Source organism: Nycticebus coucang, chromosome 2 (genome assembly GCF_027406575.1).
Source record: "Nycticebus coucang isolate mNycCou1 chromosome 2, mNycCou1.pri, whole genome shotgun sequence".
In the NCBI taxonomy this organism is placed as follows: Eukaryota; Metazoa; Chordata; class Mammalia; order Primates; family Lorisidae; genus Nycticebus; species Nycticebus coucang.
Genome location: NC_069781.1, coordinates 139,979,891 through 140,051,979, shown reverse-complemented (window position 1 = coordinate 140,051,979; position 72,089 = coordinate 139,979,891). Strand labels below are relative to the sequence as shown.

Genomic DNA, 72,089 nt, shown 5'->3' with positions numbered 1-72,089 from the left:
TGGTGTACATATACCACAATTTATTAATCTATTTGTGGGTCCCAGACTTCCATATGAAAGCTATAACCCAACTACAGCACAAGATGGAGGGGAAAGAGGAGGAGGAGAGAAGAAGAAGGGGAGGATGGGTAGAGGAGGGTAATTGGTGGGACCACAGCTATAGTGCATTTTACAAGGGTACATGTCAAATCTACTAAGTGTAGAGTACAAATGTCTTAACACAATAATTAAGAAAGTGCGGTGAAGGCTATGTTAACCTTTTTGTTGTATTTCAAATTGTATATAAAACCAGCACATTGTACTCCATAAATGCATTATTGTACACAGCTATGATTTAATAATAAAAAAAGAGTAGCATACTACCTATCACTATCCCAAGAAAAGATAAAATTCAGAATTTAAAGGAATGGGCTCGGTGCAATGGCTCATGCCTATAATCTTAGCACTCTGGAAGGTATGCGTGGGTGGATTGCTTGAGCTCAGGAGTTGTAGGCCAACCTGTAGCAAAAGGGAGACCTTTCTCTACCAGTGGGGCATTGTGGTGGGCTCCTGTAGTTCCAGCTATGCTGGAGGCTGAGGCAAGAAGATCGTTTGAGTAGAGGAGTTTGAGGTTGCTGTGAGCTATGATGCCATGGCACTCTACCCAGGATGACAGGGAGAGACTGTCTCAAAAAAAATAACAATGAAGTATGATTTCTACTAAATGCACACTGCTTTCATACCATAAAGCTGAAAAATCATGAGTCAAACCATTGTAAGTTAGGTACTATCTATAGAGGGTGCCAAAAAAATGTACATACATTTTAAGAAAAGGAAAAAATGATCAAATATGTAATACTCAAGTCATGTTTGATTTCTACAATTACAAGAATTGCTGAAAGTGACTTGTATTCATCTTTTGCTATTGGTATATATCTAGTATTACAATTTTAACGCAGTTTTTTCCTTTCTTAAAATGTGTATACATTTTTTGAACCAACTGCATATATTGTCAGGGGTTTATTTTATCTGATTGTAGTTTGGAATATTTTTCTCATGGTTAATGATGTTGAATATCTTTTCATATTAGCTGTTTGGACTATCTTCTTTTGTGGAGTACCTATTTAAATGTTTTATTAATTTTTGACATGTATGGTGACGCCCATAGCTCAGTGGGTAGGGTGTCGGCCACATACACTGAACCCAGCCCAGGCCAGCTAAAATCAACAATGACAACTGCAACAAAAAAATAGCCAGGCATTGTGGCAGATGTCTGTAGTCCCAGCTACTTGGGAGGCTGAGGTGAAAGAATCACTTAAGCCCAAGAGTTGGAGGTTGCTGTGAGCTGTGACGCCACGACACTCTACCAAGGGCGAAATAGTGAGACTCTGTCTCAAAAAAAATCTTTTTTTGACATGTAAAAGTTTATGTCTTTTATATAATGATCCTTCACTAAATATACAAAACTTTCATAAACATAAGTTTTAATTTTGGTGCAAACTAATTCATCAGTGTTTTATTTTATGGTCAGTGCTATTGAGATGTTAATTTTTTGCTTTCTCCGCAATTATGATGGCATTCTCTTATGTTATATTCAAGAAGCTTTATGAGTTTGCCTTTCATGTATACATCCTTACACCTTCTCAGTGATTTTTTAATGCTTCGAAAAGGAATTATTTCCCATATTGCTATTCAATAGACCTGGCATCAACTATTAAACAAATCATTCTTTCCTCACAGCAGTGGTATTTTTACCACAAATCAAGTAATCATATAGTTGTTGATCCATTTATGGAGTTTCTTTTTTGTTCCATTGGGTTAGTTCTCTGTCTTTTGTCAGTATTTGTAAATTTATAATAGGCTTTACTTAAAATTTGATCATATAACTCATTCACGCAGTGTTGTTCATCCTCATCAAAGACTATATTGGCTCCTTTGACTCCTTGTACTGTATATAATTCTGGAAATAAGATTAACAAACAAACAAACAAAAGGCCCTAATGGGATTCAGATGTAGAATGCTATTGCATTGGATTGTTAAGTGAATTTGGGGGAGAATTAATATCTATGGTGTGTGTAATGGAATCTCTGCCAATCTAAATATAGTATATCCCTCTATTTGCAAGGTATTATTTACTTCCTTTCCATACTGTTCTGTAATAATTTGCATAGATTTTTCCTATGTAATTGATATTTCTTATGTTCTGGAAGATGTTGTCTTTTCTTTTCTTTCTTTTTTTTTTTTTTTTTTTTTGAGACAGAGTCTCACTATGTTGCCTTCAGTTTCACAGCAATCTCCAACTCTTGGGCTTAAGCTATTCTCTTACCTCAGCCTCCCAAGTAGCTGGGCGGCCTACAGGCGCCCACCACAATGCCCGACTTTTTTTTTTTGCAGTTGTCATTGTTTCGCTGGTTTGGGCCAGTATTCGAACCTGCTACCCTTGTTGTATGTAGCTGGCGCTGTAACCACTGTGCTGTGGGTGCCAAGCCTGAAAATGTTACCTTTTTAAAACTTCAGTTTTCATTTATTTCACATAGAAATACATTTAATAGTACTTATTTGCTTCTTAACTCAACAACTTTGCTTAATTAACTTCCTCATTTTAATTGCTCATGTTCAGGTTATTTTGTTATCTGTGAATAATGAAATTTATACCTGTTTTTAATTCTTGTTTTATAACTTACAACCCTAGTTGGGATATGCAAAATAGTGTTGAAATGATGAAAGAAAAATCACTGTTCTATTCCCAGTCTCAAAGGAAAGCTTTTAATACTCCATTACCAATAATTTCTCAATTGATATCTTTTTATAAATGCCTTTATCTCATTAAAGAATTTTATTCAATTCCTTGATCCCAGTTCCTAGTTCTAATAAAGAGCTTTGACAGAAATACTTTTTATATTTCATCAAATGCTTTTTCTTTATCTTTTGAAATTATCATGTAATTTTTCTCTTTGTGTTACTGTGGTATATTACATAGAATGATTTTTTTATCCTTTTAAAAATAAACTTATTTAAGGTTTAAGATTTATTAAAATAAATGTGAAGCTGGCACAGAGAGTTCTCAAATCCCAGAGACCCAGTTACCTCTATTGCTGTTTTTATATGGTACATTTGTCATGCTCAATGAACCAAGGTTGATACATTATTGTTAACTAAAGTCTACCTTCTTCACATTTCCATAATTTTGACCTAATGTCTTATTACTGTTCCAGAGTCCCTCACAGGATGCCATATTACATGTAGTTGTCCTGTTACTTAGGCTCTTGTTGGCAATGACACTCTCTCAAAGTTTTTTCTTTCTTTGAGACAGAGTCTTACTTTGTCACCCTGGGTAGAGTGCTGTGTCATCACAGCTCACAGCAACCTCCAACTCTTGGGCTTAAGCAATTCTTTTGCCTCAGCCTCCCAAGTAGCTGGGACTACAGGCACCCACCACAATGCTCGGCTATTCTTTTGTCACAGTTGTCATTGTTGTTTAGCAGACCTGGGCTGGGTTCAAACCACCAGCCTTGGCATATGTGGCCAGCAACGTAACCACTGTGCTACAGGCACCAAACCTAAAGCGCAATGCTTGATGCCAACCTTGATTACCATGTTGAGATAGTGTTGTCAGTTTTCTCCACTGTAAAGTTACTCTTCCCTCTCACTCCACATTTTCATAACTATTCTTTGAAAGAAAATCACTATGCACAGTATACATTTGAGGAGTAAGAAATTACGCTCCACCTCCCTAAATGCAAGGTTTCTACAAAGATTATATGGAATTCTTCTGCACAAGAAATGTGTCTATTTTTCTCATACTAATTATTCATTTAGTTATCTACATCAGTGTGGATTCATGGATGTTTATTTATACCTTGCATTATAATCCAATATTACACTATTTATTTTGCTTAAATTATTCTGGCTTTGGGCATTGGGAGCTCTTTTGCTTAGTTCCTGTGTCCATCTGATCTATCTCAATCAATGTGGGGTTATTTGTTTAGTATTTTCTTATTCTCTAGCACTGTAAGATGCTCAGGCTTATCTTATATATTTACTGTTCAGTCCTGGAAATAGCCATTTCTGTAAGACCTGCATCTATTGTTTCTAGAAGGCCATTGTTTCTAGGCCTCCTCAGCTGATAGAGTAAGCAAACATATGTGCCTACTAACTACATATATACACCCACACACATCTGTACATAACTTTATGTGTAACCACCTGTATGTATATTAAACATGAGTTTATGCTAATGTTTCCAACTCTAATGCATTACAAAATGGATTATTCTAGCTTTTTCTCCAGCTTATCTGTTACCTGTCATTCCAGAAATAAAAAAAACTTACACTACCTGCTAACCATTTAAAACACTTAATTGTTCAATTCGGTATGTGTGTATAAGGATTTCAGAATTGCTTGCTCATATACTCACAGGGAACAACTTTACCAGGCAGGGTACAAAACTTATGTGCAGTCACCTTGTCTTTACTCTTACATATTCCAATCATTTTCAAAGTTGCTTAAGCAAGCAAACTAATCATTAGATTGTTTCTTACATTTGTAATACAGCTGAATTCTTTGTCATGCACTAAATTCCATCTGGGGACTGCCCCAACCTCCTAAATAATTATATTGTAATTGTAAAATTTGTATACCTTACAGTTCATTCTTTTCGATTTAAAGTTCTATGGCTTTTGACAAATGCATGGTACTGTGTTTACACTATTATATTATCATATTTGCCGCTTCACCTGAACCCCTAACAGCAAATGGTATCTATAGTTTTGCCTTTTCCAGAATGTAATATAAATGGAAGAACACTCTATGTATTCTTTTCATTGTTTTTTTTTTTGCAGTTTTTGGCTGGGGCTGGGTTCGAACCTGCCACCTCTGGCATATGGGGCCGGTGCCCTACTCCTATGTATTCTTTTCAGATTGGCTTCTTTCACTTAGAAATATAAATTCAAGATTTGTCTATGTCTGTGTGGCTTACTAGGTTATTTCTTTTTATTGCTTAATAATATTCTGTATAGATGTATCATAGTTTACTTATCCATTCAGCTATTGAATGTTATTTTAGTTAATTCCAGTTTGGGGCAAATTATGAATAAAGCTGTTATGTTCATGTGCTGGATTTTGTGTAAACATGACTTTATTAGTTGAATAAATATCTAGAAGCATAGTGGCTGAATGTATGGCAGGACTATGTAACTTTATAAGAAACTTCCACGGTGTCTTCAAAAGCGGAGGTGTCATTTTGCATTCCCATCATCAGTGAATGTTGTTTGCCTCCTCACCAGCAATTGGTATTATCAAATTTTTAGATTTTAGCCATTCCACTGTGTATTATGTATGTAACAGTATTTTGTTATTTAATTTGTATCTCTCCAATGGCCAAAAATTGTTGGGCAACTTTACATATGCTTATTTATTATCTGTATATCATCTTTTTTGGTAAGTGGTCTAATTTGGATCTTTTGTCCATTTTCTAATTAGATTATTTGTTTTCTTATTGCTGAGTTTCAAGAGTTCTCTATATAACTGACTAGAAGACCCTTATCAGATGTGTTTGGAAAATATTTCCCCCAATCTGTGGTTTCTCTATTAATTTACAATATTTTTTGTCAAGCAGTTTTTGATTTATTTAATAAGTTCAACTTATCATTTCATTTATTTATTTAATTTATATTGATTAATTGGCTGAGATGGAATCTTTCTCTATTACCTAGGCTGGAGTGCTGTGTCATGATCATAGCTCACTACAGCCTCAAACACCTGGGTTCAAGTAATCCTTTGGCCTTAGTTTCTTGAGTAGCTGAGACTATAAATGTACAGCTAATAAAAAAAAATGTACAGATTGAATGTCACTATATTGTTAAACTCCTGGCCTCAAGCAATCCTCCCACCTCAGCCTCCTAAGTAGTTAGGAATATAGGTGTGAACCAATGTGCTCGGCTTTTACCATTTTTGTCTTCATGGTTTGTGCTTTTGACATTGCATCTAAGAACTTATAACAACACTCAAAGTCACAAAAACTTTCTCCTGTTTTCTTATAGAAGTTTTAAAGTTTTGCATTTTATATTTAGTTCTATGATCTATTTTGAGTTAATTTTTGTCAAACACGTATGACCTGTGTGTAGGTTCACTTTTTTGCATATGGATACCTCCTTGTTCTGGGATTATTAGTTGAAAACAGAGGTCCTTTATGTGTTGGACTACCTTTGTGTGCATGAAAGATCAGTCAGCTATGATTTTGTATGTCTACTTCTGGCCTTTCTATTTTGTGTTATTAATCTATGTGTCTGTTCTTTTCCCAACACCACTCTAAAAATCCAGTTGTCATGAGGTCTTTACCTTGTTTTTTTTTTTTTCAGTATTGTGTTGGTTATTCCACGTTTTTTTTTTTCTTTCCACATACACTTTAGAACCAGTTTGTCAGTATATACAAAATAACTTGCTGGAATATTGAATAGAATGGCATGGAGCCTATGGATCAAGATAGGAAGGACTGACATTTTGATAGTTCTTTGATTTTTTTTATTCAAGGTTTTATAGTTTTCTCCATATAGACATATAGTTCCTATACCCACATATTTAGATTTATGTCTAAGTGTGTTGTTTTATATTTTGTCCTGTTTTGGTGTTGTTGTATGTATGTTTTTTTTTTTTAAATCAAATTCTAGTTGTCTATTTCTGGTGTATAGGAAAACAATCGGCTTTCACATATTAACCTTGTATCTTTTAACCTTGCTATACTCACTTATTAGCTCCAGGAGGTTTTGCTTTTGTAAATTCTTTGGGACTTTTCTCCACATGCAGTCATGTCATCTGTGAGTAAAGACAGTTTTATTTCTTCCATTGCAATGTATACGCATAATTCCTTTTTCCTCCCTTTATTGCAGCATAATGTTGCAAAGGACTGGAGGACATACTCTCCTTTCCCCAAATTAACAAACAATGTCTCACCATTTAAGTATGATATTATCTGTAAGGATTTTTATGGATGTTTTTTATCTATTGAAGAGATTTGCTTGTATTCCTCGTTTCCTGAGTTTTTTTTTTTTTTTTTTTTTTTGTGGGTTTTGGTCAGGGCTGGGTTTGAACCTGCCACCTCCGGCAAATGGGACTGGCGCCCTACCACTTTGAGCCACAGGGGCCGCCTTTTTTTTTTTTTTTTTTAACATGAGTGTGTTAGATTTTGTGAGATGCCTTTTTAGCCTCTATTGATATGTTGAATTACATTGGTTGAATTTTGAATGTTGAAACAGCCTTGCATACCAGTAATAAATCCCACTTGGTTTTGGTCTTACACTGTTGAATTAAATTTCATAATTTTTTTTTTGGAGATTTTTGTCAAGGCTCATGAGATATTGGTCTGCGGTTTTGCTTTCTTGTAATCCCTTTATTTGGTTACTGGGGGCAGGTGAATGATGGTTTGATGCAATGAGTTGGGAAGTGTTCATTCTGGTTCTATTTTCTGAAATAGTGAGGAATTAGTGTTAATTTTTCCTCAATTATTTGGAAAAATTTACCTTTTACAGAATCTTGGTGTGGTGCCTCCTTTTTTGGAAGGTTATTAATTATTAATTCAATTTTATCAATAGATATAAGGCTATCCAGGTTATTTATTTCTCCTTATAGGAGTTTTGGTAGTTTGAGTCTTTCAAGAATTGGTCCATTTCACTTAAGTTATCAAATTCAGGGGCATAGAGTTGTTCTTAGTATTCTGTTATTATCTGTTTTAATGTCCATGGGATCAGTACTGATGTCCCCTCATTTCTAGTACTGGCCATTTGTCTTTCTTCTTTTCCTTGCTTAGCCTGACCAGAAGTTTAGCAATTTTATTAATCTTTTAGGACAACATATTTTTAGTTTATTTTCTTTATTAAATTGTATTGATTTTTATTCTAATATTATTTCTTTTCCTCTATTTGCTCAAGGTCTAAATTGTTCTCTTTCTGTTGTTGAAAGGTGAAAAATTAGATCATTGATTTAGATTTTTTTCTTTTCTAGTATAGTAATTTAATGCTAAAAATTTCCTGTAATCAATGCTTTAATAATAATCTATGAATAATAAATAGTACTTTCATTTGGAATTAGTTCAAAGTAAGTTTTATTTTATGTATAATGAGTTGTTCTTTGATGTATCTGTTATTTAGAAGGGTATTATTTAATTTCCAAATATATGGGGACTCTTTATTGATGTCTAGTTTTATTTCATTTATGGCTGAGATCTTAGTATGATTTATAATCTTTTAAATTATTAAGTTCTGTTTAATGGCACATAGTATGATTTATTTTGGTCATTGTTTCATGTAAGCTTTAGAGTAATGTGTACTCTCTGTTGCTGGATGGAACACTCTGTGTGTGTAAGTCAGATGTGTTAAAGATAGTGTTGTCCAGGTCATTCACATCCTTACTGTTTTTGCTGCCTGCTTGACTGACTATAGCCAGAGGGATGATGGAGCCTATGGCACAACAGTGTATTTGTCGATTTCTTTTTTTCATTTCTATCAATTTATACCTCATATATCTTGACACTTTGTTATTAGGTGCATACACATATGTGATTGTTCTATCTTCTCATAGAACTGGCCCTTGATCACTATGTAATGCTACACTTCATGCCTAGTCATCTTCCTTGTTCTGAAGTCTACTCTGTCTGAATTCAGTATGGCTGCCCCAGCTGCCTTTTGATTACTGTGAGCATGGCGTATCTTTCTCCATCTCTTTGCTTTTACCTATCTAAACCTTTAACTTTTTGCAGGTTTCTTGCAGAAAGTTGGGTCTTGTTGTCCTAATCCATTTTGACAATCTGCATCTTTTAGATAATTCACATTTAAAGTGATTATTTATAAACTTGGATTGGTATAGTCTGTTTGTAACTACTCTTTAGTCATTCCATTACTTTTTGTTTTTTTATAATGCCTATTTTACTATGTTCTCTGCTTGTACTTGATCATTTTACATGATTCCATTTCTCTCTTTTCTTCACATATTATGTATCTTTTCTCTTAATTTTTTACTTGTTGCTTAGAATCATTTTTAACTAGTCTAAGGCCACCTTTGAATTACACAATACCATTCATGTGTAGAGCAAGTGCCTTATGACAGAGTATTCTCAGTTTCTTCCTTCTATCTCTTGTGCCATGCCGTAATTCATTTCACAAAATGGTATGCCATCATTGCCCAGCAATTATTTGTATTATTACTTTAGGAGCTTTCTTTCCTCGTGAGAAGTCCCTTGTAATTCCTATTCTTGTTCCTCTCTAGATATGATATTTTCATTTAAGTTTCTTTAAAGATGTTTTTCTGTCTTTGGTTTTCTGTAGGTTGAATATGATATGCTTAAATTTTATTGCCATTGTATAGTTTGTACTCATTTATTTATTTAGTATTTTGACTGCTTTGTGTTCTCTGAGCTTTCTGGATCTGTGGTTAGGTGTCTGTCATTAACTTTGAAAAGTTCTTGGCCATTATTACTTCAAATATTTCTATTGCTCTGTGCTCTATTCCAATTGTGCCTACATTGAATTTTTTAAAATTCGTCCACAATTCCTAGACATTTTTTTCTTTTGTCATTTTTTTCCTCTTTGCATTCTAGTTTGTAAAATTTCTGTTGATGTATATTAGAGATCACAGCTTTCCTCTACTGTCCTTCAGTCTACTAATGAGCCACATTGAAGAAATTCTTCATTTATGTTAGGGTAGTTTCCAGCTTTCCTTGCTCTGCTTACATAACCTATGTATTTTTGCATGGTGTCTGCTTTTCTCATGAGAATCTTTAAAGTGTTCATCATAGTTATTTTAAACTCCCTATTGATAACTCCAAAATCTATGTTTTGAATTTGGTTCTGTACATTGCTTTATCTCTTCAGACTGTTTTTTTCCAGTCAAATGACATGGACTGTAATTTTTTCTTGAGTTGTATCTGGTAGTAAGAACTGAGGTAAGGGGCACTTAGAGTGATTATTATTATTTTTTTTTTTTGTAACCTGGCGAGAAGCTGGGCTGTGTTTAATAATGCTGGCTGTTGCTATAAGTACCAAGTGTCAAATTTGTTAGTGTCTTTGCTTTTGTTTTCCCTCTTGACTCTGGGTTGCCTTAAGTTCTCCTCTGAGAGAACTGGTATCTTGCAGCTTCTTCTCCTGTCATCCATCCTATTGTACTAGAGCTTGTGGGTGGGATAAGCTGTCAGGGATATTGAGTGTTTCTATAATCTTCTGAATAAGTCATTGTGTACCTGTGTCTTGGGGTTGTAATCTTCACAAATATTTCTCTAGTGGCATAGCTTCCCATGGCTTCCCCCAACACCAAACCTTCCACCCACTAATTTTTTTCCTGTGTTTCCAAACTATTTTTTAATTTCCCAATTGGCAAGACAGGAAAGCTAGAGGAGACTGGAGTGAGAGCAATTTTATTCTTCCCTACTAGGATAAATCTCTGGCAAAGTATTTCCCAAGGTTAGGTCTTTGTTATGAAGAATGTTCTAGGTGTACACATGCATTTTATAATGATTACTCTTCTCCGACTCCCAAAACCATGAGGGGATCTTTCTCAAATTTTCACCATTTGGTTCCTGTAGGAAGAGCACACAAAATGTAGGGGACCCCAGCAGTTTCTCCCTTTTACCCTAGCCCACATTTAGCCCAACTTCGTCTAAATTGCCATTTAAGTATTCCTAACAATTTATGGCTCCAGTGGCTTCTGTTACAACTAAGCAAGGATTAGCTGTATCTCACTATGTGTTTCCAGATTTAGGAGAAGCAATTTTCCTTGAAGTCTTAGTTCCCTGAAAGGTTCAAAGCAATACTTGATTTTGTTAGTTTGTCCTGCTTTGTCTTATTGTAGGGACAGAAATGATAACTTCCAGAGTTTTTCAAATGTCAGAGCTGAAACCAGTATTAAATTTAAATACATTTTGAATGTTAAAACAAACAAAAAGATCCTTCATTTCTTAAGTAAACCCAAATAGTTGTGATACAATATCCTTTTCAAAAAAAATATTTCATATAACTTACTATTATTGTGTTTGGGCTACTTACATCTATATTCATAGTAGTCTTATTCTGTGAATTTTATTTTTACAGTTTATTGTCAGGTTTAGTTATTAGAATTAAGATATTCTGAGAAAATGAAAATTAATTGTATTTTTTCCTTAAATATTAATAAAAATTTACTAGTGGAACATGTAATGAATACATGGAGAACATATTCAGAATATTTTAATTATAGATTAACAGATATATTTCTATTTTCTATTTATTTTTGAGACTTTTTCATTAGTTGTGTTTTTAAGGAATTTTACAATTTAATCAATATTTCTAAATGAGTGGCAAGAAAGTTACTATTCAATTGTTCTTTCTGTTTTAAGATTTTTTAATTAAGAAAACTTGCAATCATCTACAAATGCAAACAGAGTACCTAGATGGCCAGGCACAGTGTTCTATGTTTAGACTTCCATATTTCCTGTGCTTTTCCAGGTTTTGGTGGTAAGAAGGAAAACCGAAGCTTTGTATGAAGGGCATCATCTACATATGCAAAAGAAGCTGAAAATTTTATTCTCCTTTAAAAGACACATTCCCTAATACTTAGTAAGCTGTAAAACTGGTCAAAACTAGTTTTTAGCTAAATACCCAGCAATCATTACCCGACTGGCTTGATCTCCAATTCTTCCAATTATCTCCCTTTTGCTTTGATCAGATCCAACCTGTATGACCAGCTCCATTTTGCTCTGATCTAATCAAAATACTGCTTATTATAAATTTAACCTAAATTTCCCTTGTCCTCAAAATTCTATGTAATTTTGCCTTTTTCTTTGGGAAACAAAAAGCTGAAATTTCTTTTTTAGTTTCTCCATTACCAGAACAATGCTTTTGAAGTAAAGTCTTTACTTCAAGGAATTTGAAGGCAATTTATCTCTTAATTTTCAGATGTAAGTCAATTTTTATTTCTTTCATAGAGAATTGGTAGGGGCAGTGAAAGATAAAAATCTCTATGGTCAGCATGTTTACATGCTTAGTGCTAGGAGATGGACATTCATTTGAAATATTAAATACCATAACTTATATTAGAAGATCAGGGCCAAAAGTAAAGAAGAGGAGTAAAGAGCAATGTTGTGGGGACATTGATGCTTTAGAGAAGTATACCAGGGAAACATAATTGACAATTGATGAAGGAACAGGAGTAATTATGGAGATACAGGATAGAAAATGCTTGAGACCTAGAGATAATCTGGTAAGAAACCAGGCCCAGTGGTTCCTGAATAGCAAGTAGCGTAGTGAAGAGGGGAGAGGTGACAAGGGACATGACTAGGTCCAGTTTTGCATGCCATTCTATTGACTTTTACCATAAACAACATGTAAAGTATTGAAGGATCTGAGACAGATGGTGACATTAATTAACATATGTGAGAAACAAAATAATGTATACTCACAGAGCTAATTGCCTCCACTAATGTGATTTAAATTTCTCACTTCATTTAACATAACTTTAATATCCCAGGAAATTCTTGCTCAGCAAAATAAAATTTGTAAGTAATGTTATTATTTGTTATAAGAACTTCCTTAAAAACCCACTAACTCATGAACAGAAAACAAGAACCAGTGTTTATATCCTAAGACATTTTGAATTCCTCACTTCCAAACCTTCATTTTACTGAGCCCACTGATTGTAAACTATTTTGTCACTAACCTTACTCAATCCTAATCAAGCACTGACATTTAAAGACCTATCTGAAATAAAAACTTTAAAGTCTCGTAAATACTTTTCGTCCTTCTTTCTGTAAAATGCTACAAATATCTTTTGGGCAATTCTATTACCACCTTCTCTTACCACCTTAAGAATAAACTGAACTTTATCTAATCTAAACATTGCTCAGTCTTTTCTCAACATCCTACTAAATGACCCTCATATGATTTAAACTCTAGAAATTTATTCTAAAATCTGAGAGAGATATCTCAAACTCTGATGGAAATGATCTATCAGATACTGTTAAAGATTATTCTAGAAGTGTTAGTCTTTATCTGACTCTGGTGGGTCTGGACATTCTTTAAGCAAAGAATAGAACTCTCCTTGCTCCATCTATATAAACATAAAAGAGATAAAGTCTCCATCTTTTTTCAAGGCTGCATAATCCTAGTAAAGTATCTCAAGAATGGAAGAAAAAGTATCCAATGTACTCAGTACTATCATGAAACAAATATATAATCACCTACACTTTCAATTTTTTTTTTTGAGACAAGAGTTTCACTATGTCACCCTTGGTGGAGTTCTGTGGCATCATAGCTCACAGCAATCTCAAACTCTTCTCTTGCTATTCTCTTGCCTCAGACTCCCAAGTAGCTGGGACTAAAGGTGCCCGCCACAGTGCCTGGCTATTTTTTGGTTGTAGTTGTCATTGTTGTTTGGCAGGCCTGGGCTGAGTTCGAACCCGCCAGCTCCAGTGTATATGGCTGGCACTCTAGCCGCTGAGCTACAGGTGCTGAGTCTCCACACTTTCATATGAAAGATATGCCCAGGATGAAGGAGGGAAGAGGAAAGGGAAGGTTGGGGAGGGGGAGGTTGGATGGGGAGGGTAATCAGTGGGACAACAACTATGGTGCCTATTGCAAGGGTACATGCCAAATCTCTTAAGTGTAGAGTATAAATGTGTTAACACAGTAATTAAGTGAGGTGAAGGCTATGTTAACCAGTTTGATGTAAGCATTCCAAATTGTATATAAAATCAGCACATTGTACCCCATAAATGCATTATTGTATAGTTATGATTTAATAAAAAATTAAAAAAAGAAAAGAACTCTCCTTGCTTTCCTGGTTTTGTGAAACATTTCTTCTGGTTTGCAGATTTACAGCAGATAACCCTGAAACTTTCTACAAGGTTTCCAGCAGGTGACTTGTGGTTTTTACACCATGTTGTGAGTTACTGAGCTATGGCCAAGACACCCACCACCTCTTGAATTACACATATATCACATCCTGAATGGCATCAGAACATTCATCAAACAGGACTGAATCTCATATTAAAAGAGGCTCCTTACTCTAAGTTGGAGCTGTCGTCATTTTCCATTTTTGGTGGCAGCCCATCTGCTTTGCAGATGCTCTTAATAAATCCCTGCTATTAACTCTACTCAGCCTGAATCTTTGTGGCATCTTTTCACCTTTCAGTATCTAACAAGAAGTAAGATTCTAAGAGTTTGATACTTAGAGTGATGCCTTCAAATCAAAGAGGGATAAACCACCTCAAATCCTTACTGGAGACCTCAAGCTGAGAAATTTTAAGAACTTGTTAGAATCCAAGACCTCAGACCAAGTAGATGACTGCTTAAAATGTAGACAGTTTCCACTCAAGATCCACATAACAATACCATAGATTCTGATGTTTTAATTTTTATTCTTTGTTGTTTATTACCTGTCTGGCTTAAGGCTAAATTTAACTGTGTGGCTTATAAAGCATCTGTTATTTGTATTGCCTTTTGTGTTTTATTCATTCTTCAGTATGAGTCCAATATCTGGGTATAATTTGTGTATACAGTGGGTAAAGCATACAACCAGACTGACTGTTGTGTTTGTACACATTTTTCTTTGTGAGTCACTCAGTTTCTCTTGGTTCAAGGTTCCCTGTAATGAATTGGTAACAGCTATGACAACATTCTAGATTTCTGATTAGAAACCTCAAATTCCTATCCTGTCAAACCTAGGAAAGGAGGTGTCTTAGTCTGTCAAAATAATGCTGAGGACCTCGTGTGGAATTCAGCTTTTGTAACTGAGCTTTCACAAGGACAAAACTTGAAAGAGAACTGGAGAAGTAGCTGGAGGTGTTTAATTTTCACAGATCTTAATATGTGTAAGTTTTTTTTTTGTTTGAAATTTATTAATGATCACTACACAAAATTAATTGTCTAGTACCTAAATATTCTTGATGAGTGATACAAAAAAATTATAATGGATTTGACAATCTCTTAGGGGTATTTTGCTTTGAACAGATCAAATGACATATAGCTCTGAAAAACTGGTGTTAGATTGGTGAAACAGAAGTCTACCAGTTACTGACTGTGAGCTGGACAGAAACTTGTTTTCCTTAGTAAACTAATGTTTGGCTTTAGAATAGTCCCTGACATCACCCAAGTTCCATTTTGACCCATTAGTTTCTTCCCTCAGAAAGAGGGTCCTCAGATACCCTAATTCTAAAAGGAAAAAAACTAGGCCTTGATGTAAGAACCCAAATTCTAACCACTCAAGAAGAATTCTGAATGGCATTCTCCTCTTCCTAAATCTATTCAATTCATGCCTTACTTAAGGCTGGGAAAGTCAGGAACCCCGCCTTTCCAATGCTACTGTGTGCAAATAGCAGGCAAGTTAAGACAATTTTTCCCCTTGACTTGGAGGGTCATGAAATTGTCCAGAGAATAAAAGCAACTTTATATTTAATATTGAAATCTCAAGGTGGAAAATGTGTTGTTTAGGGGAAAGAATGTTGAATTTAAATGTCCACATACCTTTCTTGGATCTTTAATAGACATATTATTAGTAAGGACCAGAAAACAGACAAAGATTCCACAAATTAGGTAATTTGGCTAAGGGTCTCATATCTGATCTTGTGGGTTCACCATACTGTGAATAATATAGATTACCTTGATTTAATCTATATGCTCCTGGCTCCTGTCTGAATAGCAGAAAATAAATTTTGATCAAAATCATCTCTTAGTATGGACCTGTGTGGCTTGATGCTTTTTAATGTGTGATCTCCACAATGTTAAATACATCTGCTCCTCCACTATCCGATTAAATGATACAACTAAGAACATAACTATTCACATCCACTTGGCTTACTATCCTTATTAGCTTGATTTTATCATTATACTGTCTTCATAAGCATAACTGTAGATATTCGAAAACTTATAAATAATATTATAATTTATTCTGGAAGCTTCCTGAAGACCATAAACTCATCAACAGGAAGCATCAGACTATAGATTATGCCTTGAAACTCTTAAAATCTTTCATCTCAGAACTCTTGCCTTGCTGTGTTTATCACTCCTGAACTGTGATAATGTGAACCTCACCTAAACCTAATCAAGTGCCACAATCTCAACATACATTCTTAATCTCTAAATGCTGGATACTCCTCAATTGTATGGTTCTATACTCTATGTAGATATATATTTGTTAAAGTCCACAGGATAGAATGAAGGAAGAATCTTTGAGGTGAGTATATATATTCTATTCATCTATTGCAGATGTATATGATAAGGATGGCATAGATACAGTGTAAAGCATGTGGCTGCAAGACTGCAATAAAGGGTAATGATAGGATAGCATCATCACATTTACTTCTGTGTCTTTCACTCAGTACAGGATATAACCTAAGCACTCCCTCAAATGGAAGAAATATTTTGACAATTTAAGCACATATAGTATCATGTCATCGTCTTCATTTATAGTAGCTAAAAACCCAGATCCATTATGACTTCAAAAGTTAAATGCCATTATTTTAGCTACAGATTTTCTCCAGATAGGAGTCCATCATGGACGTTGTAACTACAAGAAACTTCCCATGGTCGGTAGCAAACAAATCCCTTTGCACATTCATACAGTCATTCACAATTTTGGTGACTCATCCAATACACAAACATTGCTGTAGCATCTTCTCTATGTAAATAGCTATCATTCTCTCTTGTTTAGGGAATAAATAAATATTATATGAAGCATACAAGCACAACTCTTCCTCTTTAATGGAAACTAAATAAGTACAGTGCTGACAGCCAGTGTCATGCTGTCACTGCCCTTCTCTTCTATACTCTGTTCACTTGCACTTCTCATACTCACCTCAAAGATTCTTCCTTCATTCTATCCTGTGGACTTTAACAAATATGTTCACACTAAAACTCACACAAGATTGAAAGATAAATACCATGTATACATATGTGCATAATGTGTATATACATATATATTTTTTCTAATGATAAATTTTTATATAACATTACATATGTGTGCCTGTGCATACATACAGTTGTCTCTTGGTATTTGAGGGAGGTTAGAACTCCTCACAAATACCAAACTCTGCAGATGCTCAAAGAACTTACATGAAATAGTGTAGTATTTGCATATAACATATACACATTTTCACATATGTTTTATATCATCTCCAAATTACTTATAGTATCTTATACAATATAAAAGCTATGTAATAGCTGTTATTCTGTCTTGTTTAGGGAATAATGACATGAAAAGAGTCTGTACATGTTGAGTACAGACACAACTATCCATTTGTTCCTGAATATTGAAAATCCATGCTTAAACTGATGAATGAGGCCCACCAATATGGAGGGCTAACTATACCACATATATGTGCACACACACATACACATACACATGCAAACACACACACGTACATACACATGGCTGTGTACATACATACACATGTATACAGTATAAATTATTACCCATTTCTTCAGTCATGTGATAAACCATTCAAGATATTAAAATTGCTTCTATGGAGCACACATCATGATCACAAGGATAGGAAGGACTGATACTAATATCAGGATTCAAAAACAATAATCTCATAAAGTTCGTAGTTCACCAAGAATGAAGGGAATAGTGACAATAATTAAAATAAAGGTGGTAACTAGATAAAATTGAAAACTAGTTCAAGAATGATGATGCAACTTCTTTCTGAAGTCTTACTTAAAAGACAAAATTTTTCTTTTTTTTTCAGTTTTTGGCCGGGGCTGGGTTTGAACCCTCCACCTCCGGCATATGGGGCCGGCGCCCAACTCCTTGAGCCACAGGTGCTGCCCCATAAAAGACAAAATTTTTCTACATTTTTCCCCAATTTATACCTTTAACTTTGTTAATGATGAATCTCATTTCTCTATACCAGGGTAGAGGAAGGTCAGTCCTTCCCAGAAGAGCATAGAATGTGCTGAAGAGAATTCCCTGTGGTCTTACATTAGCTATGGCTCTCTCCAGTAGAGAGAGTAACCAAAGACAGAGAATATCCAGCACTGCCATTTTTAGTTGCAGTAAAATATAACATCCAAGTGGTCTTCCCTGCTGAGTCTATGCAAGACACCAGTAATTGCTTTTTCAAGCTTAGAGATGCTAACATTGCATTCTTATATTTTTAAAATCTGTACTCTGACTGCAATCTGAGAAACATATGGTCCCGATGTTTCCTTTCAATTGGTACTATTTCCATTTATCTGGATAAATCCTTCATACGGACAGGTTAATAGTTTATTTCTTTATGAGAGGTAGTTTCCTTCTCTGATTTGTTCATTTTATTTATTTTGCAAAGAGAAACGCTAATTTAATTTTACACACCCAATTCTACAACAGCCTGAAAAGAGACTGCTAAGGTGGAAGATGGGCAGGTAGCGTGGGTGGGGAAGCTCACACAAAATTCAGAAGAAGGGAATCAAAGGAAAAAGAAACAACAATTTATGTACCTAATATACTTTACCTTCCTTACTTTTCTAGTTCCTCTGTGAAAGTTTTGACATATGCCCATAATCCATGTGGACATGGTCAGGGTTTCCACTGTGGAAGCTGACAATTATTTTGACACAATACTAAAGCAGTGTACAGCCTTTGGAAACAACGTCTTTTCTTTATCAGAAAAGGTAATTATGTGTAAGGGTGTGGTAGCTTCATGATGGTGCTGCTACAAAGAAATAAGTGCCATTTCAAGCTGCTCTTCTGAAAGCAGGTGATAGCAATACAGCTTTGTGAAGGAGATTTTTCTGACTTCAAGTCAAGATGTAAGGAGCCTGAGGATCAGATGGTAATAAAACTAGAAAATCTGCAATATCCATACTCTTCCCAACTCAGAGTAATATAAGAGAAAACTTTACCAACATCTCCAAGTAGATACTTCTTAAACAAAAGGAAAGGAAGTAAAATGCTCTCTTCTTCACTGTTGCAGTCTAAGGCCAAGACAGAAAACACTACTTTTTCTCTAATGGCAAAGTCACAACTTAAGTACCACTATTATAATTGGTATATTATAATATTTCATATCCTAAGGAATTCCCTCAATCAAATTGCCTAAAAGTTGGTACTTTAAAGAAACTGTATATGCAGAATGGAAACTTAAAGCCTCATCACCACCACCACCACCACCACTAACAACAGCCAGAAAAACTCCAGTAATTCTCTGAGTCCCTGATAAAAGAACTTCTAATCCTAATGGTCCACAAAGAAGTAACTTTCTACCACTACCATCATAGTTTCCAAACAGAACTCTTCCACAAAAGCAAAAACATGCTGCCAAATATGTGTCACAGTTTTGTGGACAGAAACAAGGATTCCTTATGGGACTAAGTTTGTCAGTCAGTTTATCCAGATGCTCTTATTTTGCTTATATGGATAAGGAGAGAAAAAGTTCACAGTTTATTAAGATTGTGAGGTAGAAAAGAGCTGAATCTAAGGCTTTAAATGGCTTTTTTGCCAATTCACATAAAGAAAAAGGTAACTGCAGGCAAAATTAAAAAAAATATATAGAATAAAGAGATAAAAAGTTAGCAAAAGGCTGGTTGCTTCTTTCAGTTCTGGATTCCTAGACTCCACTGAGCTTGAAGTCAGACCCACCCTGGTGATTAATCACTTTTACCCTGTTTTAAGATACTCTGTGTTGCATTGAGAGATCTAACCGATCAAGACAATTTGTAGGGAAGAACAAAGAAGAGCTAACAATATCAAGATTCAAGAAACACATTATTTCAAGAGTGCTTCGGAACAATTCTTCTTTAGAACATAATATTGTCAATGGAAAAGAGGGATAAAATAAAGAGTAATGTGAACATGGTACCATGAAACAGAAGGTGACAACTAAATTCTCTTTGATATGTAATTGTTGACCACATGATATCTGTTGCTGCAAGACAGAATGTGATCATGAAATAAACTCAGTGGGAGGTGGAGGATTATGGCAGATGGGAAGGACGTTTAGCTCAGCTCTCCTGGAACAATAGGTGAGAGTCAGTGGTCTAGATCATTCCTGGCATGGAATATTGGTGTGGAGTGGCAGTTTGGGGTGTGCAGCGAGGTGGCAGATTGCTGGACTTGGAGTGTAATCTGGAGCTGTGGGGACTGCCAGGAAAGGTTTTGCCCCTGGCTGCAGCAGCTGCAAGTGGCAGCAACAGCAATCAACCCTACCACAGAGGATTGCAGTTCCCAGTTTGTGGAGAAACTAAGTATTGTGTGGAAAGATTGGTGAAGTGTGGACTCCTGAGCAGAATTAGGCGGCCAGATTGGGGTGCCATCTGATGCGGCAGCACCGTGGTTAGGTGGTGGGAAAGACACTAAGATGGGAAAGATCCCAGACAGTAAGAGGCCACTGTTTTGGAATTTAGGAGATGGCGGTCACCACAGGCACCTTTCTGCCTGGGCCAGGCGCAGTGATTTGGATCTCATCCAAAGACAGTCATCCTACACTTGGAACTGGCCCAGGATAGCCCACACTTCATGGAAACTGTTGCAGGGAGAATTTGAGAAACCTGCCTGTGAAGATTTTTTGAGATCCGTGGAATCAGCAATTCGGCAGGGTCTAGGCACCAAGCAGGTAATCAGGTGACAGCAAGAAAAATTTAAGCCAGGAGACAGGCATAAGCCTGGGAAGCACTCATGGCACCACCTGGTGTCCAGAAAGTATATTGCAACATAAATATATTCCTACTAAAGTCGATGCCTATGGCATATTTATATATATATTATATATATATATAAATACTTTTGTTGCCTTTTTTTATCTCTGTGCTCATTCTTTTTTTCCTTTTTTCTTTCTTGTAGGAGTTATTATTAATTTTCTTTAGACAGTCTCACTATGTTACCCTTGGTGGAGTGCTGGGGCGTCGCAGCTCATGGCAACCTCTAACTCCCTTGGGCTAAGAAGTTCTCTTGCCTAAGCCTCCCAGGTGGCTGCAGGCACCCACCACAGTACCCGATGTCTTTTATTTGTGGTTTTCAATGTTGTTTGGTGGGCCCTGGGCTGGGTTGGAGCCCACCAGCTCTTGTGTGTGTGGCTGGTGCCCTGGTGGCTGGGCAACAGGTCCCAAGCCCTCCCTTTCCTCTCCTCTTATGGTTGCTGAGATTACTATTTGAGTTTTTTCTGTTTTTGTTTTTGATTGTTTGTGTGTCTGATTTTTGTTTGTTTGTTCATTTTGTTTCAATGTGCCTTGTGTTCTGCTAAAACCTCAGGTTGGCTATTTTCCCTGACTCCAATTTTTACATTCAACAAGAGCAAAGGGGAGTGGGGGATGATGGCCAACTGAAGCCAGCTTTCAATAGAAGCTCCCATCCAGAAGGAGAGATAATGTTCAGAAAGAACCCAACAAAGCTGAAGGGTGGAAGCTGAACTGAAAGAAGAGATTGATAATTGCATGCCTTCTCAGCTGAGGCAAACTGCAACTCCAAGGAAACAAATTTCAGGTTTAGAACCCACCCCAAAGAGGATGTGTGTCTGTCCCCTTCCCCAAGAGAGTTGCTTGCTTTCTTGCTGTGAGATCTCTACTAGTGAGCAGTGAACTGAGGTCCTCACCCAACAGAAGTGAGTTGCTGGATGCTGGGAGTCCTTCTCCAGAGAGTCCCTGCTGTTAGGCTGGGCATTCTCTTGTCTGGCATGAAGGTTGAACAAATATTTCCCCTGCCACTTTGAACTTCCAGTCTACCCTTTTCCCTGGCTTGGTGGTCTAGAAGCCCAACCCCTGCAGAGACCAGAATGTTGGCAGTTCTTTGTTAAGACTGGTCATTGCATGGTTTGATGTAGCATAGCTACACTGTAACTGTAAATGTGGTAACAGTGCAGAAAGGCACAGGGGGTAAGGTGGCTTGGCTCTGGGAAAGAGCAAATCAGCAGTGGGCGGGGGCTAGGGTATCCAAATGCTGGGTGGAGGCCCGGGAACCACTGAGGCATGGGAACCTGAGTGGAGATGCCTCCCACCTAGCAGCAGCATTAATAGAGCAATCCCACCAGGGTCAAATTTTGGAGATACTTCTTCCTAATTCTCCCTAATACCTGGTATGCTGGAGGGAGCTAGATCTCACATTGCAGGGATACTAGAGGAGCAGTGCAGCTGGAACAGAGGCATGGTCTCTGAGGGCAAAAAACATTTGCTGCTTTGTTAACCTCTGGTTTTGAATGAGCTCAGGTGGATCACTGCCCAGTTTCCATGGAGCACCCGATGTAATAGACTTCAACTCCCCAAGACAGCTGGTGGCAGAGTGTGGTCCCTTGGCCAATGAGGAACTTACTTCCCTTTGACTCCAGCAGACCCAAATCCCTGGTGGATTTGCTCATTGGAGGGAACTGGGCCACAGCCCTTTGGGGCTACCAGTGCCTGGGTGTGATGGAGGTGCAAGGTGGGAAGGAGGCACCAGCCCCCCTAGACTATTTTTCTGGGTGGGCCTTTCTGACTCCACAGAGCACCAGAGTGCTCCCACCTGATCAGTGTTTGTGTTGACTGGGACAATTGGTTTGGAACTCTTGACCTGGGCCAATCATCTGGAAACCCACCAAGGTTGTACCCTGGTTGTGTTGTTGTGGGAGTGTGGGATTCTTTCCTTTCAGTTGCCACCTGGTGGGGGGCCAGGGTGTCTTAGTTGCTTATATATCTCCACAGCTGAGATTTCAGCTCAAAGCCATTGATACACTAGGGTTGGGAAGAGACTACCTGAATACAGGTCAGAGCCATCTAGCCCCACCACACCAAGCAGGTCCCCAGAGTTTCAGGCTGTAGTACTGAATAGGACATTTGTAAAGCTCTCAGGGAAAAGCCACAATCACCAGTCCAGGTTCTTTGGTAAGGGCTGGTTAATCACAACTCCAGGAGCCCTCAATTCAATTTCAACTTGCCAGCTTCTCTAGCCAAATGGTGAAAAAGAATTATGGGGAAGAATCAGCAGAAAAACTCTGGCAACATGAATAATCAGAGTAGATCAGCTCCTCAAAGGAATGACAAAGGAGACACAACAGAAGATCCCATTCATAAACAAATGGCTGAGATGTCAGAAATCAAATTCAGAATTTGGATTGCAAATAAGATTAACAGAATGGACCTGAAGTTGGAATTAGAAATTCAAGGAGTAATTCAAAAGTTGTCTCAAGAATTCAATGAACTCAAAGACAAAAATCACCAAAGATTTTGACACATCGAGGCAAGAACTTGCAGCCCTCAAAGATCTGAGAAATACAGTAGAATCCCTCAGTAACAGAATGGAGCAGGCAGAAGAAAGGATCTCTGACATTGAAGACAAAGCTTTTGAACACTCCCAAACACTCAAAGAGGAAGAGAAGTGGAGAGGAAAAATGGATCATTCCCTGAGAGAATTGTGGAACCAATCCAAAAGAGCAAACATTTGCTTCAAAGGAATCCCTGAAAGAGAAGAGGATGGTCTGAAAGGCACAGATATTCTACTCCAAGAGATAATTGAGGAGAACTTCCCAAGCATGGCAAGAGATATTGAAATTCAGATGGCAGACAGTTTCAGAACCCCAGCACAACTCAACCCAAATAAAGCATCTTCTAGACACATTGTAATTAACTTCACCAAAGTTAATATGAAGGAGAAAATCCTGCCAGCAGCGAGACGTAAGAAAATCATAACTTACAAGGGGAAGAATATTAGAATGACTGCAGATCTCTCTGCTGAAACTTTTCAGCCAGAAGAGGATGGTCACTGACCTTCAGTCTCCTAAAACAAAACAACTTTCAGCCCAGGATCCTGTATCCAGCTAAAATGAGTTTCATTTGTGATGGAGAAGTTAAACACTTTAATGACATACACATATTGAAGAAATTTGCCATGACAAAACCAACTCTTCAGTATAGCCTCAGACCCATCCTCCATAATGACCAGCACAATGCTCTACCACCAAAGTAAACTCACTCTGAAATTCTTGATCAAAACCAAATTTCCACAGTGGTAAAAAGATTCAAAATGTCCACTGGACTTTTGAAAAACTTGACACCCAAAATAATACCAGGCTTATCAATGCTCTCAATTAATGTGAACGCCTTAAACTGTCCTTTTAAGAGGCACAGGTTGGCTGACTGGGTATAAAACCCAGGCCAGACATCTGCTACATCTTACCTTAATGGATAAATATAGACTCAGGGTGAAGGGATGGACATCTGTAACCCAGGCAAATGGAAATCAGAAAAATACAGGGGTGGCAATTTTATTTGCAGATATGCTAGGCTTTAAACCAACAAAAGTAAGGAAAGACAAGAATGGTCCCTTCATATTTGTTAAGGGAAACACTCAAGATGATGAGATGTCAATTATTAACATTTATGCACCCAACCAGAATCCTCCTCAATTTATAAGGGAGAACGTAACAGACATGAGCAATTTAGTATCTTCTAGCACCAGAATAGTTGGAGATTTTAACACCCCTTTGTCACTGTTGGATAAATCTTCCAATAAGAAACTAAGCAAAGAAATTTTGGACTTCAACTTCAGTATACAACAATTGAATTTAACAGACATCTACAGAGCATTTCATCCTAACAAAACTGAATACACATTCTCATCAGCTCATGGAACATCCTCCAAAATTGGTCACATCTTAGGTCACAAGTCTCACCTCAGCAAATTTAAAAGAATAGAAATTATTCCTTGTATTTTCTCAGGTCATCACAGAATAAAAGTTGAATTCACCAATAACAGGAATCTGCATATCATACAAAGATACAGAAACTAAATAACCTTATGCTGAATGATAGCTGGGTCATAGATGAGAATGGTGGAATTTGCCAAATTTTTGGAACAAAACAATAATGAAGACATAAATTATCAGAACCTGTGGGACACTGGAAAGGAATTCCTAAGAGAGACATTTTTAGCATTGCAAGCCTTCCTCAAGAGAACAGAAAGAGAGGAAGTCAATAACTTAATGGGATATCTTAAGCAACTGGACAAGGAAGAACATTCCAACCCCACACCCATCAAAAGAAAAGAAATACCTAAATTAGAGCAGAATTAAATGAAATTGAAAACAAAAGAATTATTCAAAAGATCAATGAATCAAAAAATTGGTTGTTTGAAAAATTCAACAAAATTGATAAACCTTTGGCCAACCTAACCAAAAATAGAAAATTCAAGTCCCTATTATCATCAATTGGAAATGACAAAGGCAAACTAACAACAGACCCCTCAGAAATTAAAAAATTCAGAATTCAGAAATTCAAAAAACTTTATTCTCAGAAATATGAAAATCTGAAAGAAACTGACCAATTCTTGGAAGCATGCCAACTTCCTAGACTTAATCAGGAAGTATTGGAAATACTGAACAGACCTATATCAAGTACTGAAATAGAATCAACTATACGAAATCTCCCCAAAAAGAAGAGTCTGAGACTAGATGGCTTCACATCAGAATTCTACCAAACCTTTAAAGAGGAATTAGTACCCATATTACTTAACCCTTTTCAAAACATTGAAAAAGAAGCAATACCTCCCAACACATTCTATGAAGCAAATATCACCTTGATCCCCAAACCAGGAAAAGACCCAACAAGAAAAGAAAACTATAGACCAATATCTGTAATGAACATAGATGCAAAAATATTCAATTAGAGACTAGCAAACAGAATCCGACAATACATCAAATGAATTATACACCATGACCAACTGGGTTTTATCCTAGGGTCTCAAGGTTGGTTCAATATATGTAAATCTATAAATATAATGCATCACATAAACAAACTAAAAAACAAAGACCACATGATTCTCTCAACAGATGCAGAAAATGCTTTTGATAATATCCAGCATCCTTTCATGATCAGAACACTTAAGAAAATAGGTATAGAAGGGACTTTTCATAAACTGATAGGGGCTATCTACAGCAAACCCACAGCCAATATCATATTGAATGGAGTAAATTGAAAACATTTCCACTCAAATCATGAACCAGGCATGGTTGTCTCCACTGCTTTTTAACATTATAATGGAAGTCTTAGCCACCACCATCAGGCAAAAGAAGGCAATCAAGGTATCCAAATAGGGTCAGAAGAGATCAAACTTTCACTCTTCGCAGATGATATGATTTTATACCTGGAAAACCCCAGGGACTCAACCACACAACTCTTAGAAGTGATCAAGAAACACAGTAGTTTCTCATGATAAAAAATCAATACTCACAAATCAGTAGCTTTTATATATACCAATAATAGTCAAGCCAAGAAAACAGTCAAGGACTCTATTCCCTGTACAGTTGAGCCAAAGAAGATGAAATATTTGGGAATATACCTAACAAAGGATGTGAAAGATCTCTATAAAGAGAATTATGAAACTCTGAGAAAAGAAATAGCTGAAGATGTTAACAAATGGAAAAACACACCATGCTTATGGCTAGGAAGAATCAACATTGTTAAAATGTCCATATTACCCAAAGCAATTTACAAATTTAATGCAATCCCTATCAAAGCACCACCATCATACTTTAAATATCTGGAAGAAGTAGTATCTTCCTTTATATGGAACCAGAAAAAATCTTGAATAGCCAAGACATTACTCACAAATAAAAACAAATCAGGAGGAATCACCCTACCAGACTTCAAACTATACTATAAATCTACAGTGATCAAAACAGCATGGTATTGGCACAAAAATAGAGAGGTAGATGTATGGATCAGAATTGAGAACCAAGAGATGAACCAAGACACTTATGATCATTTGATCTTTGATAAGCCCATCAAAAATATAAATTGGTGCAAAGATCCCTATTTAACAAATGGTGCTGGGATAATTGGCTGGCAACTTGTAGAAGACTGAAACTGGACCTACAACTTTCACTATTAACAAAAATTGATTCTCAATGGATAAAAGATTTAAATTTTAGATATGAAACTATAAAGATTCTTGGAGAGAATTCAGGGTTAACACTTGAATAAATTGGCCTGGATGAATACTTTATGAGGAGGACATCCTGGGCAATTGAAGCAACACCAAATATACATTACTGAGATCTGATCAAACCAAAAAGCTTCTGCAAAAGGCGGTGCCTATGGCTTAAAGGAGTAAGGTGCTGGCCTCATATGCTGGAGGTGGTGGGTTCAAACCCAGCCCTGGCCAAAAACTGCAAAAAAAAAAAAAAAAAAGCTTCTGCACATTTATGAACACAGTACACAAAGCAAGCAGACAGCCCTCAGAATGGGAGAGGATATTTGCAGGTTATGTTTCAGACAAAGGTTTGATAACCAGAATCCACAGACTTATTAATAAGAAAAGAACAAGTGATCTCATTTCATTGTGGGCAAGAGACTTGAACAGAAGCTTCTCTGTAGAAGACAGGCGCATGATCTACAGACACATGAAAAAATGCTTATCATCTTTAATCATCAGAGAAATGCAAATCAGAACCACTTTGAGATTATTATCTAAGTCCATTTAAGAGTGGCTCACATAACAAAATCCCAAAACTACAGATGTTAGCATGGATGTGGAGAAAAGGAAATACTTCTGTATTGCTGGTGAGAGTGCAAGCTAATATGTCCCTTTTGAAAAGAAGTATGGAGAATACTCAGGGATCTAAAAGTAGACCTGCCATTTGATCCTGTAATTCCTCTACTAGGTGTATACTCAAAAGACCAAAACTCACTTTATAACAAAAATATTTGCACCAGATTGTTCATTGCAGCTCAATTCATAATTGCCAAGTCATGGAAGAAGCCCAAGTGCCTATCAACCCATGAATGGATTAATAAATTGTAGTACATGTATATGACGGAATATTATGCAGCCTTAAAAAAGATGGAGATTTTACCACTTTTATGTTTACATGGATGGAGCTGGAACATCAAGAATGGAAGAAAAAATATCCAATGTACTCAGTACTATTATGAAACCAACTTATAATCACTCACACTTTCATATGAAGAATAGATCACAACTATGGCTCAAGATGAAGGAGGTAGGAGGAGGATGGGAGCGAAGGGGGGAGGTCAGATAGAGGAAGGGTGAATGGTGGGATCACACCTATGGTGCATATTATAAAGGTACAGGTTGGATCTATTAATTATAGAGTATAAATGTCTTGACACAATAATTAAGTAAACAAGATGAGGTATATATTAACCAGTGTGATGTAAGCATTACTAATTCTATATGAAATCAGCACATTGTACCCCATAAATGCATTAATGTATATATGATCTATGATGCATTTATCATTTAATAAAAAAGAAATAAAATCAATGATCTGACTTTGTATATCTTTATGTATTTGCAAATACTACTGAATTTAATATAATTATGCAGATATAATATGTGATTGTGAAATTAAAATTTCAGGTTTTGCCAACAAAGTGAAGCTGGGGTATGAATAGCATCAATATATAATGGTTAATGACACGGTTCTTCAGCAAGATATACATGATCTCTGCAGTCTTATGTTCCAAGACTTTTTAAGCTGCTTCATTTACATTATTTTAATACTTAGAAAATAATATGAGAAAGGCATTATGAGTGTCCTTATAATATAAGCACACATATAAAATACATTATATATATTATATCAAATTAATAACACTATAATATATACACTTATAACCTGGAATAATTGGGAAAAAATAAATACAAGGTTTATAAATATTTCAGCACAGAATCTGACACTTTTTAGTATCACTCAATACATAAAACATATTATAATAATGATTATTGCACTTTATAACACCATGCAGTATCTTCTAAATGATTGGAATGGACGAGAGAAACACAAATTATATTTAAAAAGATGAAAATCAAATGAAACACAAATCCTTTAAGAAAAAGGGAGAATTATAAAATAATCAAATGGCAAAGGCAAGTTAACACAATACTGCCAGTTAAGTGAATAAGTATAATGAGATAACATCATCAAGTTTTTTTGTTTTTTTTTTTTTTGTAGAGACAGAGTCTCACCCTACCGCCCTCGGTAGAGTGCCATGACGTCACACAGCTCACAGCAACCTCCAAGCTCTTGGACCCACGCAATTCTCCTGCCTCAGCCTCCCGAGCAGCTGGGACTACAGGCGCCCGCCACAACACCCGGCTATTTTTTGGTTGCAGTTTTGGCTGAGGCCGGGTTTGCACCTGCCACCCTCGGTATATGGGGCTGTGCCCTACTCACTGAGCCACAGGCGCCACCCAACATCATCAGGTTTTAAAAGTTATTATGCAGCCATAAAAAAGATGGAGACTTTACTTCTCTTATGTATACATGAATGGAGCTGGATTATATTCTTCTTAGTAAAGTATTTCAAGAATGGAAAAAAATACCCAATGACCCAATGTACTCAATACTATTATGAAATCAATATATAATCACCCACACGTTCATACAAAAGATAAAACACAATTATAGCCCAAAAAGAGGAGAGAAGAGGAGGGGGAGGGGAGGGGTAGAGGGAGGATAATAGGTAGGACCTCACCTACTATGCATATTGCAAGGATACATGTCACATATATTAATAGTAGAGTATAAATGTCTAAACACAACAATTAAATAAGTGAGATGAATGCTACTTTAATCAGTTTGATGTAAAAATTCCAAATTGTATGTAAAATCAGCACATTGTACCCAATAAATGCAGAAATATACACAGTTATAATCTAATAAAAAAGTAATTAAAATAAATATGACCATGGTCAAAAAAGAAACATGTCTGAGACTTAAAAAAAGCTTTCAATAGAAAAATGAGATAGTTATTCTTTTTTTTTTTGTAGAGACAGAGTTTCACTTTATTGCCCTCTGGTAGGGTGCCGTGGTGTCACTCGGCTCACAGCAACCTCCAACTCCTGGGTTTAGGCTATTCTCCTGCCTCAGCCTCCCAAGATAGTTATTCTTAATTGATCAAAAGCATTCACAAAAAGATCAAATTTAATTGAACTTATTAAAGGTAAATGTCATAGCATCAATCTTTATAGAGCAAAATTTGTACAAAATTTTAAGATTTAAAGAAAACTACAAAGGAGCTTTAAAACATTTTACCTACTACTTGATCAATGAAGGCAATGAAAAACAAGAGTATACTTAAATAATTATTAATACAGTTGTCTTCAGGTCTATCATTTTGTCATTGTTTTCTGTATATACCTTTTACTTCATTCTTTATTGCATTTTTTTGTATTAATCAAGTATTTTTTTTTTGGTTACATTCTGCTATTGGCTTTTTAGCTGTATTTACCTACATATTTTAAGCAATTGTCCTATGGTCAAAATATGCATCTTTAAATTATCACAACACACAGCTGGGCATTGTGGCTGGTGCCTATAGTCTCAGCTACTTGGGAGGTTGAGGCAAGAGAATAGCTTGAGCCCAAGAGTTTGAGATTACTGTGAACTATGATGTCACAGCACTCTACAGAGGGTGACAAAGTGAGACTCTGTCTCAATAAAAAATAAAGTTATCATAGTCCACTTACAGTAACACTTCATATAAAATATAAGAACTAGGCACCACTATAGTTACATTCACCCTTGCTCCATCCTGTATACAGATTACATTTACATGTTTTACACACCCACACCAAGTACTATCATCTTAACTTTCTATAAGAATATAATAATATTGAATATTGAAATAAAAGATAAAAATATTATTTATATTAACATATTTCCTAAATTATTTTTTATATCCACTACCTCTTTTTCATTCAAAATTAAAATTAAATGTATGTGAATAGAAACATATCCTCAGATGATCCAGACGTAGTTTTAGCAGATAAAATCCTTAAAGAACCAATTAAAATATGTTCAAATAATTAAAAAGATGCTCATAATGAGTAAAAAGGTTAAGAAAATAAGCATAGAAGTAGAAGTATAAAAATGAACCAAGTAAGAGCTGAGAAGAATTTCAAATGACAAACTTAAAATAGATTTGGAAAGTACAGAATAAATAGCCTGTGAACTTGAGCTCAGTGGAAATCATACAATTCAAGAAATATATAGAATTTTTTTGAAGTAATGACTCATTTAAAAATAGAAAGCATTCTCAAATAGGCATAGTGAATAGCCAAAAAGACAGAGGAGGAGTATGATGGAAGAGTATGAAAAAAGAATATGATGGAAGAAATGGGGGCTGGGTATGTCCTAAATTTCCTGAAGAACATCTTTCTAGAAATCAAGAATTTCAGTAAACATTAAACATAAAAACAAACCAAAAAGAACTACCTTAAAGTTAGGTAGAAAAATCACTAAGAAAACCTTGAAAAGAAGCAGAGGGGAAAGAAAAGATGCATTAAATACACATAAAGGAAGGCACAGGGGATGGTGGAATTCTCATCAAAAACAATGGGTACAAGAAAATAAAAATTTATCACATTTATGGTGCTTAAATTAGAGAAAAAGGTCAACCCAGAATTATTAGCAAAACTCAAGGTAACCCAAATATTAACAAACCCAATTATTACCAAACCAAATATTAGCAACAAACTGAAGGCAAGATATATTTTCAGAAATGAAAGGCAGGGGAATTTGTTGAAATCACACCTATATTATAGGAATGCTAAAGAAACTTTCTTCGGTTGAAGAGATAGGGCCAAAGATGGAAATGGGAAAGAACAAAAAGTAGAAATGGTAAACAAAGGGCTAAGTACAAAGGACTATAGTTTATCTTCTCAATATTTTTAAAAACCTAATTGCTGTAGAAAGGAAAATTATAATATTAACATATAGATTTTATACCATATGTGAACTTAAAGTATGACAAAAGAAAAAATTCCAAAGGAATACTAAGTAGAACTACTCTGCCCAACATATTTTATGCTTACATGAAGCACATGTAACTCTCAGCAGACTGTCACAAATTAAACATATATATTACAATGTGTACAGAAACCCCTAAACAAAAATATATAGAAATATAGCTAAAATGTAAATAAAGAAGTTGAGACAGAATACAAAAAAAAAAAAAATCCATTAACCTAAAAGAATAAAGCAAAGCAGGAAGAGAGGAAAAAAACTAGATGGGAGAAATAAAACAAATGATAGCTAAATAATAGGCGTAAATCCAACCACGTTAATAAATATATTGAATGTAAATCGATCAAAGACTTAAAAGTCACTGATCTTTAAACTGGATAAAAAGGCACATCTATATGCTTTCTACCTTTGAAATACCATAGACACACATAAATTTAAAGAATAGAAAAAACACGAAAGCCAAATTATAAGAAAGCTATTCCAATATCAAAGAAAGTTATTCCAACATGAAGACAAAAAATTTTACCCATGACAAAGGGAAACATACCAAATTAGCAGAGTAGAAAATTCATTAAAAGGTCATGATAGTCATAAAAGTGTAAAAAGAATGAAAGATTTTCAAATACATGAAGAACTGCGAGAACTAAGTAAAGAAATTCACAGTCACACACAGAAAATTTTAACACCACTCTCTTAGTGACTTATAAAACAATGAAAAAGTTGACTAAAGATACAGAGAATCTAAATACTATCTAAACAAAACCCGAACAAACACCTTGAATAACCGAAATGTACAGGCCATTATACTTAATGACTACTAAATACGCAGTCATGAGCATGTGAAACTTTCATCAAGATAAATCATATGCTAGACCATAACATAAATCTTAAATTTGGAAAAAGTGGAATATTACATAGTACCACAATAAAATTAGAATAGAAGTAGTAACAAGTTACTGAGAAAAGCCTCAAATACTTGGAAAATAAAAACTCCATTAACAAAGAATAATATAAATTGAATCACAAAGGAAATAAGGTGATAATTAATACAAATTTGTGGGATCTAATAATACAGCACTTATAGCCTTAAATGTTTATTTTAAAAAAGAAGAAGCATCTAGAAAGATCTAGACCTATGGCTCAACATTAAGAAACTACCACAGAAGAAAAAATTAAAACTAAGATGAGAAGATGAAAAAATATAGCTAAGATCAGAAATCAGTAATATAGAAAACATACATAAGAGAAAATCAGCAAATTAAGACTGATTCTTTTAAGTTAGAAATAACACAAAAAACAAAAACCAGAAAGAGTGATCCAAGAGAAAACATCAGCTATATTAGGAATGGAGCAAGTGAGATCCCCATGTATCTTACAGACATTACAGGGGCAATAAGGCAATACGAACAGCCACACCATGAATTCAATAAACCTAATAAAATGGGGTAACTCACTGAAAAAAAGTACTAAAGATGCATATAGATGAAACAGAAACTTTTAATAATCCTATGATATTAAATAAATTGGTGTTGTTACTAAAAATATCATGAAGGGAAACTCCAGGCTCAGATCAGTTCACTAATAAATTCTATAAAATATCAAGAAAGAAACAAAGTTGACCCTTGAACAAAACACATGGGTTTGAACTGCATAGGTCCACTTATACACATATGTTTTCAATAAATATGATAAAATTTTTTTTGCATATTTGCAACAATTTGAAAAACCTAGATATATGAAGGAACTTTTTAAAAAAAGGTTTGTCACAACGTATAAAATATATGTGGATACTAGCCTATTTTATTATTTACTACCACAAAATATACACAAATGTATACTAAAAAGTTAAAATTTATTAAATTTACACAAACATTGTATGTGGTACCATTTTTAGTCAAGAGAAAGGTAAACAAACATGAAGATGCCATATTCAATTCTAATTGCAAAAAATTAACTATAGCACATACTGCAGTAAACTCATAGCCACCTCTTTCTGCTATTGTGGTGTGTGTAAGTGTATCTGCTTAAAATGTCATCTGATGAATTCATCTCTGGGAGATCAGTTCATCTTTCTAGTAAATTGCATATCACAGTAAAAAGTGATCTCATAGTGTTTTATTTGTCATGTCTAGTGCCATAATATAAACCTTAACACAGTGGTTCTCAACTTTCCTAATGTTGTGACCCTTTAATACAGTTCCTCATGTTGTGGTGACCCCCAACCATAAAATTATTTTCGTTGCTACTTCATAACTGTAATTTTGTTACTGTTATGAATTGTAATGTAAATATCTGATATGCAGGATGTATTTTCATTGTTACAAAGGGGTCGCGACCCACAGGTTGAGAACCGCTGCACACCCTGGAACCCATACAAAGTACCACTAGTGATCCTGGAAGTGCTCCAAAGTAATAGAAGAAAGTCGTGATCAAAAAAGTTGAATTGCTTGATATTACTGGAGATTGAACTCTGTAGCCATAGTTGCACACCATTTCAAGAGAAATTAATCCAGTATTAAGGACGATTGTTTTTAAAAAAAGAAAAGGAAATTCATAAAACCATTGCTGCAGCTACGCCAGCAGGCACAAAAACCTCGTACTTTGGTGAAATACTTTTTTTTTTTTTTTTGCAGTTTTTGGCTGGGGCTGGTTTTGAACTCGCCACCTCCAGTATATGGGGCCAGCACCCTACTCCTTTGAGCCACAGGCACCACCCCTGTGAAATACTTTTTTATCTCCTACTAAAAAATGCAGCCTTTTTGCTGGGTGCGGGATTGCTATAAGAAAGATATACCTATAGATCATAATACGAGGTGAGAAAAAGCAAAGTCATTATATGACAATCTAAAGCAAAAAGAAGGTGAAGGATCTAAACCTGGAGAATTTTTTTAATGCCGCAAAGGATGATTTGATACTTTTAGAAAAAGATTTGACTTAAGAAATACCAAGATAACAGAAGACACAGCTTCTGATGATTAAGAGGTAGCAAACAAGTTATTCTCAGAGGTTATTTAAGAGAATCATGAAAGAGTAAAAAATATATGCCTGAACAGGTTTTCAAGCAAATGAAAGAGCTCTTTTATCAGGAAAAAAATGCCACAAAGGACATTTATTAATGAGGAAGAGAAATGATGACTATGATTTATGGTTGGAAGGTATAGACTAATTTTACCATTTTGTGCAAATGCAGTTGGGTTTATGATCAGGACTGCCCTTTATCATAAAGCTGTTAATTGTCAAGTCTTGAAGGTAAAAGATAAACAGCATTGGCCAATCTTTTGGTTATAGAGCAAGAAGACAGACAGGTTTAGACAAGAAGAACAGTTTTTTTTTTCCCTCTAGATTAGTTCCACTGATTCTTTGTCCTTAACTTCAGAAGTACTCTGTCAGTAAGGGAATACTTTTTAAAGTCCTTTTGATATCAGACTCCTGGCCCCCAGAACGCTACGAGTTCAACAATGGTGGCATCAAAGTGATCTACTTGTCTCAAACACAGTGTCTCTAAGTAAGCCTCTACATTGGAGGTAATAAGACCCTTTAAGGCTCATTACACATGGTACTTTATTGAAAGGATTGCCAATGGAAGAGAACCTAGATAGAATATCATAAACTCTGGAAGGACTGCACCCCTAAAGATGTCTCATTGTTAGAAAAAGCCGCAAAAATCATTAACCTCAATACAATACATTCCTGTTGGAGAAAACTATGTCCAGACGTTGTGCCTGAGTTCACAGGACTTATAACAGAGCCAATCAAGGATATCATGAAAGAGATTGTGGATATGGCCAAAAAAGATATGTGTGTGTGAAGGATTTCAAGATATTTCTTGGACAAATCCAAAAGCTAATAGACACTACATTGGAAGAATTAATAGAAAATGATTTGATAGAGATGAGTGCTTCTGAACTAATGCCAGACACTGAGGAAGAAAATGTAGAAGAAGCAGTGCCAGAAACAAAAGGAAATTAGAAAGATTTTGATTATTCAAGACCACTTTTGACTTCCTTTATGACATGGACCTTTCTATGATTATGGGCACTGAAATTAAGGCCGATGGTGAAGGAAGGCTTGATACTACAGAAAATTTTTTAGAGTTAGAAATGTTTAAAGTACAACAAAATGAAAAATCAAAAAAGTCATACATAAATCATGATGTAATTCTATAAAGTTAAAGTGTGCCTGCCTCCCCTTCCACCTCATAAACCTCTCTGTCTCTGCCACCTCTAACACATAGATGACCCCCTCCTCTTCTTCTTCTTCCTCGGCCCACTCAACATGAAGATGAAGATGAAGATGAAAACCTTTATGGCAATCCACTTCTACTTAATGAAGAGTAAATATATTTTCTCTTCCTTACAATTTTCTTAATATAATTTTATTTTTTTTCTAGCTTACTTTATTGTAAGAATACACTACAGAATACATATAACACATAAAATATGTGTTAATCATCTTCCATTCATTGGATGTTATATGTGGGTAAGTTTTTAAGTTAAACGTGGATTTTTATCTGTGTGGGGGGTTGGCACTCCTAACCTAAGCACAGTTCAAGAGTAAACTATATTAGCAAAATAGAGGAAGAGAATATATTCAATAAACTTGATGAAACCTGACAACAAAATCTGATAAATACTAAAAGAAAGTTATAGGCTAATTGCCATCATAGATATAGATGAAAAATACTAAAATAACTAATAAGAAATTGAGTAAAGATAAATATACCAAAAGGATATCTTTGATAAATGTTGGAATTAGATGAAAAAGAAAATGTGTATATAGTCCCAAAGTACCTCCCCACAAAACATTAATTACACAGAAAGGATAAAAATACCTTTACCGTGGAGAAACCTGCCAGACACTATCTTAATCAAGTGATTATTATTTTAATCAGTGTCTAACCTTAATCTAATTACAAGAAAATATTAAACACATCCAAACTGAGTGCCATTGTACAAAATATGATCTAGTATTCTTCCAATATGTCAATTTAATGAAATATAAACCCAGACTAAAGAAACTCTTACATATTTGGAATTGGGGTAGGAGCAAAAGAAGACAAACAAACAAATGCCACATAAGTTCTTAAATTGGATCCTGGACTAGATATTAAGAACATCAGTATGATAATTGGAAAAATTTGAATATGGTCTTCAGTAATAATGTATAATAATGGTTATATAAAATGCCAACATTAGGAAAGCTGGGTATAGAATATACAGAAACTCTACTATTTTTGCAAATTTCAAAATCTAAAATTTTTCAAATTTTCAAAGTCTAAAATAACTTAAACATCATAAGTTAAAATTTGGGAAAAAATAAGCAAATTTTACTAAAGAAGATTTACAGCTAGATTACTTCATGAAAAATTCTTAGCCTTCTGAAGTGACCGAATTTCATTGAAGTCACAGTAAATCCACTTCACACCCATTTAAATGAATAAGATTTAAAAGAATGACAATTTTCAATGTTGACGATAATAGACAGTAGCTGAAAATCTCATATGTGACTGGTTAGGAGGTAGAAAGCTTCCACCTCTTTAGAAGACTCTATGACAGTTTCCTATAAAGTTAAGCTAAAATTTACCTTACGATCAAGCAATTCAATTTTTAGGTAATTACATAAAATATATAACATATTGAAAATAGATAAAAAGTAGAAACAACCCCAGTGTTCATCAATAATTAACAAATTATAATAATCCCATTTAATGTAGTAATACATTTTACTTATGAAAAAAATTAAAACCTACTGATGTAGGAAATACCATGAATGAATCTCAATGACATTGCATGAGTAGAAGAAGTCAGACACATATATTGTGGAATTTAATTTATATTAATCTCAAGAATAGGCAAACTAATCTATGATTATAGAAACCACATTATTTCCTTGGCCAGCAAGGAGGCAGTAGGACAGGTTCTCAAGTAATAAAAATTTGCTTGGCCAGCAAGAGGCAGTAGGGCAGGTTCTCAAGTAATAAAAATATTCTAGCTTCTGAATAAGGTAGCAGTTACTTTTAAGAAAAGTCATTGAATTATACAATTAAAATTTATATTTAGCTTTGTAAAAATATAAATTTTTAAAAATAATAAGGAAGCTATTACATAGGGATATGCAATAATCAGCTAATATTTATGTATTCATATATATGAATTCATATATATAAAAGAAAGTTACAGAACAATATAAAGTATTGTATATACATATACATATAATATTGCATATACATACAATATAAAGTATGTATGTGTATGTATCTATCTATATATGCATTTTGGAGTGTGGTGGGTAGGAGTGTGGGTAGGAGCAAAAGAGAAAGAGGAAAAGAAAGAAATTAGGAACCTTAGTTGTCTCTAGAAGGTGAAGATAGGTGTCCAACAAAGACCAATTGAGAAGGCAAATTACCTTCCACTGTTTTGTAATATATATTATGATTAAAAATACAAAATTAAAAAATGCTTACAGGGAAAAAGAAACAGTATGCCTTATCTAGCTTATTTGATAAAACTTTAAAAATAACATACAGAAAATATGGCAAAATGTTGATAATGGTAGAACATGGGTTCTAGTTCCAGGTATGCACACATTCACTTGTCTTTTTTCTTCATACTCTGTTCATACTCTGTAATTTTACAATATGTTCTTAATGAAAAGTCCTATAAAATGCAAAAACAACTGAAAATAAACATATTACACATGCTTAAGAATTTATTAGGAAAAGAAAGGAAAACAAAAAATATATATAAATAAATTAGAACATAAAAAATAACTGATAAATTATACTCAAGATTCTAATTGAGGGAGTAGGCAAGGGGAAGAGTAGTGATGTTAAAAATCCACTAGTCAAAACTTATTCATTAGGCGGTGCCTGTGGCTCAAGGAATAGGGCACCGGCCCCATATACCATGGGTGGCAGGTTCAAGCCCACCCCCAGCCAAAACTGCAAACAAACAAACAAACAAAAAAACTTACTCATTAAAAAAGACAATGGCAAAAATAACTGAAACTGGAATGAAAATGGATACATAACTGAAACAAGAGACATTTAATAGAATGATAAAAGAAGACTTTGTATAACTTCATACATAATGTGTTTGAAAATATGCATGGATTGTGATTTACTAGGAGAAAACAAGTTAAATATAAGACATAAAACAAAGAATTAGCAATAACCATGGGAAAAATGGGGAAAAAATCCTAGCTAGTCTTCCTTTAACTCTAATCCACCAAAAACAGAGTTCAGATAATTTCATGGATGTTTGTTTACTTAAACAATGATAGTAATCCTAAAGCTTTCTAACCCATTCTAGAGCACAAAATAAAAAGAAAATCCCCAAATTATTTTAACACAACCAAAAAATATGATATAAAAATATGACAAACATAGCACAAAAGGAAAATCAGTTACAGTTAGTTGTATAATTGCAAAACTTCCAAATAAAATTAAAATGCCAATAATTCAGTAGTAAAAGAATACAAATTTTAAAAAACGAAATAGTGTCTGTTCATTCATGGAATAAGATTAAGTTTCAATAATTGAAAATTAATTATTTTACAGTGATAAATGTTTAAGAAAAAAATAGTAAAATTATTTTTGCAAAAAGCATTTTATTACCTCTACCACATGGTTTTGATTTAATTCCAAATAAAATTAAAATGCTGATAATTCAGTAGTAAAAGAATAGAAATTTTAAAAAACGAAATAGTGTCTGTTCATTCATGGAATAAGATTAAGTTTCAATAACTGAAAATTAATTATTTTACAGTGATAAATGTTTAAGGAAAAAATTAGTAAAATTATTTTTGCAAAAGGCATTTTATTACCTCTACCACATGGTTTTGATTCAACTTCCTTAGAAAAATATAAAAGCTGGAAGACTTTCCTAACATGATACATAAAATTTCTCAAACTTAATATTAGCATGTTACACATTGATGATTAAAACCACCCACATAAAAATAACTTACCTATTAGAGATAAGACCTGACACCACCCCCAGCAGAGTCTTTCCCAGCAGGATATAACTGTAAACCAATAAATAAATTAAGTTTTCTCATCTAGGCAAATTGCTCTTCTGTCATCGATAATATCTTTACATAGGCAATCAACTCACTAAGACAATGATTCATTAAGTCTTATAGTAAGAACCTTATTTCATTCTCTAACTAATCTTAAACTACTGCATGATGAATTTTGCCCATTCCTAATCAATTCTTTGCCTTAAACCATGGTATCCCATGCCCCAAATCCCTAATTTCCTGCTATTGAAACTCCACTGAACCCTGCCAAGGTGGTGTTTTCCCTTGCTGCAGTAAGTTTAATAAACTCAGCATTGCTTGATCATAGCTCTTTCCGGTGGTCTTTTGGGGGAAATAGACTAGCAACAACGTGCTGGTCAAACTAAAGAAGCATCCCATTAAAGCCTGATTAAATCAAGTTTGGATAATATTTTCACAATAGTTTAAGTGCTCTGAAAGTACCATTCTGTGAACTTTATCATCGTAACCAAAATCAGGATCAATTAGAAGGTGGGGGGGGGATCAAAACTATCAATATTTGCGAAAGATTTAGTACATATTTTAAAAAAATTTGAAAAGTAACAAGAAACAGTAAAGTGACAATTTATCCCCAAAACCAAAACAAAACTTTCAGATACAGAAAATGAACAAGAAAATAAATTAACACTAATTAAAATTATTGAATAAAAAAAGACATACCTTGTCCTTGGATATGAAGACTTAACATTGTTAAAAACGATTCTCTCCTAAATTAATTTATTAAAATTGATGAAATTGCAGTCTAAACTGAAATTTCTTCCAACAAGAAGACACATGAGACAGGAGGCAGAAGAAGAGACACACAGATCCACAGAACAAAAATGGAGCCAGTCACAGATGAGAATACAGCATATGCGCAAGATGGCATTACAGATAAATGGGCAATTATTGGCAAATAATCGCAAGTAATGGCAAATAACTTGGCAACTTTAAGATAACAAAACAAAAATTTCTCATGACTTAAGAATCTGAATTAAAAAAACACAAAAGAATTAGAAGTTAACATAGGTGAAGGGTTTTATGGACTCAGTATAAATATCTTTCCAAAAATGACATGAAACTTAGAAGCTATAAAAGCAAACATGGTTATACTTGGACATATAACAATCATACACATTATTGTAACAAAAACAAAGTTAAAAAGTGTGCAAAAAATATCTGTAATGCTTGACAATTCAAAGCTTATTTCCCCAAATAGTAAGTGAGTTCTTAAAAATCAGGGACTAAAGCCTCCCTCCATCCACAAAATTAGACCTAAAAAGGAAATTAAAAAATACAGAGGGCTAATAAACATGAAAAAATGATCAAACTCAAAACCAAAATAAATACAATTTAAGACAATAGTTTGGGTGATCACACTCCTAAAAATTTTAAATATAAAATCCATTATCTGTGAGGTTGTAAAAATGTTGGCAATCTCATTCAGTGCCATTTGAGGATGAAGTTGTTAATGACATTTTAAAAGGTAATCTTGCAATTATTTTGAAAATTTGAAGTGTATGTATGCTTTACTCACAGCAAATTGAACTTCTAAGTAATTTATTATTATGTAATAGACAATGCAAAATTATCAATAGAAAAGGGAGGTTCATTGTACAGGAATTTGGTGCTAACATAAATACCTATGAATAAGAAATGTTTAAAACATTTAATTATCTTCTATCTACAAAATAATCATGCTGTCATTCAACAAATGACACAGATGTATATGCATTATTGAAAATAAAGGCCACTGAAAATATAGTTAATGAGAGAGGCAATTTGCAGAAGAATGTGTTACAGTATGGCCACACTTCCAGATCTCCCCTCTAAAAAGTAGCTTATGCATGTGTTTGTGTGTTTTTATCCACTAAAAGAATGCACATAACTCCCTTATTAGAGAAAAACTATAGGTATAGAATTAGAACAGAGGAGGGCACTTAATTTATATATTAGTTATTTAAATATACTTTGAATTTTTGAAAAAATCATACAGTATTTCTTTTTAATATATCCTGTTTCTTAAATTTATCATGTGCAAAATGAAAATTATTAATGTATAATTATGGGAGCACTGAGCAATTCCACCATTTTGAGCATCTTGTATAATATTATTTCCTCTACTGAGGCTCCTGGGATTGAGTCAAGTGGCAGCAAGGGAAACAGTCACCATGCCCAAATTAAAGTCTCATCGATGATATCCCAACATGAGCATTTCTCAGTTAAGCATTTCTTATCTGGAGGTGGTATCCACTGCAACACAGGGAAGAGAAGAGTCTCCGAGCACAAGGAAAATTGTGTCATTGTTTTGATGAAGTTGGTGGTAGAAGCAATGGCACCAACTGTAATAAATACTCCTCATCTGTGTGGTCATCACCTGCAGGACACAGTGGGGAAAATTGGCAAAGGTGTGAAACAATTCCTAAGAAGTCAGTGGACTATGAAAATTCTTGTTTACTCTTCTACATGTGCTAGAACAAATCTATCTGGAATACACGGAGAAGGCCACATTTCCAAGAGCTGTATCCATGCTATTTCTAGAAAAAATGACTTTACAACTTTCCAACATGAAGGATGCCAGATATTGGTGTAGCTTTTTACCTTCTGCTAGGATAGAAAATGATGGGAATTTCCAACAATTTCACATTTGGTGTCTGTGGTGTTCCTTCTATATCTGGGTACTTAAAGCTCTAGGTCACCCATTGATTTGATCAATTATTTAAGACAGAAAAATTTGTCATCCTTCTAGTTCAACAGATATTGAAAAACTACTGTGCTTCATGAATACAATTCTCTATCAACACAATGGATCCAGCCATAAAGGAGCTCAGTCTATCAGAAGACAGAAGAAAAGGGCATCCTTCAGATTAACAGTCAATGTACTGAGATGCAGAAAAGCTGTGAAGTTATACAGGAAAAGCTAACCTGGCCCTCAGCCAATTAGACTGTAACAAAAAGTCATCAATCTTCAGAAAAGTAACATGATTTCTCCTAGAAAACAAGTGCTATTTTAACTAAAACCCTACCTATGATGGGCGGCTCTTGGACAATAGGTAGGTGAAGAGGCTCTTTGTCTGAGCGGTCTTGTTTCAGGAATTTACTGATAATATTCACTTCTAGGAACTTCCTAGGAAGTTATATTCTAAAGTGAAAAACAAACAAAAAAAAAAAGATGAGAAACACCATCTCTAATTCAGTTAATTCAGTCTTTGCTGCTCTTTCATATTTATTTAAATTGGAAGCTGCCCCTTACACAGCTCTGAAATATAACTATGTGTTCCATAACTATGCATTTCAATATCAGCATATCAGCACCCTTCTCTCCTGCTCATTTCCAAACCTGACTAAATTACGTAAATCCCACTGAAAATTATGTCTCTTATTCTTTAAAAATTATTTCTTTTGCTTCTTTGTTAACCAGGTTATTAAAAAACTCAATATAATTTACTCCTATGGCTTTTCTCAATGAAAGTTTACTGAGAACGTATTCTATGACAGGCAATCCATAAGATGCTTATGTCACAAAAAGTGAACAGAAAAATATCTGGCCACAAGAAATTAAAATTGCATTTGATTAATCAATCATTCAAATAAAGAGATGAGACATAATGGTCTCATAGAAGTAGACTCAGTATTGGGATGAGTTGTAGAAGAAAGATCCCCCATGTAGAAAGACATGAGTGGTTGTAACTCAGCTGTAGCTCCCCATTACTATGCCCACACTCATGACACTTGGATGAGTTTTTTAATACTGTTTACCTATAACCAAATTTATCAAAATTAAGTAGAGCAAGATGTATCAACTCCTATCCATTCTAGGCCTAATTTCCTATAAATGTGCAATTCTCTGCCTACACGTTCATACCTGAAAGGGTGTCCATGAGATCATAGGTAGGAATGGAGAACCACTCACTCGGAAGTAAGTTGTCAGCTCATTGTCTGGAGCTGACATTAGAGTTAAGGCAAAGGCATGTTCAGTCTCTATCATTACCTGACAAAAAAAAAGGAAAACATTTTAAGAAGAAAAGGTATTTACATATGTACATGCACCTATATGTATACATAAATCATACACACATACAGAGAATCTAATTTAACAAAGTACTTATGAAGTTAATTATGAGATTCCCATGTTGTGTGCAGATACATGTTATCAAGTCTTTTGTATGTTACATGCACAAACTTCAAATATTCACTTCTCTTTGCCTTTGTTCTTTAAGATCTAATAGGGAGTGGCCAGTTAATAATTTTGTTAGCAAGACTCAATATTCTCATTCTATTAGGATTGAGTGTTATAAAAACAAAAGTTTTACTATTATGTACAGAGAAATGAAAACATGGTCTCTTTGTTGCTACCCAGTGAAGTTCAAGAAAAGCTCCAAACCATTTCACTGGCAAATGACATGTTTCCAGTTTGACAATTCTTATAAGTCCATCTTTACTAAAATTATGCATTTTAGTAATATCTAAATACCTATAAAGGTTAGATTGAACTAAACTACTCTTCTTAAAAACAATAGTCTAAAATTTGCTCCGAAGTAATAATGTAGTGAAAGGGAACATTCAAATTCAATAATTAGAAGTGTTCTAACCATTCTTTATCTAAAAGATACACATAAATACAATATTTCAACCTATGATATTTAAGAAAGCATGTCATATAAAATCATTTCTTAATAATCTCAACATAATTAGAAAGTCTAGATATGACAAAATAAGAAACATATTTGATTACTATATTCAGAGTTCTCTCCAAAATGCATCAACCTTGTTGATTACCCAAGGAACAAATGTGAAACTATGTATATCTCAAATAGATAAAATAATATTCTCTGAAACCATCTTGAAGAAGAATACTGTGTCACAAATTTTATCAAGTTTAGAGGTTTTCTTCAGTTGTCCTGACAACCATTAAAATATCTTGAAATATCAGATTTATGTAAATGTGTAAAATTTTAATTTTTATATACAAAGAAAAGTTAAGCCAAAAAACATACAATAGTTACAATAGTTAAAACATGCATTTGCCTAGTTAATATAAACATACTGACACAAGACCATTGTTGTCTTTAATTCATTTTCTTGTTTCCTGACAAGTTAATAAACAAACTTAGAGATATTTATCACAATGTAGTAGGTTATAATTCTATTTTTAAACATACTTTCCCCCCAAACATCCTAGTTAAGTTCTCAAAAACAGGTGTTTTATAAATGTAATTTTAAATCACATCTATATCTTTTATACTGGCATACATGTGGTAGCTCTAGAAAATTTGTGTCCAGTAGAATTTTCTATGGCTATATAAATGTTTTATAATGCCATGCTGTCCAATATAGAAGGTTCCAGCCACATATGGCTTTTGAGTGTATAAAATGTGGCTAGTGTGGCTTAGGGACTAAATATTTAATGTTTAATTTTAATTACTTTATATTTAAGCTTAAATAGCCACTTCTGTCTGGTGTGTGTCACACTGGACAATCCAGCTCTAGATGTTAAAAAGAAAATCATTAAAAGCATTTATAATATGCATATACATAAGGGAGTTATTGATATAAATATTTGAAAAAAATTGGTCAATCTTTCAAAAGGCAAAAGAAAAATACTCCAATAAAGAATTTTTTACCTACTTTTTAAAAAAGAATATCAAATATAGTCAAATTTATAAAAGGTTCTGTTTATCATTATTTAAAGTTAAAAACTTGAAATTCACCATAATTTCCTCTAGGTAAATATTTTGTCTACTTTTTGGTAGTTGTTGAGAAATGTCTAGATGAACTGTAGAAATCTTAGTGTAAATATCTGCCCTGCCTCAGGTCCTCTACCAGGGGTCCTCAAACTATGGCCCACGGGCCACATGAGGTGGTGTGATTGTATTTGTTCCTGTTTTGTTTTTTTACTTCTAAATAAGATATGTGCAGTGTGCATAGGAATTTGTTCATAGTTTGTTTGTTAAACTATAGTCCGGCCCTCCAATGGTCTGAGGGACAGTGAACTGGCCCCCTGTTTAAAATGTTTGAGGACCTCTGCTGTTTGAGGACTGTTCAAGTATAATCCATGAGTCTTCACATAATGAGGGTAGGAAATAGTTTTCAAGACACTAGATACTATTCTCTCTCTATGAAACTGACACAGATAGTATTTTGAAAGTGAACCTGGCACTGAGTTATTCTTTCTTGTTGCTACCATAGCCTAGACCAAAAAGGATCACCAAGTAGGAGACTCAGGCTATAGCCCTTTGTCAGCAGTCCTTAGTGTTTGCTTATGTTTCCACCTGAGGTAGAGGTATTTCTCAGATGGTGTCTGGGCATCTGGAGGGTGGCATTATTATACCAAGATGTGGATGTGGGATTCATGTTGAAGAAGTTAAAAACTAACAGCATAGCAAAAAAAAAAAAAATCATTCAATAAATAAGATAATTGTTATACCCTTCTGCTCATTTAGATTACTACCAAAAAAGAGAAAAATGTTTACAAGCTCACCATAAATCATCCTTTGATTGAATTGGAAACCTTTGTTCCTACTGGAAAAAGGTTTGGAAATCCTTATAGCCAGTGTAATGGCATGTCATTGTGCATACATAACTGTCTGATCTTAGCTACAGTAAATTTGGTCTTAAAAATTCCTGCTAATAGATATATGAATGCGGATCTTGGTCAGCTGAGTTTTCTGAAGAGTTCCAATAGAAGATAAGCAGCCATTTCAAGGAAACCTAACAGGGACATTTCTTCAGAAAACATTTAATAGATGGAAGATAATGTATTGCAACAGAGAAAGATATTAAGTCTCCCTAAATGGGAAAATAAATACAATCTTCTAAAATTACTGCCTTGGGTGGTGCCTGTGGCTCAAAGGAGTAGGGTGCTGGCCCCATATACCAGAGATGGCGGGTTCAAACCCCACCCTGGGCAAAAAAACTGCAAAAAAAAAAAAAATCACTGCCTCTACAAAACCTGTTAACTGCTGAGGAAATCTTGGAAAACTGTACCAACTGCTATGTCTCATATCTGATTTTTATATACTGAGATAGAAGAAACATTAATTTCTCTACATATGTAAAACAATATTTCTCAACTTTTCCTTATAATCAGTCTAGATATCCTTTTTGGGAGATTTTTCCTTAGTTTTCACTCTTTCTCCAAATACACAGCTATGCAGTGTATTTGCTTATATAGTGTGGCTCTTTGGATGCCCACAAGCAACTGAAATACCTAAGGTTTCTTTTGCTACCCAAGAGCCAATTTTCATCCTTTAGGGGATGATATCAATTATGTTGAGGATACATGGTATACAATAATTTGAGAAAAATAACTAAATGAGTAAAGAGTGTAAACAGAGTGTGCCAATCTGTCACAAGTTCTGCTTGTGGCAAATTCCCATTCTTTCTATTTTAATTTAGGATTTTTAAGATGGAGAGCACGCTTTCAATGATCATAAGAGGAAGAAGATAAAAATAAAGATTCTTACAGGCCCTGGGTGGTACATGCCATGTCCGAAAGCCACACACACAGAGATTGGGAAGCATGGGGAGAGATGAGAGAGAGAGAGAGAAAAAGAAGAGAGAGAGAGAGAGAAGGATTCATGGGCTAATGCTTTTTTGACTCTAGAGCATTATCAAAACAGATGTTCCATCTTAAGGGGATCTTAAGTTGTAGGTTTAAAACAGGTAAGAATGAGTTCCTAAGGGTAACCATGTGACTAACCTGCACAGTCCACACAGAGTGTGAGGTCAAAGGGCCAGTCAAGTAGGTTACATCTAGCTGCCCATGGTGAAGTGGTCCCCAGGGTCAGTTGTAGAAAGTACATACCTGGATCAACCATATCGAGGAACTGGGAGGAGATGTAAAACTGAAAACTGTGTCAAGGGTGACTGAGCCCTGCTTATACTATAAGAAACTTAAATTTATATTCAAAATAGATGCTCAGCTAACATAAAGTTATAAAAATTCCCAACACTCTTTCAATACTCATACCCATCAGGACACACTGCTAAAGTTCCTGGGACATTCTTTTAAATACAGACCTCATGTTGGACCAATATCATCTTTGTTTCTAAAACAGAAGAAACTGTTCAAACACTCCTGATCCCCATTGCCTTCATGCTATAAGCTAAGCACAGACATGTCAAACAGCCTAGAATCCATAGGAATTGAAATCTTGGAAGACTTACCATATTTTTAATGTTGATATATGATTTGATTACAAGAGGCCTCTCAAAATAGATTAAATTAATGCTTAGTTTAAAAAAATCTCCACTACACAAAAACAGGTAAATTTAGAATGAGTGATAAGATTAACATATTGTTAAGGGATCTTCTGGAAATCTCACAGAGAAGAATATTGATAGCAATGGGAATCAAAATGTCAATGTCATGCTCCTGAGGTTGAAGTACAACTAGAATCTTTGTTTTGCTCCATAGGGAAAATTTGCTAGAGAAAAACACAATAGAACAAACAGTAACATTCCCAAAAGAATCTATCAGGTCAGTAGTGATGTTCCTTCCTTTATTCCTAATTTTAATGATTTGTGTCAGTCAAGTTATAAACATTTGTTAATTTTATTAAGTCTTTGTATAAGTCCAACATTTTGTTTCGTGAATCTTATGTATTCTGTTTGTGTACCATCATCAGTTTTTTGTTCAAATTTATATTATTTACTTTTTACTGCTTGATTTTTCTAGTTTAGTCTTTTTCTTGTTTTCTAAAGGTGGAACCTTATTTATTGATTTTTCTGTTTTTTCCTGATATGGTCCTTTAAAATTATAAATCTATCTTTAAATATGTCTTTTATTAGGCCACATTCAGTACAAAATATTTTCTAGTTTAAGATTTTTTTAATTTTTTTTTAGACCTGGGACTCTGTAAAGTGTGTTAATTTCCAAATATTTGGTGATTTCCAAATTTATTTCTGTTTTGATTTCTAATTTAAAATCAATATAACAGGACACATTCTCCATGAATTGAACCTTCTGAGTTTATTCAGTACAATTTATGGGCTAAGGTATACTATATTGTGGAGAACATCCCAAACGTACTTTGAAAATAATTTGTATTCTGCTGTTGGGTGATGTGCTATTTTTCTCTATAAACATCTCAAGTCAAGTTGGTTGATGATGTTGTTCATATATGGCGTAAACTCAATGCTTGTATAATGGGCCTATCAATGATTAAACAGAGGATATTAAAATAACAGTTATTGCTGAATAGCCTATTTATCTCTTAAATCATGTCAGTTTTTGCTTTATCTAATTTCAGGCACTGTTGTTAGAAGATTATAAGATTATAATTGTTAGATATTCTAAATTGATTAACTTCTATCATACAATAACCTTTTTTATCTCTTACCATATTTTATGATGAAGTCCATTTTCTCTGATGTCAGAATAGCTACATAAGCTCTCTGTAGCTTTTTTACCCTTTTACTTTCAAACTATTTATGTCTTTTGCTTTAATGAGTCCCTTTTGCAGAAAATGTATTGCTGTTTCAGGTATTTTACTATAGTAGTGGAATCTTTCAGACTCTTTTTAAAGTTTAATGGATTGTCATATGGCTGGATTTATATCTGACATTATCTTATCTCTGTTCTATATGTTTTATATCTTGGGGCTCATTTGTTCATTCTTTATTGTCTTCTTTTGCATTAAACAGATTTTTTATTATACTATTTTAATTCTTTGGTGGTTCCTTTAATTTTTTTTTTGAGTTATTTTCTTAGTAGTGGTCATAGAACTTACAAAATGCACCTTAAATTATCACAACCTACCTCAAATAAATTTGTTACTGTTTTTTCATATGTCTTGAAATTGTTTTCAGAGAATCAATTTGTCACTCATTTGGTCCAGATTTCAAACAGATACATTACTGAAGCCATACTCAATCAAGGCATGTTTGTAAAAGGGTGACCCTTAGATAGGTGACAGATCTTAAACACTAAGGATTCTGTCATCCCTGGATACAATGATCACACTATAAAGTTATGGTGACCAGGAAACACAGACAATAGTTCAGCCCCATGTCTGACTAGCACAGACTCTCATTATCTCTGGAGTGTTACAAGTCCCTGAGAAGAATATCAGTATTCACAGGACAAATTGCTTACTGTGAGATTTCTTACTGGCCCTCCAGGATGTAATGGCATAGGCTATTCTTGATACTTTCCTTTATGTCATGTATCAAGGAGAATATACAAATTCTTTCATATAAAACCAACCTTTTGGTCTACATGGAACTGTGTAAATAGAGTAAAAATATGGAAAAATGAGAAGTATACATGTCTATTTGTCAACCAAGCATAAGACAGGAGTGTTTCTTACTAATTTACTATTTAGATGCTTCAAACATTATTCAAAATATAGATAGTATGAAAATTCTAAAGGGAGAAAAAGAAGCCTGGAGTGATCCACCAGATTATCAATTCCTTATCCTGTTTAGACTAACAGATTTTGTAAAAGCAATTAAATTCTAAGGTACTTAATATAATAATGAAAATAATCCAGGAAAATATATTAATTAAAAATTGGATGTTACAGGTGGCACATGTGGCTAAGTAGGTAGGGCGCCAGCCCCATATACCAAGGGTGGTGGGTTTGAATCCAGCCCTGGAAAAATTGCAACCAAAAATAGCCAGGTGTTGTGGTAGGCACGTGTAGTTACAGCTCCTTGGGAGGTGGAGGCAAGAGGTTCGAATCCAGCCCTGGAAAAATTGCAACCAAAAATAACCAGGTGTTGTGGCAGGCACGTGCAGTTCCAGCTCCTTGGGAGGTGGAGGCAAGAGAATCACCAAGGAGTTGGAGGTTGCTGTAAGCTGTAATGCCACAACACTCTACCAAGGGTTATAAAGTGAGACTGTGTCTCTACAAAAAAAAAAAAAAAAAAAATTGGATGTTACTTCTGGAGTGCATAGCTTTGATCTTTGCCAGATAAAGAAGCTGATACAAATGGCAAAAATGATACTTTGGAGTCAGGGTGAAAATTCCAAACAGAAAAACTTCCTTTCCTACCAACATCACTTCTAATCTACAAGGCATGAAGAAAAATAGAGAGTTTGAGAAATAAAACTTTCCTTATGGAGTATTTAGTAACAAGTGTTTATAAGGAATTGACCAGAGATGCTCATGGGAATACCTGTATGACAAAAACAATTAACTCTCATGCTTGGGAACACAGTAGTATAGACATAATGTTTTTCTAAAACAAATTTCCTAAGCATACCCAACATAACTCTATTTATTATAACTGGGATCTCTTTTAAACCTTTGGAAACCCATGGAGGATATACAAAAGTGGCCAAGTAAGTCCATGCAAAAAAATGAAAATTAAAAGTTTAAGCATTTCACATCCTGAAATGTTTAATGCAGCATCCAGTTGAACAAGCACTCATATGCATACAAAAATGCTTTCTCAGCTGATGGGAAAAAACAAACAAACAAACAAACAAAAAATGAGTCAATCCTAGCAACAGTTACCTTTGAAGCATTCCACCTGAGGAGATGTGCACTGATACCAGCACCTAGTCCACCCTTCAAAGCACTTTTGGAACTCTTTTTTGGAATAGCTGTCAAAGCTATTGCTGTATTATGCTCAATGTCCTGAATGTCATCAAAACGTCTTCCTTCCAAAATTTTCTTTATCTTTAGGTAAAGAAGAAAGTCATTGGAAATGAGATCAGGTGAGTAGGCAGGGTGTTCCAATACAGTTATTTGTTTCCTGGCTAAGAACTACTTAAAGACAGTGCCATGTGAGTTGGTGCATTGTTGTCAATTCTTCATTTGTGGAACAGATAGAAATTGATGAAATTCTATTAACAACTTGGACCTATAAGAAAATATTTAAACACAGTCATAGGACTACAAAACATTCTTAATTCCCAAATACAACCACTGCCAATAAGGAAATTGGTAAGAAACATTATTTTTAAAAATATCCAACAGAATTGAAATGACAGTCAAAACTACGCAGAATGTTATGGAAACTAAATTGAAGAATGGCTAAAATGTAGGCAAACTGAGTAGAAACCACAAAAATTCTGGTTCCCAATTTAACTAACAGTAAGTACATGGCAGCAGGAAAATAACACGGAAATAGTCATAGTAGGAAACAATGGAGGATTGAAAAAAACTGAACAACCACATAAAATCTAACAAAAACAGATTGATTAAAATAATGAATACCTAGGGATAAAGATCTAAAAACAATGTCAACATATCACCAGAGTAGGGGGATGGTGCTACATGGCACTGCACAGAGTAAATTGACTACATATTTTGCTCAGACTCCAAGCACATAAATTAGGATAAGTCATCATCGATCCAGGCACAGTGGAAAAAAAAGGAGCTTGGGCCCTGGAAGTGTGGCAGACAGTGATCCCCTCAGCAATCCATGGCCCAGGGAAACACCCTTACATGTGAATCCAGGACACACAATGCTTGGGCCCCAGACAGAATAGCAGTGCCAGGGTCCCGATCATAAGAAGGACAGGACAGCCTAGGGTGGAGAGGGCACTTTCAGGAAGAAAGGCTCACCCAAGACACAATAGCACTTGGCGGGAGGATGTGAGGAAAGCATTCTGTCCAGCAGGCCTTCTCCTTTACTACCAGTAAGACCTTAGAGAAGAAGTCATTTGTCCATGGGGAAACCAGCCCCTGGCCCACGACATCAGGGGGGAAGTTTGGAGGCATGAGGTCGTCCCAGAAGCCCAGCCCTGTTTCTCCTCAAAGTTGCCTCAGAGACAAAGTTCCTTCCAATTTCTGCCCCAGATCTGGCTCAGGCTGGAACTCCAATATCAAGCAAGAAGAGGACAGTGGCGAAACAAGGCACAGCTCAGCCATAGGGACACCCACTGTTCACCTAGGCCCGACCATCTCTGTGCTCACCAACCCACAGAGGACGCTAAAGAAATTCTGGGCAGGGTTACAGCGATTTGCAAACAGCCCACAATGGGACGTCTACTCGCCACTGGGTGTTACATCACTGGTCCATTCTCTTGGACCTTTGCAGTGGAGGGCCTGCTGCACGTGTCCCATTCAGAACTTCCTTGGTCTGCGGGTCCTTGGTCACTGGATCGCATCACACCCCATCTGGAGAGTGCAGGGGAAGCAACATAGGCCCAATGGGACACCGCCTACCAAGCATTGTCGGACCTAGGGCTCCACATTGGTTGCGCCACATGGAGGACCACAACCATCTTGCTCACATCGCCATGGAGGCTGGCACGGACGTACGCGTTCCTACCACTCCGGCCTCAAACTGGGACCGGCACATCCACGGCAAAATCAGGCCTTCGGACATCACGGGGGAAAGAAACCCACTGAGGCCACGGCCAGGGGGCACCTCCCATCCACCTGGGAATCCCAGGGCTTGAGGTCTGGCCACGCCTGGAAGGATGCCACCAGCCAGGAAACCCACACCTCTCCACTTCAGAGCCCCCAAGCTCTGGGACCTGACAAAGCACCGGCCAGTGAATCAGCACCAATCGGATGTGAGCACCTTGGCTTGCCAGACACCACGGGCCTTCTGGCTACCACTAGCTGATCAACAGAGCTCCCTCCACATGTGTGTCTACTGGCATAGTCCCCTCAGCTCAAGTCCTCACTAATTTTAGTCAGATTTCAAAAGTTTCCATTTTTTGTAGACATCATCAATCCAGGCACATTGATTGAAGGGACCTGGAGCTCCATATGTGGCAGACACCGAGCACGTGGCTCTGTGTCACCCCGGGACACATGGGCCCACTGTGGCCCAGAAGAGGCATCGGCATCGCACTCCACGCCCGGCCTCACGACTGGCTGGCGTGGACAGTGTTCCGCCTCCACACCACCACACCATCCCCTCCTTAGGAGACACAGCTGGGATCGGCCAACACAGTCCTTACCGCACGACAGCATTCCCCCTGGACCGTGGCGGTGGCAGGCGCAACTGCTCCCTAGAGCCTTTCTGCCTCCATACCAGGGACCTCACCGCCCGTCCCCCAAAAGGCCACCTCTCGGTCCACGCCCTGCCGAAAGGAGAGCGGGAGTCAGGGGACTGCTGAGGACCACAGGCCTTCTTTCCGCACGTGGGCACGAGCGAAGGGAAATGGCCCCACAAGCGGCAACGGCCCCGAACAGTCGAAAGGTCACCACCCCAAGACAAGAGCTGCCCGTGCTCCCTAGTCCTGGCTGACACATTCGGAACTGGATGCCAATCGCGTCACCCTGCATGGGATGTTGCTGGTGCCACTGAAATCTGAGGAAAATGGACGATCTCAACGTGAGACGGACTGAAGCCCCAGTGAGCTCCTGGGGACATGGCCACCCACGCTCCCTCTTTGGACCTTCTCGCACGACTATGGCACATTGCGCATCCCTCCCAGAGTCGCGCAATCAAGGATGGGGCATCACGCTGCCCACTCCCAAGACAAAGTCACCATAAGGACACGGTGCTGACCTAAGGTGGCCAATGTCCGCTCCATGCCCACAATTTCGGCCATTGCGCACGACAAATACTTACACCACGGGTGCCTCCGTGACATACGGCGCACGCGGGAGGCGCAAAATGCCAAGCACAGGGCAACTCTGGCACGCTGGGAAAGGGCACAGGCGCTCGGCAGTATTTCCATGTGAGTCCTGATGCCGCCAATGGACCCAGGACCACCGTCAAGCCATGTCCTCACCCAGGAGAATCACATGGACTGAAGTCTCGCTTCAGGGGCATGACACTTCTGCCAAATCGGCCTCGTGGGCGACCTAATGGCACATCCCGCTCCTAAACACACATCACCCTGCTAGCTTATACCTGGGTACACGCTGGAAGCTCTTGGCCTGTCCCGGAGGGTGGCCGCAGAGCCCACCTAATCATGCCAGATTTGGCAAGACCAGCAGCCGGTATCGGACCAGGCTTGAGGCAGCATGGAGCTGGAGCGCTCAGGCATACGTACGAAGGTCCCTGGCCTCCTTGGGCCTCCGGTTCCAGGATCCCACGAGGGTGCACCGCGCCCAGGCCGCGCGAGCCCCCGAGGCCCTCCGTGGCCTATCGCGGTACCCAAACCACGCGCGTCCTCCCACCTGCTCTAATTGGTGGCCCCAGCAGAGACAAACGATGTCCCAAAAGACTGACAGGCTGACCGAATGCATTTGGCAGCCGCATCCACTGGCTGGGAGAGGGCTGTCAGTCTCAAAGGAGAGGGCTGCCCGTGTACAGCACAGATGAAATTGCCTTTTCCGCTTGCACTCATATCTATTCCGTCCTTCATCTCATCACCCTGCTCAGGCGCAAACGCCACCTGCTCTGCATGAAAACCGCCATGCAGAGCACCGTCCCGGGCACAACTGCATGCGGCTCAGCTCCAAGGGAGAGAGCAACAGAGTAGGGCCACCAGGCCCCACCTCAGCGGCTCAGTCGGCAGCCCCTGGTGACATCCCCAGGGAAGCCCGCCGGGATTTGTTCTGCTCGAAGGACAATGACCGGGACCAAATGCCACCTCGGAGGCCGGTGCACAGACCCTGGCCCTCACAGGGGCTGTTTTTCACACGCCAGGTCCTAGCACCTCTGAAAAATGCCTGAGTGTCACGAATACGGGCAATGGCCATGCCCTATCCTCTCCCTAGTCAAGGTCTTGCCCCCACGGCCTCTTTCCCCTGCGTCTGAAGGGCACGGCTGATCCAACGCTCAAGGGTCTAGCCAGAGAACAGGCACCATTCATTTCCGCTGGCCAAGGCAAGCGGGCAGACGTCCGTCCGAGGATCCGGCTTGTCCCCGCGGACCAGGCTGTGTGCTCACTACGGCCTGCCCCACACAACTCCCTCCGGGTGGCTGTCGTGCACGGTCCCCGTGCTGGACCTCACCTCACAGAAGTGGCCCGGTCACTCATTTCGTTCAGACGGCAAGGAAATCCTTTGGGTTCTGTCATCATCGATCCAGGCACATCGACAACAGGGGACCAGGGGCCCCGAACGTGGGGCAGACCGCGATGCCCTCAGCTGTCTGCGGCCCAGGGACACACCCTCTCACGCGACCTCAGCACGGAGAAAGGGCGGGCCTCAGCCCGACAGGCAGCGCCAGGCTCTCGCTCTCCTCAAAGCGACAGGATGCCCCTGAGGGGGAGGGAAGGCACGTTCGCCAGTCAAGGCTCAGGGAGGGCGCACAGGCGGCTGGCCCGGGAGGCTGTGAGAGGGCAGCATCGGTGCCAGCAGGTCCCGCCTGTTCCTGCCAGTCAGGCCTTCAGGGAGAAGAAGCCATTCACCCAGGGGGAACACAGCTCCTGGCCTGCGGAGTCCTGTGGGAAGTTTCGAGGGATGAGAGCGCCCCATGAGACCAGACCTGATTATCGTCTCAAAGTTGCCTCAGAGACGAAAGTCCTCCCCACCTCTGCCCTCAGATCGGGCTCGGGCTGGACGTCCAATATCAAGCGAGGTGAGGACGGCAGCGCAACAAGGCACAGCTCAGCCATAGGGACACCCTCTGTTCACTTACGCCCAACTCTCTCTGGGCTCACCAACCCGAGGTGGACGCTAGGGAAATTCCGGGCCGGGTTCCCGCGATTTGCAAACAGCCCACGCTGGGACGTCTACTCGCCACTGGGTGTTACCTCACGGGTCCACTGTCTTGAGCTTTGCGGTGGAGGGGTCTGCTGCACGTGTCCCATTCAGCACTTCCTTGGTCCGCGGGTCCGTGGTCACTGGATCGCATCACACCCCATCTGGAGAGTGCAGGGGAAGCACCACAGGCCCAATGGGACACCGCCCCCCACCAAGCACTTGTCGCAGCTGGGGCCCCACATTGGTCGCGCCACGTGGAGGACCAAAACCACCCTGCTCACATCGCCCTGGAGGCTGGCCCGGACGTCCGCATTCCTACCACGGTCCCCTCAAACTGGGACCGGCACATCCATGGCAAAATCTCGCTTTCGGACGTCACGGGGCATAGAAACCCACTGAGGCCACAGCCAAGGGGCACCTCCCGTCCACCTGGGAGTCCCAAGGCTTGAGCTCTGGCCATGCCTGGAAGGATGCCGCCAGGCAGGCAACCCACGCCTCTCCACTTTAGAGCCCCCAAGGTCTGGTTCCTGACAGAGCGCCGGGCAGCGAATCGGCCCCAATCGGATGTGAGCAGCTTGGCATGCCGGACACCACGGGCCTTCTGGCTACCACCAGCTGAACAAACGGAGCTCCCTCCACATGTGTGTCTACTGGCATGGTCCCCGTGCTAGACCTCAGCTCAAGTCCTCACTCATTTTGTTCAGATTTCAAAAGTTTCCATTTTTTTGTAGACATCATCGATCCAGGCACATTGATTGACGGGACCTGGAGCTCCATACGTGGCAGACACCAAGCACGTGGCTCCGTGTCACCCCGGGACGCACGGGCCCACTGTGTCCCAGAAGAGGCACCGGCATCGCACTCCACGCCCGGCCCCACGGCTGGCTGGCATGGCCCGCGCCCCGCCTCCACACCACCTCACCATCCCCTCCTTAGGAGTCACAGCGGGGATCGGCCCACACAGTCCTTACCGCACGACAGGATTCCCGCAGGACCATGGCGGTGGCAGGCGCAACTGCTCCCTAGAGCCTTTCTGCCTCCATACCAGGGACCTCACCGCCCGTCCCCCAAAAGGCCACTTCTCGGTCCACGCCCTGCCGGAAGGAGAGCGGGCGTCAGGGCACCGCTAAGGACCACAGGCCTTCTTTCCGCACGTGGGCACGAGCGAAGGGAAACGGCCCCACAAGCGGCGGCGGCCCAGTACGGTCGGAAGGTCAGTACCCCAGGCCAAGGCTGCCCGTGCTCCCTAGGCCCGGCTGACACGCTCGGAACTGGATGCCAATCGCTTCACCGCGCATGGGATGCTGCTGGTGCCACTGAAATCTGAGGAAAATGGATGATCTCAACGTGAGAGGGACTGAAGCCCTAGCGAGCTCCTGGGGGCCTTGGCCACGCACGCTCCCTCTTTGGAACTCCTCGCCCGACTCTTGGCACATTGTGCACTCCCTCCCCGAGTCGCCTAATCGAGTCTGGGCCATCGCGCCGCCCGCTCCCCAGACAAACTCACCATCAGGACTCGGGGCTGACCTCAGGTGGCCAATGTCCTCTCCCTGCCCACGGACTTGGGCCATTGCCCACGACCAAGACTTACACCCCGGGGTGCCCCCGTGAGATCCGGCGGCACGTGCTGCGGCGCAACATGCCAAGCACAGGGCAACTCCGGCACGCTGGCAAAGGGCACAGGCGCTCGGCAGGATTTGCTTGTGAGCCCTGCTGCCGCCAATGGACCCGGACCCTCCTCACGCCATGTCGTCGCCCAGGAGAATCAGACTGACTGAAGTCTCGCTTCAGGGGGATGCCACTTCTGCCTAATCAGCCTCGTGGCGAGCTCTCAGCACATCCCGCTCAAAACCACCCGTCACCCTGCTAGCCTATCCCGGGGTACACGCTGGAACCTCTTGGCCTGTCCCGGAGGGTGGGCGCAGAGCCCACCTAATCATGCCAGATTTGGCAAGACCAGCAGCCGGTATCGGACCAGGCTTGAGCCAGCATGGAGCTGGAGCGCCCGCGCCCACGTACGAAGGTCCTTGCCCTCCTTGGGCCTCCAGATCCAGGATCCCACGAGGGTGCACCCCGGCCAGGCCGCACGAGCCCCCGAGGCCCTCCGTGGCCTATCGCGGTACCCAAACCACACGCGTCCTCCCACCTGCTCTAATTGGTGGCCCCAGCAGAGACAAACGACGTCCCAAACGACTGACAGGCTGACCGAATGCGCTTGGCAGCCGCATCCACTGGCACCTCAGTCCCAAAGGAGAGGGCTGCCCGTGTACAGCACAGATGAAATTGCCTTTTCCGCTTGCACTCATATCTATTCCGTCCTTTATCTCATCACCCTGCTCAGGCGCATACGCCACCTGCTCTGCATGAAAACGGCCATGCAGAGCACTGTCCCGGGCACAACTGCATGCGGCTCAGCATGGGCTCAGCTCCAAGGGAGAGAGCAACAGAGTGGGGCCACCAGGCCCCACCTGAGCAGCTCAGTCGGCAGCCCCTGGTGACATCCCCAGGGTAGCCCGCCGGGATTTGTTCTGCTCGAAGGACAATGACCGGGACCAACGGCCACTTCGGTGGCCGGTGCCCAGATCCTGGCCCTCACAGGGGCTGTTTTTCACACGCCAGGTCCTGGCACCTCCGACAAATGCCTGAGTGTCACGAGTACGGGCAGTGGCCATGCCCTATCCTCTCCCTAGTCAAGGTCTTGCCCCCACGGCCTCTTTCCCCTGTGTCTGAAGGGCACGGGTGCTCCAACGCTCAAGGGTCTAGCCAGAGAACAGGCACCATTCCTTTCCGCTGGCCACGGCAAGCGGGCAGACGTCCGTCCGAGGACCCGGCTTGTCCCCCCGGACCAGGCTGTGTGCTCACTACGGCCTGCACCACACAACTCCCTCCGGGTGGCTGTCGTGCACGGTCCCCTTGCTGGACCTCACCTCACAGAAGTGGCCCGGTCACTCATTTCACTCAGACAGAAAGGAAATCTTTTGGGTTCTGTCATCATCGATCCAGGCACATCGACAACAGGGGACCAGGGACCCCGGACGTGGGGCAGACCGCGATGCCCTCAGCTGTCTGCAGCCCAGGTACACAACCTCTCACGTGACCTCAGCACGGAGTATGGGCGGGCCTCAGCCCGACAGGAAGCACCAGACTCTCGCTCTCCTCAAAGCGACAGGATGCCCCTGAGGGGGAGGGAAGGCACGTTCGCCAGTCAAGGCTCAGGGAGTTCGCATAGGCGGCTGGCCGGGGAGGATGTGAGAGGGCAGCATCGGTGCCAGCAGGTCCTGCCTGTTCCTGCCGGTCAGGCCTTCAGGGAGAAGAAGCCATTCGCCCAGGGGGAACACAGCTCCTGACCCGCGGCTTCCTGTGGGAAGTTTCGAGGGATGAGGGCGCCACAGGAGACCAGACCTGCTTATCGTCTCAAAGTTGCCTCAGAGACGAAGGTCCTCCCCACCTCTGCCCACAGATCGGGCTCGGGCTGGACGTCCAATATCAAGCCAGTTGAGGACGGCAGCGCAACAAGGCACAGCTCAGCCATAGGGACACCCGCTGTTCACCTACGCCCGACTCTCTCTGGGCTCACCAACCCGAGGTGGACGCTAGGGAAATTCCGGGCCGGGTTCCCGCGATTTGCAAACAGCCCACGCTGGGACGTCTACTCGCCACTGGGTGTTACCTCACGGGTCCACTGTCTTGAGCTTTGCGGTGGAGGGGTCTGCTGCACGTGTCCCATTCAGCACTTCCTTGGTCCGCGGGTCCGTGGTCACTGGATCGCATCACACCCCATCTGGAGAGTGCAGGGGACGCACCATAGGCCCAATGGGACACCGCCCCCCACCAAGCACTTGTCGCAGCTGGGGCCCCACATTGGTCGCGCCACGTGGAGGACCACAACCACCCTGCTCACATCGCCCTGGAGGCTGGCCCGGACGACCGCGTTCCTATCACGCCCGCCTCAAACTGGCACCGGCACATCCACGGCAAAATCGGGCCTTCGGACGTCACGGGGGAAAGAAACCCACTGAGGCCACGGCCAGGGGGCACCTCCCGTCCACCTGGGAGTCCCAAGGCTTGAGCTCTGGCCATGCCTGGAAGGATGCCGCCAGGCAGGCAACCCACGCCTCTCCACTTTAGAGCCCCCAAGGTCTGGTTCCTGACAGAGCGCCGGGCAGCGAATCGGCCCCAATCGGATGTGAGCAGCTTGGCATGCCGGACACCACGGGCCTTCTGGCTACCACCAGCTGAACAAACGGAGCTCCCTCCACATGTGTGTCTACTGGCATGGTCCCCGTGCTAGACCTCAGCTCAAGTCCTCACTCATTTTGTTCAGATTTCAAAAGTTTCCATTTTTTTGTAGACATCATCGATCCAGGCACATTGATTGACGGGACCTGGAGCTCCATACGTGGCAGACACCGAGCGCGTGGCTCCGTGTCACCCCGGGACGCACGGGCCCACTGTGTCCCAGCAGAGGCACCGCATCGCACTCCACGCCCGGCCCCACGGCTGGCTGGCGTGGCCCGCGCCCCGCCTCCACACCACCTCACCATCCCCTCCTTAGGAGTCACAGCGGGGATCGGCCCACACAGTCCTTACCGCTCGACAGGATTCCCGCTGGACCGTGGCGGTGGCAGGCGCAACTGCTCCCTAGAGCCTTTCTGCCTCCATACCAGGGACCTCACCGCCCGTCCCCCAAAAGGGCACTTCTCGGTCCACGCCCTGCCGGAAGGAGAGCGGGCGTCAGGGGACCGCTGAGGACCACATGCCTTCTTTCCGCTCGTGGGCACGAGCGAAGGGAAACGGCCCCACAAGCGGCAGCGGCCCCGTACGGTCGGAAGGTCACGATCCCAGTCCAAGGCTGCCCGTGATCCCTAGGCCCGGCTTACAAGCTCGGAACTGGATGCCAATCGCTTCACCGCGCATGGGATGCTGCTGGTGCAGCTGAAATCTGAGAAAAATGGACGATCTCAATGTGAGAGCGACTGAAGCCCCAGCGAGCCCCTAGGGGCCTTGGCCACACACGCTCCCTCTTTGGAACTCCTCGCCCGACTCTTGGCACATTGCGCACTCCCTCCCCGAGTCGCCTAATCGAGTCTGGGCCATCGCGCCGCCCGCTCCCCAGACAAACTCACCATCAGGACTCGGGGCTGACCTCAGGTGGCCAATGTCCTCTCCCTGCCCACGGACTTGGGCCATTGCCCACGACCAAGACTTACACCCCGGGTGCCCCCGTGAGATCCGGCGGCACGTGCTGCGGCGCAACATGCCAAGCACAGGGCAACTCCGGCACGCTGGCAAAGGGCACAGGCGCTCGGCAGGATTTGCTTGTGAGCCCTGCTGCCGCCAATGGACCCGGACCCTCCTCACGCCATGTCCTCGCCCAGGAGAATCAGACTGACTGAAGTCTCGCTTCAGGGGGATGCCACTTCTGCCGAATCAGCCTCGTGGCGAGCACTCGGCACATCCCGCTCCAAACCACCCGTCACCCTGCTAGCCTATCCCCGGGTACACGCTGGAATCTCTTGGCCTGTCCCGGAGGGTGGGTTCAGAGCCCACCTAATCATGCCAGATTTGGCAAGACCAGCAGCCGGTATCGGACCAGGCTTGAGCCAGCATGGAGCTGGAGCGCCCGCGCCCATGTACGAAGGTCCCTGCCCTCCTTGGGCCTCCGGATCCAGGATCCTACGAGGGTGCACCGCGCCCAGGCCGCACGAGACCCCGAGGCCCTCCGTGGCCTATCGCGGTACCCAAACCACACGCGTCCTCCCACCTGCTCTAATTGGTGGCCCCAGCAGAGACAAACGACGTCCCAAACGACTGACAGGCTGACCGAATGCGCTTGGCAGCCGCATCCACTGGCACCTCAGTCCCAAAGGAGAGGGCTGCCCGTGTACAGCACAGATGAAATTGCCTTTTCCGCTTGCACTCATATCTATTCCGTCCTTCATCTCATCACCCTGCTCAGGCGCAAACGCCACCTGCTCTGCATGAAAACCGCCATGCAGAGCACCGTCCCGGGCACAACTGCATGCGGCTCAGCATGGGCTCAGCTCCAAGGGAGAGAGCAACAGAGTGGAGCCACCAGGCCCCACCTGAGCGGCTCAGTCGGCAGCCCCTGGTGACATCCCCAGGGGAGCCCGCCGGGATTTGTTCTGCTCGAAGGACAATGACCGGGACCAACGGCCACTTCGGTGGCCGGTGCCCAGACCCTGGCCCTCACAGGGGCTGTTTTTCACACGCCAGGTCCTGGCACCTCCGACAAATGCCTGAGTGTCACGAGTACGGGCAGTGGCCATGCCCTATCCTCTCCCTAGTCAAGGTCTTGCCCCCACGGCCTCTTTCCCCTGCGTCTGAACGGCACGGCTGATCCAACGCTCAAGGGTCAAGCCAGAGAACAGGCACCATTCATTTCCGCTGGCCAAGGCAAGCGGGCAGACGTCCGTCCGAGGACCCGGCTTGTCCCCGCGGACCAGGCTGTGTGCTCACTGCGGCCTGCCCCACACAACTCCCTCCGGGTGGCTGTCGTGCACGGTCCCCGTGCTGGACCTCACCTCACAGAAGTGGCCCGGTCACTCATTTCGTTCAGACGGCAAGGAAATCCTTTGGGTTCTGTCATCATCGATCCAGGCACATCGACAACAGGGGACCAGGGGCCCCGGACGTGGGGCAGACCGCGATGCCCTCAGCTGTCTGCGGCCCAGGGACACACCCTCTCACGCGACCTCAGCACGGAGAAAGGGCGGGCCTCAGCCCGACAGGCAGCGCCAGGCTCTCGCTCTCCTCAAAGCGACAGGATGCCCCTGAGGGGGAGGGAAGGCACGTTCGCCAGTCAAGGCTCAGGGAGGGCGCACAGGCGGCTGGACCGGGAGGATGTGAGAGGGCAGCATCGGTGCCAGCAGGTCCCGCCTGTTCCTGCCGGTCTGGCCTTCAGGGAGAAGAAGCCATTCGCCCAGGGGGAACACAGCTCCTGGCCCGCGGCGTCCTGTGGGAAGTTTCGAGGGATGAGAGCGCCCCATTAGACCAGACCTGATTATCGTCTCAAAGTTGCCTCAGAGACGAAGGTCCTCCCCACCTCTGCCCGCAGATCGGGCTCGGGCTGGACGTCCAATATCAAGCCAGGTGAGGACGGCAGCGCAACAAGGCACAGCTCACCCATAGGGACACCCTCTGTTCACCTACGCCCGACTCTCTCTGGGCTCACCAACCCGAGGTGGACGCTAGGGAAATTCCGGGCCGGGTTCCCGCGATTTGCAAACAGCCCACGCTGGGACGTCTACTCGCCACTGGGTGTTACCTCACGGGTCCACTGTCTTGAGCTTTGCGGTGGAGGGGTCTGCTGCACGTGTCCCATTCAGCACTTCCTTGGTCCGCGGGTCCGTGGTCACTGGATCGCATCACACCCCATCTGGAGAGTGCAGGGGAAGCACCATAGGCCCAATGGGACACCGCCCCCCACCAAGCACTTGTCGCAGCTGGGGCCCCACATTGGTCGCGCCACGTGGAGGACCACAACCACCCTGCTCACATCGCCCTGGAGGCTGGCCCGGACGACCGCGTTCCTATCACGCCCGCCTCAAACTGGCACCGGCACATCCACGGCAAAATCGGGCCTTCGGACGTCACGGGGGAAAGAAACCCACTGAGGCCACGGCCAGGGGGCACCTCCCGTCCACCTGGGAGTCCCAAGGCTTGAGCTCTGGCCATGCCTGGAAGGAGGCCGCCAGGCAGGCAACCCACGCCTCTCCACTTTAGAGCCCCCAAGGTCTGGTTCCTGACAGAGCGCCGGGCAGCGAATCGGCCCCAATCGGATGTGAGCAGCTTGGCATGCCGGACACCACGGGCCTTCTGGCTACCACCAGCTGAACAAACGGAGCTCCCTCCACATGTGTGTCTACTGGCATGGTCCCCGTGCTAGACCTCAGCTCAAGTCCTCACTCATTTTGTTCAGATTTCAAAAGTTTCCATTTTTTTGTAGACATCATCGATCCAGGCACATTGATTGGCGGGACCTGGAGCTCCATACGTGGCAGACACCGAGCGCGTGGCTCCGTGTCACCCCGGGACGCACGGGCCCACTGTGTCCCAGCAGAGGCACCGCATCGCACTCCACGCCCGGCCCCACGGCTGGCTGGCGTGGCCCGCGCCCCGCCTCCACACCACCTCACCATCCCCTCCTTAGGAGTCACAGCGGGGATCGGCCCACACAGTCCTTACCGCTCGACAGGATTCCCGCTGGACCGTGGCGGTGGCAGGCGCAACTGCTCCCTAGAGCCTTTCTGCCTCCATACCAGGGACCTCACCGCCCGTCCCCCAAAAGGGCACTTCTCGGTCCACGCCCTGCCGGAAGGAGAGCGGGCGTCAGGGGACCGCTGAGGACCACATGCCTTCTTTCCGCTCGTGGGCACGAGCGAAGGGAAACGGCCCCACAAGCGGCAGCGGCCCCGTACGGTCGGAAGGTCACGATCCCAGTCCAAGGCTGCCCGTGATCCCTAGGCCCGGCTTACAAGCTCGGAACTGGATGCCAATCGCTTCACCGCGCATGGGATGCTGCTGGTGCAGCTGAAATCTGAGAAAAATGGACGATCTCAATGTGAGAGCGACTGAAGCCCCAGCGAGCCCCTAGGGGCCTTGGCCACACACGCTCCCTCTTTGGAACTCCTCGCCCGACTCTTGGCACATTGCGCACTCCCTCCCCGAGTCGCCTAATCGAGTCTGGGCCATCGCGCCGCCCGCTCCCCAGACAAACTCACCATCAGGACTCGGGGCTGACCTCAGGTGGCCAATGTCCTCTCCCTGCCCACGGACTTGGGCCATTGCCCACGACCAAGACTTACACCCCGGGTGCCCCCGTGAGATCCGGCGGCACGTGCTGCGGCGCAACATGCCAAGCACAGGGCAACTCCGGCACGCTGGCAAAGGGCACAGGCGCTCGGCAGGATTTGCTTGTGAGCCCTGCTGCCGCCAATGGACCCGGACCCTCCTCACGCCATGTCCTCGCCCAGGAGAATCAGACTGACTGAAGTCTCGCTTCAGGGGGATGCCACTTCTGCCGAATCAGCCTCGTGGCGAGCACTCGGCACATCCCGCTCCAAACCACCCGTCACCCTGCTAGCCTATCCCCGGGTACACGCTGGAATCTCTTGGCCTGTCCCGGAGGGTGGGTTCAGAGCCCACCTAATCATGCCAGATTTGGCAAGACCAGCAGCCGGTATCGGACCAGGCTTGAGCCAGCATGGAGCTGGAGCGCCCGCGCCCATGTACGAAGGTCCCTGCCCTCCTTGGGCCTCCGGATCCAGGATCCTACGAGGGTGCACCGCGCCCAGGCCGCACGAGACCCCGAGGCCCTCCGTGGCCTATCGCGGTACCCAAACCACACGCGTCCTCCCACCTGCTCTAATTGGTGGCCCCAGCAGAGACAAACGACGTCCCAAACGACTGACAGGCTGACCGAATGCGCTTGGCAGCCGCATCCACTGGCACCTCAGTCCCAAAGGAGAGGGCTGCCCGTGTACAGCACAGATGAAATTGCCTTTTCCGCTTGCACTCATATCTATTCCGTCCTTCATCTCATCACCCTGCTCAGGCGCAAACGCCACCTGCTCTGCATGAAAACCGCCATGCAGAGCACCGTCCCGGGCACAACTGCATGCGGCTCAGCATGGGCTCAGCTCCAAGGGAGAGAGCAACAGAGTGGAGCCACCAGGCCCCACCTGAGCGGCTCAGTCGGCAGCCCCTGGTGACATCCCCAGGGGAGCCCGCCGGGATTTGTTCTGCTCGAAGGACAATGACCGGGACCAACGGCCACTTCGGTGGCCGGTGCCCAGACCCTGGCCCTCACAGGGGCTGTTTTTCACACGCCAGGTCCTGGCACCTCCGACAAATGCCTGAGTGTCACGAGTACGGGCAGTGGCCATGCCCTATCCTCTCCCTAGTCAAGGTCTTGCCCCCACGGCCTCTTTCCCCTGCGTCTGAACGGCACGGCTGATCCAACGCTCAAGGGTCAAGCCAGAGAACAGGCACCATTCATTTCCGCTGGCCAAGGCAAGCGGGCAGACGTCCGTCCGAGGACCCGGCTTGTTCCCGCGGACCAGGCTGTGTGCTCACTGCGGCCTGCCCCACACAACTCCCTCCGGGTGGCTGTCGTGCACGGTCCCCGTGCTGGACCTCACCTCACAGAAGTGGCCCGGTCACTCATTTCGTTCAGACGGCAAGGAAATCCTTTGGGTTCTGTCATCATCGATCCAGGCACATCGACAACAGGGGACCAGGGGCCCCGGACGTGGGGCAGACCGCGATGCCCTCAGCTGTCTGCGGCCCAGGGACACACCCTCTCACGCGACCTCAGCACGGAGAAAGGGCGGGCCTCAGCCCGACAGGCAGCGCCAGGCTCTCGCTCTCCTCAAAGCGACAGGATGCCCCTGAGGGGGAGGGAAGGCACGTTCGCCAGTCAAGGCTCAGGGAGGGCGCACAGGCGGCTGGACCGGGAGGATGTGAGAGGGCAGCATTGGTGCCAGCAGGTCCCGCCTGTTCCTGCCGGTCTGGCCTTCAGGGAGAAGAAGCCATTCGCCCAGGGGGAACACAGCTCCTGGCCCGCGGCGTCCTGTGGGAAGTTTCGAGGGATGAGAGCGCCCCATTAGACCAGACCTGATTATCGTCTCAAAGTTGCCTCAGAGACGAAGGTCCTCCCCACCTCTGCCCGCAGATCGGGCTCGGGCTGGACGTCCAATATCAAGCCAGGTGAGGACGGCAGCGCAACAAGGCACAGCTCACCCATAGGGACACCCTCTGTTCACCTACGCCCGACTCTCTCTGGGCTCACCAACCCGAGGTGGACGCTAGGGAAATTCCGGGCCGGGTTCCCGCGATTTGCAAACAGCCCACGCTGGGACGTCTACTCGCCACTGGGTGTTACCTCACGGGTCCACTGTCTTGAGCTTTGCGGTGGAGGGGTCTGCTGCACGTGTCCCATTCAGCACTTCCTTGGTCCGCGGGTCCGTGGTCACTGGATCGCATCACACCCCATCTGGAGAGTGCAGGGGAAGCACCATAGGCCCAATGGGACACCGCCCCCCACCAAGCACTTGTCGCAGCTGGGGCCCCACATTGGTCGCGCCACGTGGAGGACCACAACCACCCTGCTCACATCGCCCTGGAGGCTGGCCCGGACGACCGCGTTCCTATCACGCCCGCCTCAAACTGGCACCGGCACATCCACGGCAAAATCGGGCCTTCGGACGTCACGGGGGAAAGAAACCCACTGAGGCCACGGCCAGGGGGCACCTCCCGTCCACCTGGGAGTCCCAAGGCTTGAGCTCTGGCCATGCCTGGAAGGATGCCGCCAGGCAGGCAACCCACGCCTCTCCACTTTAGAGCCCCCAAGGTCTGGTTCCTGACAGAGCTCCGGGCAGCGAATCGGCCCCAATCGGATGTGAGCAGCTTGGCATGCCGGACACCACGGGCCTTCTGGCTACCACCAGCTGAACAAACGGAGCTCCCTCCACATGTGTGTCTACTGGCATGGTCCCCGTGCTAGACCTCAGCTCAAGTCCTCACTCATTTTGTTCAGATTTCAAAAGTTTCCATTTTTTTGTAGACATCATCGATCCAGGCACATTGATTGACGGGACCTGGAGCTCCATACGTGGCAGACACCGAGCGCGTGGCTCCGTGTCACCCCGGGACGCACGGGCCCACTGTGTCCCAGCAGAGGCACCGCATCGCACTCCACGCCCGGCCCCACGGCTGGCTGGCGTGGCCCGCGCCCCGCCTCCACACCACCTCACCATCCCCTCCTTAGGAGTCACAGCGGGGATCGGCCCACACAGTCCTTACCGCTCGACAGGATTCCCGCTGGACCGTGGCGGTGGCAGGCGCAACTGCTCCCTAGAGCCTTTCTGCCTCCATACCAGGGACCTCACCGCCCGTCCCCCAAAAGGCCACTTCTCGGTCCACGCCCTGCCGGAAGGAGAGCGGGCGTCAGGGGACCGCTGAGGACCACATGCCTTCTTTCCGCTCGTGGGCACGAGCGAAGGGAAACGGCCCCACAAGCGGCAGCGGCCCCGTACGGTCGGAAGGTCACGATCCCAGTCCAAGGCTGCCCGTGATCCCTAGGCCCGGCTGACAAGCTCGGAACTGGATGCCAATCGCTTCACCGCGCATGGGATGCTGCTGGTGCAGCTGAAATCTGAGAAAAATGGACGATCTCAATGTGAGAGCGACTGAAGCCCCAGCGAGCCCCTAGGGGCCTTGGCCACACACGCTCCCTCTTTGGAACTCCTCGCCCGACTCTTGGCACATTGCGCACTCCCTCCCCGAGTCGCCTAATCGAGTCTGGGCCATCGCGCCGCCCGCTCCCCAGACAAACTCACCATCAGGACTCGGGGCTGACCTCAGGTGGCCAATGTCCTCTCCCTGCCCACGGACTTGGGCCATTGCCCACGACCAAGACTTACACCCCGGGTGCCCCCGTGAGATCCGGCGGCACGTGCTGCGGCGCAACATGCCAAGCACAGGGCAACTCCGGCACGCTGGCAAAGGGCACAGGCGCTCGGCAGGATTTGCTTGTGAGCCCTGCTGCCGCCAATGGACCCGGACCCTCCTCACGCCATGTCCTCGCCCAGGAGAATCAGACTGACTGAAGTCTCGCTTCAGGGGGATGCCACTTCTGCCGAATCAGCCTCGTGGCGAGCACTCGGCACATCCCGCTCCAAACCACCCGTCACCCTGCTAGCCTATCCCCGGGTACACGCTGGAATCTCTTGGCCTGTCCCGGAGGGTGGGTTCAGAGCCCACCTAATCATGCCAGATTTGGCAAGACCAGCAGCCGGTATCGGACCAGGCTTGAGCCAGCATGGAGCTGGAGCGCCCGCGCCCATGTACGAAGGTCCCTGCCCTCCTTGGGCCTCCGGATCCAGGATCCTACGAGGGTGCACCGCGCCCAGGCCGCACGAGACCCCGAGGCCCTCCGTGGCCTATCGCGGTACCCAAACCACACGCGTCCTCCCACCTGCTCTAATTGGTGGCCCCAGCAGAGACAAACGACGTCCCAAACGACTGACAGGCTGACCGAATGCGCTTGGCAGCCGCATCCACTGGCACCTCAGTCCCAAAGGAGAGGGCTGCCCGTGTACAGCACAGATGAAATTGCCTTTTCCGCTTGCACTCATATCTATTCCGTCCTTCATCTCATCACCCTGCTCAGGCGCAAACGCCACCTGCTCTGCATGAAAACCGCCATGCAGAGCACCGTCCCGGGCACAACTGCATGCGGCTCAGCATGGGCTCAGCTCCAAGGGAGAGAGCAACAGAGTGGAGCCACCAGGCCCCACCTGAGCGGCTCAGTCGGCAGCCCCTGGTGACATCCCCAGGGGAGCCCGCCGGGATTTGTTCTGCTCGAAGGACAATGACCGGGACCAACGGCCACTTCGGTGGCCGGTGCCCAGACCCTGGCCCTCACAGGGGCTGTTTTTCACACGCCAGGTCCTGGCACCTCCGACAAATGCCTGAGTGTCACGAGTACGGGCAGTGGCCATGCCCTATCCTCTCCCTAGTCAAGGTCTTGCCCCCACGGCCTCTTTCCCCTGCGTCTGAACGGCACGGCTGATCCAACGCTCAAGGGTCAAGCCAGAGAACAGGCACCATTCATTTCCGCTGGCCAAGGCAAGCGGGCAGACGTCCGTCCGAGGACCCGGCTTGTTCCCGCGGACCAGGCTGTGTGCTCACTGCGGCCTGCCCCACACAACTCCCTCCGGGTGGCTGTCGTGCACGGTCCCCGTGCTGGACCTCACCTCACAGAAGTGGCCCGGTCACTCATTTCGTTCAGACGGCAAGGAAATCCTTTGGGTTCTGTCATCATCGATCCAGGCACATCGACAACAGGGGACCAGGGGCCCCGGACGTGGGGCAGACCGCGATGCCCTCAGCTGTCTGCGGCCCAGGGACACACCCTCTCACGCGACCTCAGCACGGAGAAAGGGCGGGCCTCAGCCCGACAGGCAGCGCCAGGCTCTCGCTCTCCTCAAAGCGACAGGATGCCCCTGAGGGGGAGGGAAGGCACGTTCCCCAGTCAAGGCTCAGGGAGGGCGCACAGGCGGCTGGACCGGGAGGATGTGAGAGGGCAGCATCGGTGCCAGCAGGTCCCGCCTGTTCCTGCCGGTCTGGCCTTCAGGGAGAAGAAGCCATTCGCCCAGGGGGAACACAGCTCCTGGCCCGCGGCGTCCTGTGGGAAGTTTCGAGGGATGAGAGCGCCCCATTAGACCAGACCTGATTATCGTCTCAAAGTTGCCTCAGAGACGAAGGTCCTCCCCACCTCTGCCCGCAGATCGGGCTCGGGCTGGACGTCCAATATCAAGCCAGGTGAGGACGGCAGCGCAACAAGGCACAGCTCACCCATAGGGACACCCTCTGTTCACCTACGCCCGACTCTCTCTGGGCTCACCAACCCGAGGTGGACGCTAGGGAAATTCCGGGCCGGGTTCCCGCGATTTGCAAACAGCCCACGCTGGGACGTCTACTCGCCACTGGGTGTTACCTCACGGGTCCACTGTCTTGAGCTTTGCGGTGGAGGGGTCTGCTGCACGTGTCCCATTCAGCACTTCCTTGGTCCGCGGGTCCGTGGTCACTGGATCGCATCACACCCCATCTGGAGAGTGCAGGGGAAGCACCATAGGCCCAATGGGACACCGCCCCCCACCAAGCACTTGTCGCAGCTGGGGCCCCACATTGGTCGCGCCACGTGGAGGACCACAACCACCCTGCTCACATCGCCCTGGAGGCTGGCCCGGACGACCGCGTTCCTATCACGCCCGCCTCAAACTGGCACCGGCACATCCACGGCAAAATCGGGCCTTCGGACGTCACGGGGGAAAGAAACCCACTGAGGCCACGGCCAGGGGGCACCTCCCGTCCACCTGGGAGTCCCAAGGCTTGAGCTCTGGCCATGCCTGGAAGGAGGCCGCCAGGCAGGCAACCCACGCCTCTCCACTTTAGAGCCCCCAAGGTCTGGTTCCTGACAGAGCGCCGGGCAGCGAATCGGCCCCAATCGGATGTGAGCAGCTTGGCATGCCGGACACCACGGGCCTTCTGGCTACCACCAGCTGAACAAACGGAGCTCCCTCCACATGTGTGTCTACTGGCATGGTCCCCGTGCTAGACCTCAGCTCAAGTCCTCACTCATTTTGTTCAGATTTCAAAAGTTTCCATTTTTTTGTAGACATCATCGATCCAGGCACATTGATTGGCGGGACCTGGAGCTCCATACGTGGCAGACACCGAGCGCGTGGCTCCGTGTCACCCCGGGACGCACGGGCCCACTGTGTCCCAGCAGAGGCACCGCATCGCACTCCACGCCCGGCCCCACGGCTGGCTGGCGTGGCCCGCGCCCCGCCTCCACACCACCTCACCATCCCCTCCTTAGGAGTCACAGCGGGGATCGGCCCACACAGTCCTTACCGCTCGACAGGATTCCCGCTGGACCGTGGCGGTGGCAGGCGCAACTGCTCCCTAGAGCCTTTCTGCCTCCATACCAGGGACCTCACCGCCCGTCCCCCAAAAGGCCACTTCTCGGTCCACGCCCTGCCGGAAGGAGAGCGGGCGTCAGGGGACCGCTGAGGACCACATGCCTTCTTTCCGCTCGTGGGCACGAGCGAAGGGAAACGGCCCCACAAGCGGCAGCGGCCCCGTACGGTCGGAAGGTCACGATCCCAGTCCAAGGCTGCCCGTGATCCCTAGGCCCGGCTGACAAGCTCGGAACTGGATGCCAATCGCTTCACCGCGCATGGGATGCTGCTGGTGCAGCTGAAATCTGAGAAAAATGGACGATCTCAATGTGAGAGCGACTGAAGCCCCAGCGAGCCCCTAGGGGCCTTGGCCACACACGCTCCCTCTTTGGAAC

At 42.4% G+C, this 72,089-nt stretch overlaps 1 protein-coding gene and 5 pseudogenes across 4 annotated transcripts; all 6 read right to left on the bottom strand.

The window, feature by feature from the left end:
• Positions 1 to 40,709: 40,709 nt before the first annotated feature.
• Positions 40,710 to 60,874, bottom strand: LOC128579823 (uncharacterized). 4 transcript variants are annotated; one of them, XR_008378273.1, is made up of 5 exons: positions 52,211 to 52,689; positions 51,155 to 51,503; positions 43,555 to 43,680; positions 42,716 to 42,831; positions 40,710 to 42,066 (listed from the first exon to the last, which is right to left on the bottom strand). XR_008378273.1 is itself a non-coding variant. In XM_053581995.1 (4 exons), the coding sequence occupies exons 1-4, from the start codon at positions 52,364 to 52,366 to the stop codon at positions 41,923 to 41,925; spliced, it is 591 nt and encodes a 196-aa protein (XP_053437970.1). In that variant the 5' UTR covers positions 52,367 to 52,685; the 3' UTR covers positions 40,710 to 41,922. The 4 variants fall into 4 exon arrangements, 1 of the variants encoding a protein (XP_053437970.1); XR_008378275.1 differs by lacking the exons at positions 51,155 to 51,503; positions 52,211 to 52,689 and adding an exon at positions 60,794 to 60,874; XR_008378274.1 differs by lacking the exons at positions 51,155 to 51,503; positions 52,211 to 52,689 and adding an exon at positions 55,511 to 55,595.
• LOC128580269 (uncharacterized) lies at positions 56,873 to 56,947 on the bottom strand (annotated as a pseudogene).
• LOC128580268 (uncharacterized) lies at positions 60,493 to 60,567 on the bottom strand (annotated as a pseudogene).
• Positions 60,875 to 64,110: 3,236 nt separating the features above from the next.
• LOC128580267 (uncharacterized) lies at positions 64,111 to 64,185 on the bottom strand (annotated as a pseudogene).
• Positions 64,186 to 67,728: 3,543 nt separating this feature from the next.
• Positions 67,729 to 67,803, bottom strand: LOC128580266 (uncharacterized; annotated as a pseudogene).
• Positions 67,804 to 71,346: 3,543 nt separating this feature from the next.
• Positions 71,347 to 71,421, bottom strand: LOC128580265 (uncharacterized; annotated as a pseudogene).
• Between the last annotated feature and the right edge of the window lie 668 nt (positions 71,422 to 72,089).

What these genes read in the sequence shown, in the direction of transcription:
- LOC128579823 (XM_053581995.1), bottom strand. Translation starts at nt 52,366, where the DNA reads ATGCCTCCAAACTTCCCCCCTGATGTCGTGGGCCAGGGGCTGGTTTCC. An exon ending in CAAGTGCTATTGTGTCTTGG is followed by an intron (nt 51,320 to 52,210) that starts GTGAGCCTTTCT and finishes CTTTACCTAAAG; the next exon opens with ATAAAGAAAATTTTGGAAGG. An exon ending in TCAGGTGGAATGCTTCAAAG is followed by an intron (nt 43,681 to 51,154) that starts GTAACTGTTGCT and finishes TTTTTTTGTCAG; the next exon opens with GTAATGATAGAGACTGAACA.